This window comes from Monodelphis domestica, chromosome 2, assembly GCF_027887165.1.
Source record: "Monodelphis domestica isolate mMonDom1 chromosome 2, mMonDom1.pri, whole genome shotgun sequence".
Classification (NCBI taxonomy): Eukaryota; Metazoa; Chordata; class Mammalia; order Didelphimorphia; family Didelphidae; genus Monodelphis; species Monodelphis domestica.
Window position 1 is genome coordinate 339,002,147 of NC_077228.1, and position 72,089 is coordinate 339,074,235.

Genomic DNA, 72,089 nt, shown 5'->3' on the forward strand with positions numbered 1-72,089 from the left:
TTGGGCTAGTCATTTAAATTCTGTTTGCCTCAATTTCTTCAAATGCATAATGAGGATAACAATAGCACCTAATTCCCAGAGGTTTTGTGAGTATCAAATGAGATAATATTTGTAAAGTGCTTAGTACAGTGCCTGACACATAGTAGATACTATATAAATGCTAATTGTTGTTGTTATTGCTATTATCTCCAGCTTCCTTCAAGTCTCAGCTAAAAATTCCACATTCTACAGGAAACCTTTACGTTTCCCTTTTAATTCTAGTGTCTCCTCTAGGATTATTATTTCTCTTTTATTCAACATACAAATTGTTTGTACATAATTGCTTATATGTCATTTCCCCCATTAAACTGTGAGTTCCTTGAAATCAGATTATGTTTTGCTTTTCTTTGAATCCCCTGTGTTTAGCACAGTGACAAGCATGTAATAGGTGCTTAATAAATGCTTATTAATTGACTGATTGATTGAAAGTGATCAGGTTGGTGAAATGTCTGGAAGTTTAGGTTATTAAGAGAAGACTTGCAGGAAGGAGCATTAGTTTTCATCTAATTCTTAGTCATTTAAGTAAATACTATATCTCCTTGTGACTTGAATTAAAGAGATTTTTAAAAATAGAGCAATGTGTAGCTTAGAGTGACTGTTGAAATGTACTTTCACTATGACAACTTTTTAATGATAGCTTACCCCAAATCAGCCACTGTCAAAAAAAAAAAAAAAGCAGCTCAGCTCCTATATCCTGTGCTTCCTATATCCAAGTCTAATCCTCATTAAAATTCTTCATGGGAACTAGAGCAACACACAATCATTGTATTAGAGAAAGTGCTGATGCTATGGTAATTTTTTTTTTCTTCCCACAAGTCTATCCTACTCTCCTTAAGTATTTGCTCTGATTCAGATTCCTTATCTATTACAAGCCTTTCCCCTCTCTTTGTCATTATTCAAGGTTATGTATAAAGGTATTTTTTTTCCTATAGAAAATTATTTGAATTTTGGCATTCAGTGGACATGTCATACTATTCTATTCACTTTCTGTCCGAGTTTCCATCTGTAATTGATGATGGAATACATGATAGTATATTGCTTTTGTATGCTCTCTAGAATTTCAATAAGTCCCGCTGTGACTCTCCCCTTCTTTACCCTTCCCTGCTCATACAACCCAATAACTGAAATGACCTTCAGTATGAACAGTGGATTTGCAAGTTTCTTTTCCATTGATGATCTTGCTTTATGCTCTTATTAATTGCTAACAGTTTAGAACTTTTCTAATAATGGGATCTAAGACAAGGTTGAGATTAGGGTTAAAAAAGGAACTGAAATTTTCCCACAAATTATGTAGTTCTGGCACAATCTCTCTTCTCTGATGCCTCCTCTCTGTGCCCTACAATTGCCACTTTGCAAGAACTGAAGGTAAATATAGGGAGGGCAAGAGATTCTTGGGAGAAGTGCCCTGGAAAGGTTAGCCTTCAAGTTCCTTACCTATAATTCTGCATTTGGCATTATTGGCCATGCCTTATTCTTGAATCTCTCAGTTCCCTTGCTTTCAGTGTATTCTGTCATTCTCTTCCTTTCTGTTTCTGTCTCCTGCACTAGCTCCTTTTCTTGAACCTGCCTGCTAATGTAAATCTTCTCCAAGGTCCTGTCTCTATCCCCTTTCTCTCTGATGCTTTTTCATCCACTTCCATTGATTCATGTATCATCTCTCTGTGAATAACTCCCCAATTTTTATCTTCTTTGAGCTCCAGAACTGTAATTTCCAGTTACCTGCCAGACATTTACACTTGAATGTCCTAAAAGCAGCTGAAATTTAACAAGTCCAAAGCTAAATTGACCATCTTCTCTCCAACACTAACTCCTCTTCTTGCCTTCCATATTCCTATTAGTAGTGTCAATATTTTGAGTTACCCAGACTGAAAACCAAAGTTATATTTGACATTTTCTTCCTTGCTCTCCAATATTCAACTAGTTACCAGGTTCCATAGATTCTCTAGGAATTAAATATGACTGATTTCTTTTTTCTTTTTGAGATTAGGTTATTTAAATTCTATATTTTATTTTGATAATCTGGATATTTCATGTTTTTGTAGACATCAATCCATTTCATTTTTTCATTAATTTTGTTGGCATTTAAGTGAACAAAATAGTTTCTAATAATTTCCCTTATTTGCCCATAGACAAATTGCTTAATCTTTCTGAAGGCCTTTTTTTTCTGGCAAAGTACTAGTCCCTGATTCTTCTTGATGTTGTAAGCATCAAACAAGATAAAGTGCATATATAGCATATTGTAAACCCCATCTATATAAATTATATAACAGTTAGGCTCTGTTCTGAACCTTCATGACACTCCATTTGTACCTCTGCAATAGTATAGTCTGTACCACGATAGTTTGTGTACCATACTAGACTGGAAGTTCTTTGGGGGTTAGGATTATATCTTTTTCATCTTAGTATTCCAAAGTACCTAACTCATGGTAGATATTGAATAAATACTGTGGTATTACCTGTATTGACCTGAGAGAACAAAGGAATCCTCAGTTTTATCAGGAGTTCTTTGATCTTGTGTAGACTCAGAAATCTTACTATTTTTTGGTTCTTATCCTTGACCATCCTTCTTTTCTAGATCCTCAGGTCCATCATTATCCTTTAGGGTCACTGAATATGAAGTACTGAATGAACAGGGGAAAGGTAGCAGGGAGGGGTTGGGGGACAGGAGTTATGGCAACATGGTGAACATGATCTCCAAGTTTCTTTTTCCTTTTTCTTGCTCTCAGAACTCTTTTACTTGGATTTTCACATTCTACTGTCTAAATAGCTTACTTATTAATATAGTTAAAAATGAGAATTTATAATATAACTGCCCCCCCATTTTTTTGGTCTTATGCTATTGATTTCTTCCTTTTTACTTAGCATAGCCTTGCATTACCACTTTCCATCTGATAAGTCCCATGTGTTGTCATCTATCCCTTGTTGTCAAACTTTTCTAAGAGGTAGTGAGTCACAACGGATAAAGAATCAGTCTTTTCAAACAAGGGAGAAGAAATAGGATGGCTTGGTTTCAATTCTGCATCTGAAATTATTTGTATGAGATTTTTGTCTCATACATATTTATATGAGTTATTTAAGCTCTCAGTGGCCCAGGTTACTTTCTAAGACTATAAGTCATAAAGCATTTGCTGATGGAAAGAGTTCCTATCCCCAGAGTTTCCATAGTTGTAATTCCTTACACTGATGAAAGAACAGGTCTGGGCTATACTTTTCCAGCTTCTAGTACTTACTGTACTGTTTAAGCAAACTTAAATTTAATGACCTTTGCATTATGTGGTCAAATTCTTGCTCATAAACTGCATATTGGAATGTGACATCTTACCTCATGGTATTTATAGTGTTAGATTGTGGTTAGCATTAACAACAAAATCATGCAATTGGAGGACCATGGATTTAGAAGTGGAAAGGATGAAGGAGGTCATTTAGATTGATTCCAATTTAGGGATGAGAAAATGAGGCAAACTGAATGGCTGAAGGCAACACAATGGCTAGGTCAAGATTTGAACCTACATATTCTAATTCTAGTTGCAGTTGGGTGGCACAGAGAATAGACTGCTGGTGCTCGAGTCAGGAAGACTCTTCTTCCTGTGTTCAAATCTGGCTTCAGACACTGGCTGTATGACTCCGGGTAAGCCACTTAATCCTGTTTACCTCCATTTCTTCATCTGTAAAATGAGCTAGAGAAGGAAATGACAAACCACTCCAGTATTTTTACCAAGAAAATCCCAAATGGGGTTACAAAGAGTCAGACATGACCAAAAACAACTGAACAGCACCAACATTCTGACTCCACATCCAGCAGGATAACATGCCCTGCCCATAAAACCTCCCTGTGGGTTCCACAAAGGAGAATACCACAGTTGGAATGAAAAGCCATAAAGTTTTGATGATCTATCATTCCTTCTGTGCACGTGGAACTATTAAAAAATAATATTTTAAAAAAGATTAATTTTGAATCAGTCAGGGGGACTTGATGGTTGCTGTGTTCATCCCGCTTCCTTTGATTGGCCCATTTTTTTATCTTTATCCTTTTCATTTCGTTAAGCCCAGGTTTCCTTTCTTTTCCTAAATCTTTTGTGTTACAGTTCTAAGAGCCCCATCCACAATGCTTATACTCTAGTAGCTGAAGAAGCATAATTAATGGAATCATTTACAGTTTTCCTTGTTTCCCAACATGTTATGTGGCCACTGGGAACCCTTTCTCTTTCATCTTTTCCTTAGATTCTGACCATCAACTAGCACTTCTTGAGTTGTAGGTCTTAGCCCTATGATTTGCATCCTGATGAGGGTTTCAGTGATTCAGCAGATGAATTAGCAATGCATAAAGACCCCTTCAGAGAGGTTTAGTAGCAGCCAGCTCATTTCTGGTCTTAAAGGTCCTACTATCTATGCTCTCCTTGCTGGCTCTTTCTTTTCCCCTACACCCCACTCCCCAACTTAGCCCCTAACACAGGACTCTAATGTTGCGTTTAAGCCATACGTGGTTTCCAAGAACGCTATCTGACTACCTCTTGTTCCAGTATAATTTTTAGTTTTTCTCCCTCCAGTGCCATATCCATCATTCATTATCCCTAATAGCTTCAGCTGAGTTGGGCCTTTCATTTTTCTTACTTTTTCCCAGGAGGTCTCTGGAAGTGTTCATTTTCCCAATTAAGGTCATCCATTTCTAGAAACAGGATTCTAGTAATGATATACCTTTGTGCCATCTTTAGCCAGTCATTGTTTATTTCTTAATGAATGATAACATCTAGAAGTAGCTTGGTTTGGTTTCCTTTTTGTGCTGAATGGGAAATTTTCCTAACTGTGCTATTCAAGCAAAGTCTAAATTTAATGACCTTTGTTTTATGTGGTAAAACTATTGCTTGTAGAGTGTATATACAAGAAAATAAGTTCAAGGAAGTAGGATCATAGACTTGAAGTTAAAAAGGAACTTTTGAAGTGCCCTTTTAGACCTCACTCTAATTTTAGAGGTAATAGGATCACACATGAAGTGTTAGAAGGGACCTTAGAAGCCATCTAAATCAAATCCTCATTTTCCAGATGAAGAAATTCAGACCCATGGAGGCTGACTTAAATTAAATTTATTTAGGTATTAAGTGGAGTCAGAAAGACTCATTTCCATGAGTTCAAATCTGGCCTCAGACACATTAGCTATATGACTTATTAGCTATATGTTGTTTGCCTTTATTTCCCCATCTGCAAAATGAGCTGGAGAAGCAAAAACCACTCTAGTATCTCTGCCAAGAAAACCCCAAATAGTGTCACAGAGAGATAACTCGATTGAAAAATGACTTGACAACTGGCAAGTGGCCAGTCAGTATTGAAAGGTAGTTCCTCAGACTCCCAAACTAGCACCTTTTGTACTATGCAGTACATTACTGTTTTTCTAGTGCTTTAAAATTATTTTAAGTCAAAAAAGTGTGAATATCCCACCGATAGAATTGAGGTGTAGTGAAAATGGTACTAGATTAGAAATCAGAGTATATAGCTTCAAATTTCATTTCTGCCACTTACCACCCTTATAAACTTGGATAAGTGAAATCATTTAACTCAGCTGAACCTCAGTTTCCCAATCAGTAAAAGGAGAAAGTTGGACAAGATGTTCTTTGTCACTCTGTCACTCTAGCTCCTACAATATATGATTCCAGTTCAGTGATTCAGAAGATAAAATTTCAGAGCATAGAAATTGCCCCAATAAGCTGCAGTTATTACAAATTAAATATAAAATAAAGCAAATAAAATTGCCTTCCGTTCTTGCACCTTCTAAACTTCCAAGACAACATTTCTTATTGTCTGAATTTGCTCAGTAATCTCTTAAGGAAGTTATCTCTTAATGATCTGGAACTATAATGAATCTTAATTTTTTTTTTTTTAGTTTTTGAAAGGTGTAGTCAATGGGCTTTCTTTCGGGAATCCCTTAGTGCCCTCTAGTGGTCTCTGCTTAAACTACAAGTAGTCCTCTAGCAACCACCTTCCACCTCGGTACGTTTCGGCATTTGGGAGGTGGGAGTGGGGGAGGCTCTAAGGTGCCCTCGGGTGCCAAAGGTGGGGTTGGGGATGGGGGAGAATTGTTTTTGAAAAAAAAAAAACATGTGGCTTAGTTTTCTTAAATTAATAAAAGCTGTGAACCTCTGGAGTCACACGCGCATAAAGCCGGAAAAGCCGCGAGATCATTTTGTTCATCCTTCTGTCCCTAGGCAGGATTTCTCCTACGACTTCGCAGATGCTATATTTACGACTCTCTTACTAGAAATTTCCACAGACGAAATCACGCAGTGGGACTCGAGTGCAGAACAAGGTAAGAAAGAAATGACTAAATATATTCAAATACTGTGAATTTTGAAAGGGTTTCAAGTCGCTGTTAAACACTATTAAGCATCAAATATTTATTGACTGTTTTATATATGCACGGCATTATAGTGGATGTTAAATCTTTCCTCCCCTTTTCTGGCGAGCTAGTTATATGTTCTCCAAAGATTCAGCTGCTGAGAGCACCGCCCCTCTATGCGGTCCAGGGTATCACAATCTGTGGAGAAAGAGCTCTGCAGTGCAGGGCACCTGAGGGATGGTTTTGAATTTTGCCAGCTCTATTTCGAGGCCAGGGAAAGTCCTACAAGGGGATATTTCAGCACCTGCTGAGCTGACCATATGACCCTCCTACCCTTTCACCAGAAACTGCCCTGCCCCCAGTTGCCTGTAGAATTCAGGCATTTAGTCCAGAAGGTTCTTGCAAGGTCGATCCTCTGAGCTGGAAGCGCTCTCCAAGCCTCCCTCATGCTGCTTCTTACCCCACTCCACCTCCACCCTGCTCAGTTACACTGTCCCTCCTCTGCCATCAATAAATGTGCCCTCAAGGTGTAACTGTGCCAGAGCTGACTCACTTTAAGAAATGAATTGTCCCAGGAGCACACTTTCTACTGTCACAGAAGCTGCCTCAGGGCTTCAGCCTGATCCCAGGTCATCTATCTCTCTATATGAAAAATAGGAGGTCTAGTTAGGAATACAGATTTATTACTGGAAGGGGTTAGAGAGCCAGTCACTAGGTTTTTTCAGATGAAGACACTGAGGACTTTAAAGGCTAAGTGGCTATTGCAAGGTCACACAGGTAAGAGCCACCACCTGAACCTGGATCCTCAGACACCAAATCCAATGTTCTCTCTGCAGTGTACACAATGCTTCAGAGTGGTGCAGTTCACTTCAGGGGTGTTTTAGGAATAAAATGTTTTCTTGCTGTTGTTAAGGTCCCTTTAACTTAATTTTCTTTTTATTTCATACACTCACTTTAATGAATCCATGTTCCACATTTGAGGAGAATCAGGGGAAAAGAAAAAGTGACAAAGATGAATGAAAAATGGAGGCAGTGGCAATGAAAATCTTGAATAATCTGCTGCAATTGTAGTTGGCCACAATCTGGAAAAACAATGGTTTGAGTGATAGCTAAGAAACATTACTCTGAATGACTTACATGAGATCCTGGTTGTAGGATAGAGTGAATCAATAGGCCCAGGACTTTAAAACAGTTTCTTCACTGACTGAATACAGGAATGACTAATGGATCATGGGATTAAGGGGACAGCTTTCTCTCATAGATAAAGGGCAAGACCTTCTTGATTCAATACTTTGAGTGTCAAGGAGAAAAGCTTTCTATTTGCTTAGGACAGCCAGGCTCCCTCTGTAAATTTATGCTTATATATGTACATGTTTTCTTTCCCAATAAAATATGAGCTTCTTAAGAACAGAGATAGTTTCATGTTATTTTTGTCTTCATAACCCTGGCACCCAGAAGAGTGCTTGGCTCATAGCAGATTGATTGAAGTCATTATTGATATTGCAATAGAGAGAGGTATTACTTCATCCTAGGAGGTAGAGCTAAGGGGATTCATGATTAAACATGTACAAAATTTGACTGAAGTGTCAGACATGACTTCTGTAGTAGAGCCCTTGGTCTTGATTCTTGTCTTTTATTTCCTTCTAAGGTTTGTGACAAGAGCTGTAGTTCCCAACTTCTTCTTCCTCTTGATAGAAAGCAGTACATATCTCTTGTCTTTGTTCTCACTGTTCCTTTGCTTACATCCTTCATTTCTCCCAGGTTGAGCAAAGGAACAGAGGCTTGCCCACTCCCCTCAGATTCTCTCTCTCTCTCTCTCTCTCTCTCTCTCTCTCTCTCTCTCTCTCTCTCTCTCTCTCTCTCTCTCTCTCTCCCCTTTTCCTTCTCCCCTTTTCCTTCTTCCTCATCTTTCTTCCATCCTTTCTTTCCTATCAAGTGTCTCACTGGGATTAGAACAGATATCAAATTTAATTCATTGCAATCCTCTTTGTAGCAATAATTATATGCCTTTTATTTCTAAGAATATTATCTATTTTTATTATGTAGAAATTATTCTCTTACCTTACTTATCTAATCAGTTGCTAAATCTTGCCAAGTTTTCCCTCTAAAACATCTCACCCACCTGACCCCATTTTCTACTTATACAGCTCTCATCATCTCTCATTAATCTATTGCATTGACCTCCTAATTAGACTCCTTGACTCAAGTCTTTCCTTACTTTAATCCATTGTCCACTCAGTTAATAAAGTGATTTACCTTAAGCACAAATCTGATCATGTTATCCCTACATTCGATGAATTTCAGTGACATTCTCTTGCCTCTAGGATAACATATTAACCCCTCCTTTAAGATTTTAACGTTCCTCACATATGAGATTCCAGCTCCCATCTTTGATTTTGTTCTGGTCATTACTCATGCATGAAATGCCTTATTTCTGCTTTTAGAATCCTTTAGTCTGTAATTCAAGAAATACCATCTACAAAAAGCCTTTCTTGATTCTCCCAATTGCTAGTGCCTTCTCTCCTACCTTTATACATGCACGGTGTCTTTCCCCAATACAATGTAAGCTTCTTGAAAGCAGGTATTCTTTTGTTCTTTCTTTTTGTCTTTGTGTCTCTAGCATCTAACAAAATACCTGGCATATAGTAGATGGATTATAGTCCTTATTGATAGATTTGTGAGTTTTTAAGTTAATGGTTCCCTCTTGGTAGTTAGGTATTCAATTTATACTGGATTTGTAGGTTCATTCCTGAGTTAAGAATTTCCCTTCAATATTCATATGCCCATGCAATATCTCTTTCTAGAGCAAAACTATGAACTTTTGGGGGATGGGGTGGGGTGGAGATGTTCTGCAAGCAAACTGAAACCAAAGTTAAAAGACCTTTGCAACAGGAGTCCTTCCACTACAACAGATTTTGAGGAAGGCAGCTGACTTAATAGCTTGTAGAAATGGAGGGATACATTTCTCTTCTCTTCCCTCCATCATTTTAACAAAAGCCTTCATTGGTTATTCAACACCTAAGTTGGGCTTTCAAAAAAAAAAAAAGAACCACTCATAGAAATAAGGAATTATATCTACAAGGTCATGGAGGCAACAGAAAGCAACATGAGATCAAGGAACAGCTGGGCATACAGAACTTTTGCCTTGGATCATTGTATTTATGAGAGTGGTTAAATCTTTCCCAGTGGATCATCATTATAATATTTAAGCCACCCTTTCAATAATCCCCTCAATACTCAATCTATAAATGTCTACTATATGCCAGGCACCAAGCTTGGCATTGAGGATGCAATGAAATTAAACAGTCCCTGTCCTTAAGGAGGAAACATTCTGCTTAACCCTAAGAAAAATTTAGAAAATTATGAGTTTTTAAAGCCTTAAATCTATATCTAGTCTCCTAAATATCACTTTTTCAGTTTTAATAATCATTTGGGAAAAGCCATTTTAATTCTTCCTTTGTCACCTTACAAGTACAGCTTATAATCAAAGCAAATAGAAGTAGCCTTAGGTCCTTCTCTTTTGTTCATGGCATTTGCATTCCCTTAGATCACCTATGGTTTAGTAATTACAGACACTTTAGGTGGCATTTTATGGCATTCATAATGGAAAGGAGCTCCTTACTGCTCAGTAGTCAGTTTTCTCTTTCAATGAGCAAACAGAGGTAGATTCATGTATTATCTCCTCCCAGCTTCTCATTGTACTCTTTTGTTTGATAAGGGCTTTCTTTTGGGGGGGGGGGTCATTATATTTGATTTAAGATCTGGGCTTTAATCAGTGAGCCAGTCATTCAAAAAGTATTTATAATGTACTGCCCATGTGCAAGGTCCAGTAAGCCAGACCTTGGAGATACGAAGACAATAAAACAAAGTAATTTTTACCTTCAAGGAGCTAGATTCTAATGAAAAGACATTAAGTATATATACAATTAAGTACAAAACATGTCCAAAAGAATATAGCTACAAAGTAATTTCTTAGGGGAAAAGGCATTCACAACTGGGGATAGAAGACAGGATTAAGGAAAGCTTCCCATAGGAGGAAGAACTTGAATTCAGCTCTGAAGGCTGCTGGATATTCTTTGAGGTTGGATGGAGTGAGGAGGTTGAGTTTTCCAAATATGGGGGGCACCATTGCATAAGGTACATATAAGAGGTGGACTATGATATATATGGTGTCATAATACACCAATCCTGGGAACAATTTCTCATGCAGTATTGACAGGTTGCATAGTCTGAAGATTCTCATACTTAAGGATTCTTAATGACCTCAGTGATTGATTCCTTTTCTTGTTCTTCCCTCTCCCAATATGGAAGAATCAGCCTTGGCTCTAGTATAAAAAGTAGGGTGCTAATCTAATACCCTTCCTTTTATTGCCCTTGCTTCCTCATCTATACCTTTTAGATGTTTCCAGTTAAGCCCCGTGGCACTTTTTAAAAAACAAAACCTATGATTTCATTCATATAGGAAATTCCTTTTTACCAGTGTAGATAGATCCAGATCTGCTCATCTATTTATAGTCTAAAAAAGTTGTTCAGGGGTTACTTAAAAATTAAAGTATTTTTTGAGGTTTACACAGCAGGTATGTGTCACATCTCAATATATGTGTCACATCTCAATATAATTCAACAGGTTGTCCATCTAACTGCATGCTTTATCCTAGCTAATATATGGTTTCATTGTGTGTGTGTGTGTGTGTGTGTGTGTGTGTGTGTGTGTATGTATGTGTATGTATATTTATGAGGGAAATTGGAAGAGGCTTTGTAGTGTATTGGGTCTCCATATTATTAGTGTGATGTCATCTCCAAAGAGCAATGTTTGGGAAATCATCAATAGGGATCACCTTGAATTAGGTTCTCTACAGTTCATCTTGTGTGGAATTGTACTTAGCATAGTTCCTAGCATATAGTAGGCATTTAGTAAATGCTTTTTTACGTGACTAGAATAAACATTCTCATTTTATACCTATCTTCTGATCCATACTTTGTAAAGAATTTAACAATGTTTTTTCTACATCTGTCTTAGAGCTTTATATAATGTTAGTGTATGTCTGGTAGTAGTGGGGTGTGGAGTGATTACATGTTGCACAAGTAAGCAGGACTAGTCACTTCTTGGTCTCACTCTTTGGTCTCATTCTTCCCAGATACTGTCAGCTTCTCTTTTCTGGAGGAATGATTTTCCTTTCAAACCAATAGAAGTAAACAATGGAAAAAGAAATGGCCAACTCCCCAGTGGCAGCCAGCTCATCATAGCTTCCCTCAACCAAACTCTGAGGTCATTTACCTACAAAGATCCAGGTTTTAAGTTTTTCTCTTTGCTCTTTTGCTCTGGGAAGTTGTAAAAAAAAGTTTTTTTCAATCTCTTTATATAACATAAGCCTCTAGTCAAAGAAAATTTGTCCTGGCAAAATTTTGAAGTAATAAATTTTGTCCTGCTTCAGTTTTGGGATGAGAAAGAGTCCCCCAAATATACTAAACAACAATACAACAGTTAATCATGTTTTTCATACTTAAAAGACAGTAAACAGAAAGGTAAACATACTCTTAGGAAAGGGGAGAATTTCAGGGAATAAGCATCTAATATTATAGTGGTGAGAGCAAGCGAAAAGGGAAAAAGAAAATTGCAGAAATCATCAACCAGGCTTGCATATTACTGGGGTAATATGGAGCTGGAGTTCAGCATAGTCTCCAAATCAATACATTTCCTGATTGATTAATCTGCATAGTTCCATTCCTGGAGTCTGAAGCTGAGGATCTCATGGCTGATGTCTCCTTCACAGCTTCCTTTCTCTCAGGTCCCAGAATGATCCTCAATCATAGCAGCTTGCTTTCCATGCTCTGCCCTGATGTGGCATACTCATTCAGCACATATGATATCAAAGTTTCCCACTATTGATTGAAATACTCTTATCAGCCCTTAGGATGGGAGGGGATGGCTTGTCAGTCATTGTCTAGATATTGGGAACCCATGGAGTCAAGAGAGCTTCTAGAGCAAGAAATAGAATGACTGAATGATTTTGTCATGACCAGCAAAGAATCCATTTCTAGTATTCAATATTCTAATATCAATTTCCTTGGAAATGCCAAACTTATGTATGAGAGACATCTTGTCCAACATCAGAGTTTCTCTTGTAATCCATTGTTGGGATGAAGAGGGCTTCACAGAAAGATTAGCTGAGTTAGTAAATGTTAGAAGCAATAGACCCTTTTATTTTCTATGGTTCAAGGAAAAGCCAAAGAGCAGGAGTGCATAGAAAGCAGCTTTGGAGTCAGGAGGAACTAGATTCAAGCTCTTTCTGTGACACATACCTGCTGTGTAAACCTCAAAAAATACTTTAATTTTAAAGTAACCCCTGAACAACTTTTTAGACTATAAATAGATGAGCAGATCTGGATCTACACTGGTAAAAAGGAATTTCCTATATGAATGAAATCATAGGTTTTGTTTTTTAAAAAGTGCCACGGGGCTTAACTGGAAACATCTAAAAGGTATAGATGAGGAAGCAAGGGCAATAAAAGGAAGGGTATTAGATTAGCACCCTACTTTTTATACTAGAGCCAAGGCTGATTCTTCCATATTGGGAGAGGGAAGAACAAGAAAAGGAATCAATCACTGAGGTCATTAAGAATCCTTAAGTATGAGGATTACTGCATGAGAAATTGTTCCCAGGATTGGTGTACTATGACACCAAGCTTTCATTATGACTCCAAGATCTATGCACTCCATTCATAAATGCAGCCCCAATATTTTATAGGGAGGGCAGGGGATCAGCACAGCAGGTCTTTTACTTCTGATGTGACAGGCAGGATGGAACAAATAGACTAAGAAACTGGAATTTAGAAGGCTTCAGATATAGAAGAATAAATTAAGGAGTAGTTGATAATGAATTTAGTGATTTATTTTTAAATTATTATTAATTTGTTTGTTGGCTATATAAAAATTTAGGTATCTCCTTCACTCCTCTCCCCACATCAGAGATGATGTCACTTGACCAAAAAAAAATATATATATATATATAAACTATGTCTTTTGTGTTTCTATTTATCAGTTCTTTCTCTGGAGACAGACATTCACAAGTTACTTTTAAAATATTAGTTCTGTTGTTGAGAATAATACTTTCTTGATTCTCCTTGTTTTGATTTTCATAATTTCACATAGGTCTTTCAATATTTTTTTTAAAATTTACCTGCTCATAATTTCTTACAGAATAGCAGTATTCCATCACCATCATATGTCACAACTTGTTCAGCCACTCCCCAATTGATGGACATCCCCTCAATTTCCAGTTCTTTGCTGTTACAAAGAGAGCTGCTATAAATATTTTAGAACCTATAGGTTCTTTACCTTTTTCAGTGATCTACTTGGGAATCAGATCCCGTAGTGGCATTGCTGAGTCTGAGGGTATACATGGTTTTATAGTCTGGGCATAAATCCAGACTACCACAAGCATTTATTTTAAAAATATTTTATTTTTCACAATTTACATGTAAAAACAATTTTTAACATTTGTTAAAAAATTTTTTGAGTTCCAAATTCTCTCCTTCACTCTCTTTTGTCTCCCAATTTAGGAGGCAAGCAATTTGATGTAGGTTTTACATGTGCAGTCATGAAAACATTTCCATATTAGTCATGTTGTTAAAAAACCCACAAAAATAAAGTAAAAACCCTTATGCTTCCTTCTACATTCAGACTCCATCAGTTCTTTCTCTGGAAGCAAACAACATTGTTCATTATAAAGTTGGCAAGCATGTATTAAGTGCCTACTATGTGTCAGAAACTATGGTAAATTCTGGAAGGTTTAAGGGTGTAAGAGAAGCAGTGTTCTAGAAAAAGTCTCCAGGCAAGAGGCACATGGTTGGTTAAGACGTAGACATATTATAGAATAAAGAACAATGAAACCTGAAAAACCAGAGTTCTTTCTGAACAACTACTATCTTATTTAATTTTTTCAGGTCAAATGCTTTTAAAAATCAGAAATGAAATTTTTGACAATAGCTTTAATTCTCCCAAATATTTGTAAAGCCCAGCACCTGGCACATAATAGGTGCTTAATAAATGTTTATTTTCCTTCCCCTTATACCTTTCAGTCAATTGTGCAACCACAAATATCTGACCTGCTATAGAAAGTCATTTTCAAAGCCTGTCCATCTTCTCATATAATAAGGAACATGTTGTGTTAGAGCTACTTTCCAAATAAACTGCAAACCATCTATTGAGCACAAGCTCCAAGGTGTTCATTCAAATTCCCACTATACTGATGAGTTGGGTCCCCAAATATTGGTTACTAGATCCTTCTTGGGGTTTTAAGGGTAGCCCTAATGGATAGAAGAGTGGTTTTTCTAATACTATATAGCTCGTGAGCCCCAATGATATACTTCCTGTCATGGTTATAAGTTGATTATCAATTAGATAGCTGGATTTAATTATCTTTTAGAAGGGAATATTTACTGAGGCAGTAGAGTAAAAAGAGTTAGTATAAAACATCCCTTCAAAGTCTATGATGTACTTTCCCATCAGTATATATAGAGTTGAGGGGAAAGTGTACTCAAGATTAGAGAGTACATGTAGCAAAGGAATCTCTCACAGATTCTCTTTGCTGCAGACTTTTCCTCCCCTTGTTGGAAGACTCAAGAAGTTCCCCTTAGGCACAGTGTAACTTCTTTACTGAATGCCTTATGGAACCAAGAATCTGCCTTCCTGCCTCATGCTGTCTCATTTTGGCTCCCAGTGCAGATATGCATGCCAACCATTGCTATCCTGGGAATGATGCTAGAACACTAATGGGGAAATGGGAAGTCCAAAATCATCTGGACCCTTTGATGTTCCAGAGGTCCTGCTCCAGTTTAGTTAAGTAAGGCTAAAGTTGAGGAACTTTCCCTCCCCATCTTTATTTGGTTACTCCTCAGACATTTTGCTTGAGCACTCTCTAGCTAGTTCTATTTTTGATGAATATGAACTGGCTTTATAGACAATTCTTAGAGTGTGACCAAGTTTCTCCAGTCAATCTAAATAACAACATAACTCTAGTTGCAATATAACTCTATTTGATTGAGAACTTTTCCCACAATTATTCTAAATATTTGATTGATTAACTTAAGAGACATGTTCTAACCTGTTAAGGGATCACATACTTTATTTTTTATTGAATCTGATAAATACTTTTTTTATTTAAATTTTTTATTTAATTATTTTAGAATATTTTTCCATGATTACATAATTCATGTTCTTTCCCTCCCCTCCTCTCACCCCCCTCCTATAGCCAACACACAATTCTACTGGGTTTTACTTGTGTCATTGATCAAGACCTATTTCCATATTATTAATAATTGCACTAGGGTGAGTCTACATTCCCAGTCATATCCCTATCAAGCCATGGGTATCACATACTTTAAATGGGGTAGGGTAACATGATTTCTTTATTTAGTTGACCTCACACTTACATGTCAATGACAATCTTTTTTTGTATACCCTTTAGCCAGTCCTAAATCTATGTAACTATACTGTAATTAATATCTTTCTATCTTGTCCACAAAAGTATAAAGGCATTCTGAAGTGTAGGTTAAAAAAAACTATCTGGAGCATTTTTTGTGTAAAAATCAGAAACAAGGTTAGTATATAAGATCCATAACCCAATAAATAAATGGTGTGGCAGCCTTCAAAAAAAAAAGAAATCTAAGCTATTAACAATGATACAAAAAACCTCAAGTCACTACTAGCTAGATAAATACAAATTTTAAAAACTCTGAGGTTCCACATCATACCCATCATTGGCAAAGGTGACAAAAGAGGAAAATGACAAATTTGGTTGGGCTGGGGGAAAATAGATACATGCCAATGCACTACTATTGGAGCTGTGAAGTGATCCAGCTATTTTGGAAAATGGTTTGGAACTATCCCTCAAAAGAGTGAAGTGAGAACTAGGAGAAGATTAAAGATGGAACATTCCATTTAGCTCTTGCTAGAGAGATAATGGAAACAAAATTCACACACAAAAAAATCTTACATACATTTTTGGACATGGCAGATGTGAGAACTTGTCTTGCTAAACTATGAATTAAAATGATTTCTTTCCTTTCTTCTTCCCTCCCTCCTTCTCTCCCTCCTTTCTCTCTCTCTCTCTCTCTCTTTTTTTAAACCTTACCTTCTGTCTTGGAGTCAATACTGTGTATTGGTTCCAAGACAGAAGAGTGGTAAGGGCTAGGCAATGGGGGTCAAGTGACTTGCCCAGGGTCACACAGCTGGGAAGTGTCTGAGGCCAAATTTGAACCTAGGACCTCCCATCTCTAGACCTGGCTCTCAATCCACTGAGCCACCCAGCTGCCCCCCCTTTCTCTCTTTCTTAAAATACATTAAGTAAAAACATTTTAAAAGAAATGAGGTTAATCTGGCAAATCTTATCTTAACGATAATCATAACAACAAGCATAGGATTTTAATGTAAAGTGTTATGGGGCAGGTAGGTGGCAGAGTGTATATAGAGTTTAGGGCTTACAATTAGGAAGACATATCTTCCTGAGTTTAAATCTGCCTGCAGATATTCACTGGCTATGTGACCCTAAGCAAGTCACTTAATCTTGTGTGTCTCAGTTTCCTCATCTGTAAAATGAGCTAAAGAAGGAAAGGAAAAACCACTCTAGTATCTTTGTCAAGAAAACCTCAAATAGGAAGAACTGCAGAAATAGAAACAGAAGAAAAACAACTGCTTGATCACATGAGTCAATGGGGATATGATTGGGGATTTAGCCTCTAAATGATCACCCTAGTGCAAATATCAATAATATGGAAATAGATTTTGATCAATGACACATGTAAAACCCAGTGGAATTGCACATCATCTATGGGAGGGGTGTATGGGAAGGGGGGTGTAATAGTTAAAGGAATTGTAGAGGATTGAAGAGGTCCAGGGGATAAGGAAGGTTTTGTAACAGGGAATGGAAGAGTTGAAGGGAGAGAGGGAATATGGATGCTAGTGAGGTAAAAGGAGATGCCCCCTGCCAAGAGGCTATCTTTGAAAAATGGGGTTCCCAAGAAATGGGACAACTCTGATAGCCTGAGGGGATATCTTATTTTTAATTGATGTTGAAAATACCCCAGAGCAGGTAAACATGGACCCTCTTGAGGGACAAGCCTCCCCCCCTCTAGGTCACCCAGCAGGGGTCTAATAGTTTATGGTTGAATGGATGTCCTTAGGTTCTCCTCCCTCTACGTCCCTCTGAAATGATAGTCCTCTTATCTGACTGCAGGTTATTTAACACAAGATGAATTTAATAACAAGTTCGGTTTGGGAAGGTATCAGGGTAGAGGGAAGAGGGATTGCCCTATACTTTGACCCAGATTGGGTTTGAGTCTGTCTCAGCTTTTGAGCTGAGACCAGGCCTTGCAGGCTGGTGAAGGGTTTCTTTTATTCCTGTCTAGCTAATCTATGTTGGCTTTCTTAAATTCAAAGTCTTTAGCAGTAGACAGCAAGAGGAAGAACAGGTTCTGACCTTCAGAGCTGGTGGGCCTGTCTCTTCAGACTGATGCCCCAACAGTTCAAACCGCTCCCCTTCAATCCTTTTGTTTGATGACACGATCACAGGCATCCAGGTAGAGCACACAGTTGGGAAAAATCCAGGAATAGAGGCACTTTTATCCAGAGACAGGGAGAGAGGCTCCTTCTAGTCCGAGGGCCAGGAAAGAGAGACCTCGAGAGCAACTGTGATTTTCCCAGACTCCCCTCCCCCCCAACCAACTGTCATTGCTGTCCATCAATCTTCCCTCTAACATTCCAATTGTTGATTGCTTCACCTCAGTGGCAGAAAATACAAAGCTTGATTCAGTCTTCCTTTTCACAGGAGGGAAAGAACATGAATCTTATAACCATGGAAAAATATTCTAAATTAACTAATAAAATAAAAATTTCCAAAAAGGAAAAAAAAAGGAAATCTCAAATAAGGTTATAAAGGGTCAAGCATGACTGAAAATGACTGAAGACAAAAAAATGTTTTATGTTTGTTATCTTATTTGATTTAATAAAACCTTTTTACTCTTTGTGGGTCTGGAAAATCTGCATAAATTTTTTTTGGCCCTTCCCTCATACCAGAGAACAAATCTGATTTTTTTCTTTTTCTTTTATGGGGTGTTTATAGTACTTGATATGCATATATGAGTTACTAAATTTTTTTAGTTATTTCTACATTTCTTCTTTTGTGTGTTGTCTGCTGGCTTTTGAGTTCTTTTCAGAAACTTTAACTTTTTACTTCTTTTAAGTTAAAAAATAAATTATAAATTTTTATTATAGTAAAAGATAAAATATGTTGATATTATACAATTCCATACATGTATTTTATGCATTTTGGAGTTTCTAAATTTTTACTGTGCCTTGTTTGTTGGCCTTAATGTATCATCTGCAGTTTCTCTTCCCAAATTCAAATCTAATTTCTTATGCCAACCTGTGACATATCAAAACAGCGATGGAGAAAGTCGGTTGCCTAGCCCTTACTATTCTTCTGCTTTGAAACCAATACTTATTATTGATTCTAAGACAGAAGGGCTTAAAAAAAGGAAGAAAATCAGGACATTCACCCTTCTCTAGTCTTGCAGTATATTTTTCAGTCTCTGCAATTTTTCAAAATTACTCTCAATGGCTCAGTTTTGCTTCCAGTTCTCTCACTATCCTGAGAATTTGCTTCATCTGGGCCTGGTAATTTGAACTCATTAAGAGCAACTAGGTGCCCTCTTACTATCTCCTTATTTATTTCAGGTATAAAATCTCTATTAGCCATTTTCAGTTTCTTCTTTCTAGTCCAAAGATGATTCTCCTTGCCAGAGAGAACAGAAACAAAAAAAGAATTAAACAATCCTCCTTTTGATTAACATGAAAATCCTTTCTTCCTGTAACTCCTTTTTTCACTTTCATCCCTATCTAGCCTGTCTTACTCCTTCATAACCTATATCCTCCATTGACCTCCAATTTCATAATGGCTTCTAGAAGCCCCTATTCTAGTGACAGACTCCTCTTCATTCTTGATCTCTTCACCCCCCTCCAATTCTTTTTTTAATTGAAAATTTTTATTTCATTAAGTTAGAATATTTTTCCATGGTTACATGATTCGTGTTTTTTCCCTCCCCTCCTCCCCGCCTCCTCATAGCAATTCCACTGGGTTTTACATGTGTCACTGATCAAGACCCATTTCTTATTAATATTTGCATTATCCCCTTACAATTCTGGTTTTTCTACCATTCACAAAAGTCTGGTTCTCTGAAGAAGCGATCACTTCCTTGGCCACCTGGTCAGCCCCATAGCAGATATTTTCATTTCTCCATCCCCAGCACACTGAGAGTCAGGAACTGCCTACTCTTTACTTGTCATTCCCAGACACACCTCTCCAGAGGTTTCTCACTCAACAAACTTTCCTCATTTGAGATTCACTTCATGTGTGAGCATCCCATCTAGGTCTCTGTTGCCAGCAGATAAGACACATCATATACCAATTTCTAGTTCTCTCTGTTTTCTTTTGCAAGAAGTCAAATGTACAAAAATATCCATGGCATCTCTTTTTGCAGGAGTCCCAAACTAGAAACGAAGCAGGTGCCTTATCTATTGATTTTAATCAAAAGAGTTCAATACGCTGTCCTTAATTCTTAAAGTCTTTGTCAACAAAACATTCATATCTTGCTAATCTTTAATACTGGATTATGCCCAACATATTCCAAGTCTACTCCCTTTTCTATTCCTGTGCTGCTCAATGCCTCCATGAAGTCTTTTGGGTTCCCCTAGTTGTGATGCTATCTCTTCTTCATCTTTTGTCCTATTCTCACGTGTGGCTCCAAGAAGCTGTAGCATGGCCAGAGGCCACACCTAGTAAAACCATCTCATCAGCTGGACCAAACCAGGTTACAGGTAACTAATGGGCCTCAGACCTGTCAGTGAGTTAAAGGGATGTCTACTCTAAGCATGGGAAGAAGACTTTCTTGGGTGGAATGGGCAGACAAGAATACTTTGTTCAAATAGTTATGAAGGTGGCTAAAGCAGGCACTATAGAGCATTTGGGCAGACATTGAAAATACCAAGGTTATCTATTGCATCCTGGGCCAGTCATTTTTACTTTTGGTCTGCTACAGGATATGATGACTTTGGAAGTGTGAATGAGGCTGATGACTTTGAGCAACTCTGCCTCACTTAAATCTGATTCATGTGTAAGTCAAGATATCACTCTTGTGATGTCATTGATCCTCTTTGGATTGAAGGACCAACAACTTTGTATTTATTAGGGCATGTATTGCACATACCAGTAAAATAAGCTCCTTGAGGGGAGAGAAGGTTTTATTATCACCTGATAGTCCCTGTGTCTTAAATACCAGAGGTACCTAATAAATATATGTTGAATTAAATTATATTTGAAATGACCTATTTATTTACAACAATCCTGAGAGGCAATGAAGAATAGTGGACAGACCACCAGATTTGGAGTCAAAGGATCAGATATCATTGGATCATACCCTATCAATGTATTTGAAAATTTTTACCCAAACTTATCTAAAATGCCAATAAAATGAAATATTTAACAGAACCATTTGTATGTGAAGAGTGTCTGTGAATGTGGAGAAACCAAAGCAACTGAATGACTGGCTGAATTTCTTATTTTTCAATCAGATACATTTTATATTAGCTTTTAGTGAAAAAAATTAGCAGAGGTGACAAAATATAGCTAATCAATGTTGGAGGGGCTATGGAAAGACAAGGATACCCATTTATCATTGGTGGTCTTATAAACTGGTAAAATTCTGGAAAGCAATTTGGAATTATACAATAAAGTGACTAAAATGTCCATTTTTAAACCAATGAATGAATGCACTACTAGGCATTTAGCCTAGGAAGTTATTCAGACACACAAAAATTTCCATATACAACAAAACCTTAATAGCAGCACTTTTTTGTAGCACAAATGTGAAATGAAGTAGGCAGAGCAAAGAAAACTATACAAAATGACTGCAATGATATAAATGGAAAGGGCAATAATTATAAAACAATTGAAAATGAATGTTGTGAAATTATTGAGAATAAAATTGGAGCGAGGGGCAGGGGTCACAACTTGGTGGTGTAGTGGATAGAGAGCCTAGGAGTTATTATGCTCAACCAATACTGACAAGGTAGTTTGTCTGTCAGACTAATTAAGAACACTGAAGTGAGGACCTTTCAAGCTAATGTTTCTACAAGACCTGACTTTAATCCATTACACTTCTATTTTAAGATCCAAGCCACAAGCAATGAAAGAATGCTATGTATAGATACCCAGATCAAGTTCTGCATTTAATTAACTACAACTCTATAGTATATTTAGTTCATTTTTGCAGCACATTACTTGTGTTATTATCTTAGTCTCATAAAAATATTGTTGAAATTGAGCCATTACGCTCACTCTGATAAGCTTTAAAAATATCCTAGCTCTCCAAGTCACTTAAAAGACTAATGTCACACAAGTACATATAGGATATGTGGTACAGCATAACAAACCTGCAAGGAACTAGTTCTTTGGGACTTCTAATTTATCCTGTCACAGAAATGAATTGGTCACAATCTAATATTAATAATTTTTTGTAAAATATGTGTCTGTTATTAGGTCATTCTTGACAATTAAGTTGAGTTGTTTCACATAAGTAAGAAAACAACTAGAAAGGGTATAAATTGGAATGCTGGCATTTTCAGTATCTCTACTAGATGTACACATAAGATAACCAAATAATAATCACTTTCATGAAAATGTGTCACTAAATGAATACATAGGATGACTAGGTGGTGCAGTGGATAGAATGCCAGGTCCAGAGCCAGGAAGACTTGAGTTTAAATACTACCTCAGGCATTTACTAATTTTATGACTCTGGGCAAGTCATTTAACCATTTGCCTCAGTTTCCTTATTTGTAAAATGATTTGGAAAGAGAAATAGTAAGACACTCTAGTATCTTTGCCAAGAAAATCCCAAATGGGGTCATGAAGAATTAGACATGACTGAATAATAACAATGTAATCCTAGAGAGCTTTGGGAACTGAGTGTTATCTTATGCAGCAGAAATCAAATTTTAGTAGAGTGCTAGATCTGGAGTTGAGAGAACCTGCATTCAAATCCTATCTCAGAAACTTCCTAGCTATTTGACCCTAGTTAAGATTGTCTTGCCCTTAATTTGTATTAATTAAAATCTCCATAAAACCCAGCTGACTTGGGTATTTCAGATTTGGGAATTTTTCCCATGGCGACCACTTTATTTTTTATTTAAATCAAGACACTGTCTTGAAACCATATTTTCTCGGTCACAGTTTATGGCATCCACTCTTTAAACTGTAACACCTTGCCACTCTTTTTTCTTAGAATTGGCAAAAGGTAAGGATTTAAAAAATTAATGTATGAATTAATTCAGAAATATAGTGGAATATTAGATTTTATGTAATTTTTTTAAAATGTCCTATTGATAACCTTTACTTTTGTATCACCTTGATTTATGACTCTGTCTCTCTCTTTCCCATTCCCTATCAAAGGAACCCCCAAGAAGCCATGTCTAAAAAGAGAAAAAAGTGTTCAGCAAAACCAATTAAAACAAGGGGCAACTGGGTACTCAGTGGATTGGGAGTCAGGCCTAGAGAGTCAGGCCGGGAGGTCCTAGGTTAAAATCTGGCCTTAGACACTTCCCATCTGTGTGACCCTGGGCAAGTCACTTGACCCCCATTGCTTAGCCCTTACTACTCTTCTGCCTTGGAGTCAATACACAGTATTGATTCCAAGATGGAAGGTAAGGGTTAAAAAAAAAACCCCAATTAAAACAGGAAACAATTGTAACAGAATATTCAATATTCCACATCCATGGTTTCCCACTTCTGCTAAGAAGGGTTAGGGCTATTGTCAACTCTTCAAGGGCCAATATTTTTGACCATTATAATTATGTACCAGTCAGTGTTAAGTTTTTGTTATTATTGTTCTTTTCTTTAATATTATTGTAGTCATTGGATACATCACTTTCCTGGCTCTTCTTATTTTCTCTGGAATCATGAATAGTCATTGTATTAATCATACTTATTACAACTTTCAAAAGTTGTGTTTTCATAATGTTGTTATTGGAGACATTCTCTTAGTTTTGCTCATTTCATTTTCATCAGTTTATAAAAGTCTTTGTAATTGTTCTTATATCATCAGTGTTGTTATAAACTGTTCTTGCTTGGATTACTTCACTCTGCATCATTTCATTCAAGTCTTTCCATGTCTGTTTGAAATTATTTCTCTTCTCGTTTCTTAAACTTACACTACAAACTTATACAACTTACTTAGTCATTTCTCAATTGATAAATATAATATCCTTTTACTTTCTAGTTTTGTTTGCCACCCCAAATTTTTAAGTCAAATTTTAAAATATTTTCATATTTTATTTTCATACTTATATAATTTATTTAAGAGATATGGTAAATTTATATTTAAATATTTTGATAAAATTTTGTAATGTTTTAAAATATTTTTAACACATTAGAACTTTTCCTTTTTCTTTGATTTCTTTTTGATTATAGATAGCAGTGGTATGGCTGTATCAAAAGGCTATTTAGTAACTTTTTTGTGTGCAATTCTGAATACTTTTGAACATAAATTATATAATTTGAGATCTGGAATACTATCCCCACCCTTCAGTCCTACTTTTTAAATTTCCCTTGCTATTTTAGACCTTTTATTCCTCCAAATTAATTTTGTTATTATTTTATATAGTTTCATAAGCTTTTTTTCAAAATTAACTTTGATATAGCATTAAATTTATAAATTAATTTATAAAGTAATAGTTTTTTCATCATATTGGTGTGACCCAACCATCTTTCCAATGAATATCTTTTCAGTGTGTATCTTTCTAATTTTTAAAGTTATTCTTTGACTGAATACAGCTTGACTGAATTGGCAAAAAGGTAATTAAATTGGATTTTTCATAAACCATTAAATGATTTTTATTGCTTTTTGTATTTGGCTAGGAATGAGGAGTATGGAAATGTGGACTATAGAGAACTCTGAAGAAAGTAAAATTGTAAAAAATGAATCAAATCTGTGATTTCATTAATGTGAAACTCACCAAAGGAAGCACCTATAATTTACAGTCTGAGCAAGTAGCCTGAGGAAACTTAAAGGTTAAATCATCTACACAGGGTTATGTAATCAGTATAATTTCAAAGGCTGGACATGAACCCAGTTCCTCTTCAATTCCGTGTTGGCTCTTTATCTATGGTGCCATGCTGGCCCATTTTTACCCATTTTTCATTATGCACCCCACAAATCCCCTTTGCTTTACTCCTTTCCAACCTTTCCTTGTCCTTGCTTCCTTTTGTTGTCTTGTCTTGATTGTGATGGCTTCATCCATTACTTCTACTTATCTTTTCCCCATTTCCATCTTAATTTCTTGCATACTTAATTCTGTGCCTATCAACTGTTCCAGAGTGCTTTGTCAACAACCAATTTATTCTGAATTCTCTTCAAATTTGACCTCTCTCTTAATTTTTGACCCGCCTTTACCATACTCCTTGAAACCAGATTCTTCCTTACCTCTATTACATTATATTTTCTTGTATCCCAATGACTCCTATCCCCGTATCCCTTTCTTTAGTCCTTCTTAATGACCTTTCTTTCCCTCTTGTTGTTGTTCAAGTCATTTTTCAATCATATCTATCTTTTCCTCACCACATTTTGGGTTTTCTTGGCTGAAATACCGGAGTGGTTCACCATTTCCTTCTCCAGCTTATTTTACAGATGAGGAAACTAAGTTAAACAGGGTTAAATGATTTTCCCAAGGTCCCACAGCTAGTAAGTGTCTAAGGCCAGATTCAAACTCAGGAAGAGGAATCTTTCAGACTCTTGGCCTGACACTTTATTCACTGCACTATCTGAATGTTCTTCTTCCCTTCCCATCCCCATAATTCCAAGCATTCCACTAGGCTTTTTTTTTTTAATATTTGTGCACTTGCTCCCCTTGAATGCTTAATTGTCAAATGGTATATCAATAGAATGCTGAGCCTGGAGTCAGGAAAACCTGAGTTCAAATTTGGCCTTAGATATTAATTAACCTGTGTGTCTGCCTCAGTTTCTTCAACTGCAAAATGAGAATAATAATAGCATATACCTCCTTGGGTTTTTCTGGGAATAAAACGAGATAATATTTGTAAAACACCTGGTATATAGTAGGCACTTAATAATTACTTGTTTCTTATCTTCAGTAAACATTTATTAAGTGCTTACTACGTGTCAGGCACAGTGGAAACTGAAGAGACAAAGAAAAGCAAAAATGATATCCTTGCCTTTAAGGAACTTATATACTAGTAGGTAGACAATGTTTAAACAACTATATAGATACCAGATAAATGAACATAAATCTTCATTTACAATATAAATGGAAAATAATCTCAAAGTGAAGGCATTAGAAATGCAGGATATCAGCAAAGACCTCTTTCAGATGATGAGGTTTGAACTACACCTTAAAGAAATTATTGGTTTGTAGATTTAGGACTGAAAAATACTTCAGAAATCAGAGTTCAGTTCCCTCATTTTGTAAATAAGGAAACTCAAGTCCAGGGAGGGAAGTAATTTATCCATAGTCACACAGTACATCAGAGATCTGAGATTTAAATCCCTATTTTGATTTCTTATTTTAAATCCCATTCTTACCAGATTGTATATTTCAACTTATATAAGGTCATATGGGCAGTAAGTGGTAGATCTAAGACTAGATTCTAGGTGTGTTACTTCTAAATCCAGTGGTCTTTCAATTATATTATGATAAAATCTCTTTTTAAAGGTTGCCCTTCATGAAAAATGCTGCCATAGAAGGAACTGATGAAGTCCAAATTCAGATAAAAGAATACCCTTTTCACTTTATTTCTTTCATGGGTTTTTCCCCCCCTCATATGTGTGATTTGTATCTTCTTTCACAACATGATGAATATGGAAATATTTATTGCATGATAGCACATTATAAACTATATCATATTATTTGCTTTCCTAGGGGAGGGGAAGGAGAAAAATATGGAGAGAATATGGTCACAAAATATCAGAAAACAAATGTTAAAAATTAGTTCTACAGTGTGATTGGGAAAAATCCAATAAAGTGTTACTGATAGAAAAAAAAAATTCCACATAAAAACTTTCTTGTTAAGCAACATAGAGTATCTAACTTGTTTGTTTGTTTTTAAACCCTTACCTTCCATCTTGGAATCAATACTGTGTACTGGTTCCAAGGCAGAAGAGGGGTAAGGGTTAGGCAGTGGGGGTCAAGTAATTTGCCCAGGGTCACACAGCTGGGAAGTGTCTGAGGCCAGATTTGAACCTAGGATCTCTCCTCTCTAGGCCTGGCTCTCAATCCACTGAGCTACCCAGCTGTCCCCCTAATTTGTTTTGATATAAAAGCATTATTAGGTTAGGCCTTCACATCTACCAATGAAATATTCAAGATGCTCTGAATTTTCATAATTCTATTAAGCTATTAACATTTAGCAAATGCTTCAATGGTGTGCTCCTTGGGTGAGACCAGAGAATATGACAAAAGGTACCATCCAAGAAATAATAAGAAAAAAAAAAAAGCAAGTTAAGTCGATTGATGACTAACAGTAGAGCCAGGAGTTTGAAAGGTATTGTGTTACCAAATGAGTAATATAGCCTAAAACAATGGTGGAGGAGTTTGAGTGGAGGAGGAGGAGGAGGAGAACTGATTGTGATTATCAAGTTAGCCTGTCATTGCAGAACTACAGGCCAAAAAACATACCATGCAGAGGGGGAAGAGGAGGAAGATGACTAAATTAACAATTCTCTTCCTTGATTATTAGCCACCTACTGTTACCTTAGGTCAGGAAAGTGTTGATTTGACAGAAGACTGCCTGATGTGCTGGGTAAATATGCTGGCATTCCATTCCTGAGTTAAACCTAAAAGGAAAAATAAAAGGATTAGCTTGACTTTTAGTTTACTCAGAAAAAAAAAAAATCTTTTTACCACTTACACTTCACAAGATAGACATTAACTATAATTGTCACCTTTTTTTCCCCCCAGAGGACAGCCCAATTATGGGCAAGAATAGAAGGTAATATATGTCATGAGGGTGACTTGTAGCCAGAGCTATAAGTCACTTCACTCCCTGGGCTATAGCATAGTTTCCTTATCTATATAATGAGGGAGCTAGACTCCTTAATGTCTCAGGTCTTTCTTAATTCTGTGGAAGGACTTTGAGGTGCACATTATTAAGTTTGGGGGAAAGAGAGGTGTTCTATTTAATTGTTAATAAGTCCATAATTATCATTTAAGCAATTACATAAACTTCCGTGCCATTTATTAGGATACCAAAACACAAGTAGGGAAGGGTGACCTTTGTGACCTTGAACAAATCCATTGATAAATGGATTTGTCTCTGGACCGCATCTGTTTCCATGTCTCTAAAAATGAAGGGGTTGGAATATGTCGCTCTAAAGTCCTTTCCAATTTTAAATCTATGATACTTTGATTAATTTTTTAAGTTGTAAGAAGAAAGACATTCCTCTAACAACTGGGACCAGATCGGGACCTAAATCAATAATAGTTTGGAGCTTTTTGGGGTAAAAGGGAAAGTTCTTAGTTTCCTTACCTATAAACAAGGAAACTGAACTATATAGGGCAGTGATGATTCTGGATTCAAATCCTACTTTAATGCTTACTATCTGTATGACCTTGAGCAAGTCCAAAATTCACTGGGCCTTAGTTGACATCATCATCTATAAATTGAAGGGATTGGACAAGATGGCTTTGAAAGTCTCTTAATCCTAAAATGCATATTCTTCAATGGAATGAACTCTTTCCACCAATCCAGATCTCAACTGGTTTCTGACTTTGTAGCTAAGTCATAAGTATATATTTTATATTTATATATTTTAAGTGAAAAATTCATTCAAAATAATTAGGTGGCCTATAATCAAAGGAAAAGATGAGTTCACTGATTTATTACTACCAGAGACCACAGATGTGAGATTGTAATACTGAGCCTGATTAATTTTCAACCTGGCTGAGCATCTCTGTCCTATGAATATTAATAGATTCTTTGTTATCTATACTTAAGTGCAATTAGGAGAAATATGTAGCTTTTTAAATTTGTCAAAGTCATTGAAAGATTTATATTTAACACAACTACTCAACATATAGTGTAGACAAAGACAGCCTTTAAGATCTAATGAAGGGAGGGGCAACTAGGTGGCTCAATGGATAGAGAGCCAAGCCAGGAGACAAGAGGTCCTGGGTTCAGGCATGACCTCAGGCATATCCTAGCTGTATGACCCTGGATAAATCACTTAGCCCTACCCGTATCATTCTTCTGCCTTGGAACTGGTACTTAGTGTTGATTCTAAGACAGAAGGTAGAAGTTAAAAAAACCAAAACTTAATGAAGGTAACTTTGTGACCTTGGACAAGTACTAACTTCTATTTGCATAGCACTTCTGACTTAGTTACTTAGTTATCTAATTTCACATTCAGCCGCTGACACATACTATCTGTCTTGTTATTAAGACAAAAAAAGTAAGTTTTTTTAAAAAAGCCATTATTAAGGGGAATGAAGTATTATACAAACTAAAACTTTTAGATAAGATTATTTAATTAAACACTTAAAAGTCACAATTATAATCCCCACTCTGCCACCCACTAACTCTATGACCTTGGATAAATTGCTTGAACACTATAGGAAAAGGGAGATTTCCTGTCAGAAAATGAAGGCACTGGACACTATGATTTTGATGTCTCATTTCATAGCTATTAGACTTAACTACTGCCTCCACTCTGTATACAGCATGTTCCAAAAATCTTAGTTAGCTATGAAAGCAATAGTTTGAGTGGGAGGGTTATACTGCAAAAATAAAATGATGGTATTAGGGATCCCATCCCATTCTTCTTTACAGGAGTTCTGGGTGTTTATTCAGTTTAGTTAAATTAAACTGAACAAATATTTAAGGCCTTGTTATAGAGAGCATCATGAGGCACTGGAAGAGATACAAACTTCAGAGAATACGAAATCAGTGGTTTTATGTAGTTTTATAAAGAACCAACAAAAACAGCCATGTAACAAATATTTTTTACACATGGCAACTTTCTCCATTATGATTTTGACATATTGCAGGTCAGCATAAGAAAGTAAATAGGAATTTTGGGGAAATTTTATAGAAGCTTCAGACAAGTGAATGCCAGTAGATGACCCAGAAAAAGGTTTAGAAATTTAGAAATGCATATGATATATGTATAGTATTGTATTATATCAACATATATTGTTTAATTTTTTTATAATTTTCATACTTCTTTATATTTTAAAATTTCTTTTTCATATATTTTTACTTCATTGACCTACATATAGTCTATGACTAAATAATTAACTGGCATTTTACAATAAGATACTGTCAATACCCTATAAAAGAAAAAGTTCAGACTTTTTCTCTAGGATGAAGGGAGGGCCAAAAAAATTTACATGGACTCTCCATATCACAAGGCACTGCACAACTAACTATGGCAAGGAAAGGATACCTGTAAGTTATAATACCCTTATTTATAGAACAATTTGAAAAGTTTATAAATATCATATCTTCCCTTTGATCTGGTAATACCACTACTGGGTCCACATCCCAAAGAGATAATTTAAAAAGGGGAAAGGACCCACTTGTGCAAAAATATTTATAGCTGCTCTTTTTGTGGTGGCAAAGAATTGGAAACCGAGGGGATGTCCACCAATTGGGGAATGTCTGAACAAATTATGGTAAATGATGGAATGTTATTATGCTATAAGAAATGATAAGCAAGATGTTTTTAGAAAAAGCTGGAAAGACCTGCAGAAACTGATGCAGAGTGAAATAAGCAGAACCAGGAGAACATTGTACACAGTAATAGCAATATTGGATTGTGATTATCTGTGAAAACTTGGTGTCTCTCAGCAGTGCAGTGATCTGGAACAATCCTGAAAGACTTATGACAAGGAATGCTATCCACCTCCAGGGAAAGAACTGTTGGAGTCATCTTTCACATCAGTGTATTTATAGTTTTATTTTGGGGTTTTGGTTATGTATGAGTTTGCTCTTACAACAATGACCAATATGGAAGTATGTTTTGTATGTCAATGAAATAAAAATTGAAAAAGCATCTCCTTTTATCCTTGAAACACCCCTAGGAGGTAAGTGCTATTATTATCACCATTTTGCATAGAACTAAAGAAGATAGAAGTCAAGAGACCTGCCTAAGGTCCCACAGCTAGTAACCACTGAGGGAACATGTAAACTTATCTCTTGCTGGCTCCACATTCAGCACTCTGTTCACTGTACAATCTAGTAGGCACTGACAGAGAGCACAGCATTCTCCAAATAGTCCCCATGTGCAATGAAGGAAGAGGGGGATTGAGAGGTAAAAATAAGGGGTGAGGGGAAGAATATTTATGTAGCAAACTTTCAAATTGCAAAAGTTACTTTATATGGAGTTTAGTAATGATGTAGGACCACAGGATACAGAGCTGGGAGGAAACTGAGGGATCATAGATTTAGAATAAAATAGGACCTCAGAGTCCAGCTAGTCTAGCTATTTAAAGATAAGGAATTGAGGTTAAGAGGTTAAGTGACGGAGCTTTGAGGTGGCTCGATGGATAGAGCTCCAGGCCTGGAGATATGAGGTCCTGGGTTCAAATTTGGCCTTAGATATTTCCTAGCTGGTGTGACCCTGGGGAAGTTACTTAACCACAATTATCTAGTCTTTACCACTCTTATGTCTTAGAATTGATACCTAGTATTTATTCTAAGACAGAAAGTAAGGATTTAAAAAAGAGAGAGATTAAGTGACTTGCCCAGTGTCTTATAGATAGTAAGGGTTTACGAAGAAGAGCCTCTCCCTTTAGCCCTGAGAAGGACCAAATTGCTTTAGGCCACAGTCTGTGCATGGTGGTCAGAAGAATGCCTTCCTTCTCCAGAATTTCATTATATCCCTACTATCCCACTAAATCGCACAATATATAGAATGCTAGACTTGGAATCAAGAAGAACTAACTTCACATCCAGCCTTCCATACTTACTAGCTATGTGATAGTGGCCAAATCATTTAACCTCTCTCTATAATATTAGTTTCCTCATCTGTAAGATGGGAATAATAATAGCACCTATCTCCCAATGTTGTGAAGATAAAATGAAATAATTTTGGTAAAGTGCTTTGCAAACCTTAAAGTATTACAAAAATGATATTATTATTATTCTATCAATCATTGGTTTTTAGTTTTAAAAAGTTCTTTTAAATGATTAATTTCTGATAAAAAAAAACTAAACAAAATTTCCTCCATTGGAAAAATAATTTCTAGGAAAAAAACAATTATTTTTATCACAACAAGATAATTTTATTTATACATATCTAACTGTTTTTATCTATACATCTATCTGTCTATCTAAAATTACTTGCTCCTTGGGTAGGGTGATCATTTTCTTACAATATGCCATTTGCAACAAAAAAAAAGTTGAACTATTTTCTTTATATTAACACTTTAAAATTTGTCTCTAACCTGAAATTAGATCTTTGTTTATACTCAACTCCAAGTGAGAATAGCCAACAACCCTCATATTGCTTTTCAGGCTGCAAATCAGCAGGAAACACTATGATTTTTAAATAGAAAGATAAGAGTAACACTCTTAATTGAGTTTCCTGAAAGATAAGAAGATAGTAGGGGATAGAAAATTTCTTCCCCACAACTATCACAGTTGTTCCACTGGGAGTCTCAAAGAGCTGATAGTTTTATTGACTAGGGTTTGAGAATGTAAAAGAATGTGATTACATTTTAAGTGTAATAAACATAAATATAATTTAATATTATATATGGTATAAATAAATATAACATAAAAAGCACAGTATTTAACATGATAGATATGAAGTAAAAATATATACTATATGTAAGATAGTATATATTTTTTATGTTTTAAATTCTTAAATTTTAATAACTATTTCTGCTTTATTTTATACTCAGGTATGTATGTTTCTCTACAAAAGAGGAAAAATACATGGATATAAGAAATGGAATGACTAGATGGGTAAGTGTTTTTCTTTATATTTTTCTAGATGATTTGAACAAAAATATGCTTTTCAAATAAGCAAATAACACAAAGCTGGAAGAGATAGCTAACATACTAAATGACAGAATCTGGGTTCAAAAAGATCTCTTGAGGCTAGAACATTGGACCAATCCAATAAGAAGCCATATAACATGTAAACTTAGTTGAAAAATCAACTTTACAAGTATAAGATGATGGAGGCACAGCCAGCTAGAGTCTGTCTAAAAAACATCTTAATGTTTTTTGTTTAATGTTTAATGTAAGGTCTTAATGGGCTCAGGAGGCATTAACAGAAAGATATGATAGCCCAGAAAACTAATATGATCTTTAGATGCATCAAGAGAGGCAAAAGGACTTAGCAATTAATATCCGCATGGTACTTCACCTTAGAATGTTTCAGGAGTACCGTGTTCAGTTCTGAGGATATTGAAAAGCTGGTGAGAGAACAGTTAGAGGTAGGCAACCAGTCTAAAGAAGAACCTCAAGTGCATGTCTATGAGGCTTAGTTGAAGGAGTTGGTAATTATTAGCCTGAAGAAGAGAAGACTTGGTGAGATGCAAGGGGCAACATGATAGTTGTCTTCAAGTATCAGAATTGTCATGTTATAGGTGGCACAGTGGATAGGATGTTGGGCCTTGAGTCAGAAAGATTCATCTTCCTGAATTCAAATCGAATTCAGGTACTATCTGTGTGACTGAACAAGTCATTTTGTTTGCCTCAGTTTCCTCATCCATAAAAGTGTGATGGAGAAGGAAATGACAAATCACTCTAGTATCTTTGCCAAGAAAACCCTAAATGGGATCATAAAGCGTCAAACACAACTGTAATGACTCAACAAAATGTGGAATAGATTTTTTCTTTTGGCCTTAGAAGGCAAAACTAGAAGTAAATGGGGATTGCAGAGGGGCAGATATTAAGTTTGATGTGAGAAAAACTTCTTAATCATTCCAGCTATTCAAAAGTGGAAATGGCCACCTCAGGAAGCAATGTATTCCCTTTCTTTGGAAGGCTTCAAGCAAAGGTGGGAAGGATGCCTGCTTGTTGGGTCTATAGTAGGGGGGATTCTGATTCAAGTGCTTGTTGGACCAGATGACCACTGAGGTCCCAAGATTATGATTCCACAAACTTGATGCTTTATTGTTTGTTGGTCTTTTAAAAAAAATCTAGGAAAAAGAGTGGGAGTCATGAGTTAGTAAAACATCTAAACTTAGAAATGGAAATAAATAACAATAGCTAACATTTATGTAGCACTTATTATGTGCCAGGCACTGTGCTAAGTAGCTTTACAAATTATCTTATTGAATCCTCACAACAACCCTGGTAGGTAGGTACTATTACTATCTTCATCTTATAGAAGAGAAAACTGAGGCAGGCAGAGATTAAATGACTTGACTAAGGTAACCCAATAAGTGTCTGAGCCTGGATTTGAATTTAGATCTTTCTGACTGCAGGCATGGTACTGTATCCATTATACCTACCTGCCCCAAATAAAGCAGACACCAAAGTACAAAATATTTATAAGCAACTGCTCTGTCTGAATAAGCAAAAACATACCCATGGCTGGCTCTGAAAGCATGACCACTGCCCTCATTCTTGCCTTGGCAGTCCCATGGTAGATATCAGGCCTGGCCAAATAATCTTCATTCATGCAGCAAACATTTACTGAGCAGAGACCATCTGCATGTCACTATACATTAATTACCGTACATTAATTACAGTCAGGATGTTGGTAATCTGTAAATATGGATTGAGCTAAGGGCTGGCAAGAACTTCCTGACACATTTAGGGTCTGTTTATTCACTTTCCTTGACTATTTAACAGAAGTTATTTCAACTGTTTATTTAATGCTTCTGTCAATTTATTTCCCATGTGTCAGTGCTATGTGTTTATTTCCATGTATGGCTGATATGTTAGTTATATAACTTCTGACAGCTTTTTTGTTAAAAGTATTCCATGTATTGGCACATAGGTGTGGTGACTTTTTAAAATCTAAGGTATTTACATCTGGCCAAAAGGATAAGAACAAAATCTTTCATTTCCCTAGAGCACATGGGAGATGCCGTGAGACAATTAGAAAGAGCTTTGGATTTGAAGGCATGGTTAGAATTCCAGTTGAGCCATTTACCAGACCTGAAGAAGTCGCTTCTCTTGTCCTCTGTTTCCTCATCTGTAAGATTAAGACATTAGATGACTTCTTCATTCCTTTCTTGCTCTAAAACTCTTTAAGTTGTTCCCTCATCCTGGAATGTTCTCCCTCTTCACCCCTTTCTACTGGCTTCCTTGAAGGCACCTCAAATGCTGTCTTCTGCAGGAGACTTTTCTCTATCCCTCCCACTGTTAATTTCTGAGGTCACCTAACTACTCTTCTCTGTTTCCTTTTCTCAGTCTCTTTTCCTTTTCTCTGCCTCTTTCTTCCTCTGTCTCCTTACTGTTCTGTGTGTGTGTGTATATGTATGGATCTGTCCCTCTAGATTGATAAATAGATATGGACATAGATATGTGTATATACATACATGCATGTGTATATATATATATAAATATATATATATATGTATATATTTATAAAATGGAGATAATAAAGCAGGGACCATGTCTTAAGTTCCTCTCCCTGACCCCCTGTCTCTCTTCCTCTCTCCTTTTTCCCCTTCTTCCCTCTTTCCCTCTCTTTCTTTCTCTCCTTCCTTCTCTCCTTCCCTTTCTCTCCCCCTCTTTTTCTCTTCCTCTTCCCCCTTTCTTTGTCTTCCTCTTTCCCTCTCTCTCTTCCCCTCACTCCCTCTCTCTCCCTCTTTCCCTCTCTTCTCTCTTCCTCTCTCTCCCCCCTCTCTTTCTATTTGTATGTGTATGTATATGTATACATATACACATAAGAACATATAATGTCCATATAGACATATATCTACATCCATATAAAGAGACATATGTGTTCCCAAATGGAAATGTCTTGGCAATTCAGACTCTTAAGTATGAATTAAAGAGGGCAACTGGGTGGCTCAGTGGATTGAGAGTCAAGCCTAGAGGTAGGAGGTCCTGGGCTCAAATGTGGCCTCAGACACTTCCAGGCTGTGTGATACTGGGCAAGTCACTGGACCCCCATTGCCTAGCCTTTACCACTTTTCTGGTTTAGAACCAATACACAGTATTGATTCCAAGATAATAAGTAAGGTGTTTTTTTTTTAAGTATGAATTAAAGATCTTGAAAGTTTGTCAAGCTTTCATAGACCTTAATAATTTCTAGAAACATCTCACGATAGTATTATACATCTTTAAACATTTTCCACAATAATCCATTGTAAAAGGAGACTTAAATAATGAAGGGAATGACTGACACTGAAACATTATCCTGGTACTTCAAAAGGTATTGTCAGAGAGCTTCTACATGAAAAATGCCACACATTCTCATTTGTCTTACGTAAAGATTATGGACTGTGCTTCTAGAATTTTATCCCACAGTTAATCCTGAGGTAAACATTCAATCACTTGACAGTCAATCATGCTTCCTGAATACATACTATGAACATTATACCTAGGCATACAAAGAAGGAAAGGCAGGGTTCCTATATTTGAGAAACTTAAAATATGATATAAAGAAGATATACACACATGAAACATACAACTGTGCAGTTAAGTGGCACAGTAGGTAGTGTTGGGACTTATAGTCAGAAAAATCTGAGTTCAAATTTCACCTTAGAAATTTACTACTTGTATTATTTTGGGCTAGTTCACTTAACCTAAATCTCAACTTTCTCATCTCTAAAACAGGGATAATAATAGTAACTGCCTCATAGAGTTTTTGCAAGGATAAAATGAGATGACATGTAATTGTTCTTAAGTCGTTTTCAGTTGTGGGTTTTTGAGCAAAAGATTCTGGAGTGGTTTGTTGTTTCCTTCTCCAACTCACTGAAAGGAAACAGAAGCAAATGGAGTTAAGTGGCTTGCCCAGGGTCATACATCTACTAAGTATCTGAGGCAGGATTTGAACTCGGGTCTTCCTGAGTTCAGATCCAATGCTCTCTACCCTATATAGCCTAGCTGCCACATATACATCTATATATATTTTTACACACACACAGAGGTATCCTTTCCACATTGTAGGGATTAGGGGCATAGTGTTTCCTGAAATCTGGAAAATTTGCCCCAAATTTTTTGGCCCTCTGTACCAAAGAAGTCTGATTTTATTTATTTATTTGCCTTTTACAGTATCTTACTATAAAATTTAGGTTAAATATTTGGTCTTAGACTATACATAGGTCAACATCAACATTTCTAACCTTTTTGTGTCATCTGTTAGCTCCCATGTTCTTTTAATAAACTTTAACTTAATTTTTTAATATAATTTAATTTAAAAAATTTTTATTGACATTTTACAGTCCATGTTCTCAACATCTTTCCCACCCCTCCAAGATGGCAATGAATATGATATTTGTGAAGGGTAAAGGGTGAATGATATGGTTCAATCTGCAGTCAAACCCCAGCAGTTCCTTTTGTGGCAGTAGATAGCCTTTTTTTGTTATGAGTTCCCTGGAGTTGTTCAGGATCCTGGTGAATAGTTAAGTCATTCATAGTTGAACATTGTACATTATTGCTCTTGCTGTGTATGACATTTTCTTGGTCCTGCTCACTTCATATTGGGATTTCCAGATTATTTTATGATAATCTTGTTCGCTATTTCTTTTTTTAAAAAGGTATTTTATTTTCCCAATGACATGTAATAACAATTTTCCATATACATTTTCTGAAGTTATAAAATCCAAATTGTCTTCTTCCATCCTTTCCCTCCCCCCTCCAAAAGATGGTAAGCAATTTGATCTGGGTTATATATGTATTATCATATAAAATGTATTCTCATATTTTTCATTTTTGTAAGAGAATTAATCATATAAATCCAAAACTGCCAAATAAAAATCCAAATAAACTAAAATTTAAAAATCATATGCTTTGATCTGCATTCTGACTCCAAGAGTTCTTTCTCTCCAGGTGGAGAGCAATCCTTTCGAGTTGTCCTAGATTGTTATGTTGCTAAGAGTAACTAAGTCTTTCACAGTTGATTATGGAATAATATTGTTGTTACTGTGTACAATGTTCCCCTGGTTCTGCTTATTTCTGTTTTAACATTTAAAAAATTGTGTATATTTGTGGTACTAAAAGATAAAATGTTAACACTATACAATACTATACAAATATTTTATGCGTTTCTATGTTTCTAACTTTTCCTATATCATCTGTTGATCTTTGTGGCTTCTATAAAACTCCCAAGAAATTTCCATTGACATTTAATTTCTTATGCCAACTTTTAATATATCAGTACCTCAATGGGCAAAGTTGTGATGTGGAAGGGATCCCTATATACATACACACACACACACACACACACACACACACACACATATGGAAAGAGAGAGAGAGAGAGAGAGAGAGAGAGAGAGAGAGAGAGAGAGAGAGAGAGAGAGAGAGAGAGAGAGAGAGAGAGAGAGAGATGAGAGAGAGAACTCCTTGAGGTAAGGAACCATGCCTTAAACTTATGTATCCCTCCCAATATTTTAGAATTCCAAGTATATTAGTAAATGTGTCCTAATTAATACTTTTTCACCGACTGTTGAATCTGTGCCAGCTAGTGAGGAACATTCCTCATTTCTATTTCCTATGTCTTTGATATAGTGGGGATGGGTGGTAGACTTTGAGTCAGGAGAGATTTGGGGTTGAATCTTGCTTCTGCTATTTTATAGCAGTATGACTATGGTCAAATTACTTAATGTCTTTGAGTCTCAGATTCTCTGTCAATAAAGTGGGTTTGATAATATATATTGAGAGGCAGCATAGAAGGAATGGAGATCAAGTTCCTGCCTCTTAAACTGTGTGACTGTGGACAAATCACTTAACCTATCAATGCCCCAAGGCAACTTTCTAAGACTATGAGACTCATTTATAATTTTTCCAATCAGGGTGGGTGCTGACTGCCATTGCTAAAGGGAGTTTTCTGACCAGAAGCACTTCGTACCAGTATAATCACAGGTCCAGTCCAAAAAAATTCCTATTTCATAGAGTTGTTAGGATGATTGGATAAGATAATGCATTTGGAGTAACACATAAACCTTAATACTGGCATTTATTTAGCTTTAAGATGTCAAAATCTAGCATGTCTTACTTCAGTTAAATATCCCTGGGCAAGATATCTAACCTCTTCCTGTGTCAGTTTTCTCATTTGTAAAACGGAGAGAGTAAAAGCACCTACCTTCTAGGATAGTGGGAAGGGTTGAGAGAGAATATTTATAAAGTGCTTTGAATATATAATTAATAGGCCTTGTTTTAATGCTCTTGGACATAGAGGTTTATATATTGATTTTTATATTTCCTCAGAGGCTCAGAAACTAAAGGTCTAGGAATTAATTATATACTCTTAAATGCATGCCTGAAGTCTATATTATAGGCAAGCTTTGTTTCATTCTTTAATGATCTTTTCAGGAAAGTTTATTTATACACATCTTTTCAAAGAACAGGCCCTAATGGAAAAGCCTCACAAATAGCTGTGATATTTTAGTCCAGATAAAAACAGATGCCAAATAACAATCCTTCTTTTTACATATTATAATATCTGTTAAGTGAAATAGCTAAAAGCAAAATAATTAACATTTCCAATAAATAAAATGATTGGTTACTTTAGGCAGTCCCAGGTTCTTCAGGCTGCTTATCCATCTGGCTGCCCTGATTCTTGCCATTTGCCAACATGTGCTTCTGTGTGTGATGTGTGTGTGTGTGTTTGTGTGAGTGTGTGTGTGTTTCTGTGTAGGGGATGGTGAGAGAGAAACCTGTCTAGTGTTTGGAGTAACACGTTGCCACATGTGCCTGGTAAGACTCATAATGTGCACACAAGCTCTCCATTCCTCAGCTCAAGTAGCAAAATGATGCCTGCTTATAGTTATGTCACTCTCAGGTTAAAGTCCTTTGACCTCAGCAGCTCATTGACACTGGAGACCACTATGAAGCAGAAGGTCTACTAGGGGAACAAAATGGAAAACAATTAATTGAATAAGCAACTATATCTTTGCTCGGAATTTTTCAGCTATTAAAACAAAATTCTACAGGTCACAGAGAGACAATAGAAAGTCTTCCTAAATTAATCTGAAAGATTATACATGAGTAACAAAACAACTGTGTAAGTACTCCTGAATTAGACAGAAGTAGCTTATGATGTCAAAACAATCAATCAATCAATCAATGAGTTGATCAATAGGCATTTAGTAAGTGCCTTTTATTTGTTTTGTGCTGGAGATACAAGACAAAAATAAAGCATTCCCTGCTCTCAAGCAACTTATATTCTCTTGTGGGAAATAAAATGTATACATATAAGTAAATGCATGACAGTATTAAGGGGAAGGCAGTAGCAGCTGGGGGTCATAGGGGAGGGAGTGGCCAGTAAAAGCCACAGAATTGAAACTGAGCTAAGGGAAGATGTCAGGTCAGGTCTTGTGAAAGGAACAATCAATGAGGTCAACTTTGCCAGGCCATAGAGTACATGAGAAGAAATGTGTGGGTGTGGATGAAAGTGAAAAATTAAAGCATCCAGATGTTTTGTTTGTGTGATGCCAAACATCCAGGAGTTCCCAAAAGACTTTTTAATCCACGTGTTTTGAGGTTTTGTGAATACCACCTTAATTTCTGAGAAGTGAAGGAAGTTGGTCTAGTCTATGTGGTGACTCAGTGGCAAAGCCAGAAACACATGTATCAGATTAAAGGAATATATAGGTTGCTAAACTAGGAGACTAGAACACATGGGTTCAAATCCTACACACTTCTGGCAGTATGACCAAGAACCTGAACCTCAGTTTCCTCATCTGTGAAAAAGAGTTAATGATCCTTGTAGTATATGGTGAGACTCACATGGTATAGTGAGGAGTTCTGAAAACCTTAGTGTATTTTATAAATGCCAGTTATTAGTATTACAATTCAGGATTCTGTCATCTTGGAGAAAGTTCAGCTGTTTTTTTGAAAGCTTTACTGTTTTTTATGTATTGATGTTCTATATCTGTTGGATCCCAATTAAATAAAGAATTGTAAGCAATGCCTACATGGTACACTCAAATGATAATAGTACATACAAATGAATATCAGAGATGACTGAGCCAATCATAAGCAAGACATTTTATATATTTGTGTCTTGCCTACTCAATTCCATATACTTTGTGGTTGCTGTTTTTAAATAGTTTTTTCAAAAGGACAATTTCAAGTTCAAGGACTAAGCAAATTAGAATTCAGTTGACATGAAATGAGGGGGTCACAGCAATTGTAATTATTCCAGAAGGGATACAAGTCTCTTGCTCCAACATCAGACATTACTTCTGCCAGGTGATGATGTGGACAGAGTTGAGAGCAGTATAGAGTAATGTTCTCCAAAGCAGGGACTGGAATCCTAAAGGAAAGCTATGGCCTGACCCTAAAATATGTGACCAACCAGTCAGAGAATAGGAAGAATTGAATCCAGGGATGTGCTAGAGCTAACCTGTATAGATACTTTGTGATATGTTCAGTATGAACACATACATTGGAAATCAGCAAATGCTACAGATTAAGGCTTGTTTTATCATGCTATTAATTGTCTAAATTTAAGAAAGCTATGGATTAAATGTTAACAATGCAGACTAAACTAATATACTTCCTCTCCCACCCAGAGAGCAGGTTGATAAACGACTACCCTGCTGCCTGAATCCCACCATCTCATTGATAGTCATTGTGGAGCTTTTCTCTGACACAAACTCATCTATTCTTTTTCTCAGTGCTCTCTGGTCCCCACTAATGTCTTCTCTCAAGGCATTTATACCCTAATCTACCTAAGCACCCATGGCAGCATTCTTCACAGGTGCCATTGGTACAATACCACCCTCTTACCTCTATTCCCTCTCCACCGAGAATACCCTTATCCTTTCCATCACATTGTGGAAGTGGATGGGGTATTCAGGAAGTACTAGCACTTGTGTTGTAAGGGTTTCTAAACCTTTTTCAGGGATGCTCATCCAGATTTGGTGTCTACCTTTAGCCCAACTCTCACCTGTGACTCCAAAAAGCTATAGCAAGTGCAGTGGCTACATCCTGGAAAAATTATCTTGGCAGGTAGGATAAACCAGGTTGAGGGCAACTGTATGCCTCATATGTGTTGGTGAGTTAGTGGTAGGTCTACCCCAAGCATATGAAGATTTCCCCTGGTAGAATGGGCAAAGGAGAACAATTTGTTCCAGCAGCCATGAAGGCTGCTGAAGGAGACACTGTGGAGCTCTTAGAGCTTGGTCAGACAATGAAGATGACAAGGTCATTGACTATATCCTGAGCCACTGCCAGTCATCCTGACATTTTTCCTACCATTGGACTTAGATGACTCTAGAAGAGAGAATGAGGTAAACGTTGTGCAACTCTGCATTACTTAAATCCAACTCGTATGCCAAGTTGAGACACCACTTTCATGATGTCATTGGTCCTCTTTGAAAGTTGAACATGGACCACAACTACATTGTTGTGATGTTCAACTCCTTAGAGGTTGAATTGGGATAAAGACTGATGAGCAAGTTTGCAACAGAGTTGGTTGTTCAAGATGAGTAGGCAAGAGTGGCTTAGAGATGTCTTTTCCCCTCCCCCTCAAACCGACTCAGTTTACAAACTTTGCTTTTTCTGTCAAGGGCACCACTATCTTTCCAGGCACTGAAGTTCAGAAGTTTTGAAGTCATTTTCCTATCTTTACTCTCTCCTTCCCAATTAATCAACCAATGAATATTTATTAAATGTCCATTATGTGCCAGCCACTCTGCTAAGTGCCTTTTCCTTCTTTATGTTCATATGACCACTATCCTAATTCAAGCCTTTTATCATTTCTGCTTTGGGAATTGTAGTAGACTTACATTGATCTTCCTGTGTCAAGCCTCGCTTCTCTCTAGTACATGATTTTCTTAATGACCATGCCTAATAATGTCACTTCCCTATCAGGAAACTCTAATTGTTCCCTATTGATTTCCTCAAAGATTAAATATTATTTCATATTTATCTTATCCTTTGAAAAAATATCTAATGTATGTATCTTTTATTATATTCATAATTATTAGTTGTTTGTGTCCAACTCTTTGTGACTCCATTTTGGAGTTTTTTTGACAAAGATATTGGAATGCCATTTCCTTCTCCAGCTCGTTTTTTACCAATAAAGAAGTCAGAGTTAGGGTCACACAGCTAGTGTCTGCCTCTCAACACTAAAATGTTCAAAATGTGACAAGTATTTTTCAGCCAAATTTGAAATAAAACAAAGAGGCAAAACTCCAAGCCAATTGTTATTGGCCAGTGTCTCTCAGCAAAACTGGGTCATTAGGCTTTCCTCATAACCTAACACAGTTGAATGAGAATTTTCTGTCCCTTTATACCCTAAAATTAAATCATTTGAGATTGCACTCCAAAAGTCAACCACCAATCCTGGGTATCATTGGGCAGGAGTTTAAGGTGGGAGGTGTATTTTCTAGCAATGATTGGGTGCTATCTTCTTGAGGAGGGTTCTTATTGAGTGCTGGTTGGTAAGAATGGTTTTCAGTATGATATACTAGCAATATCCCTTGGTCAAGGGGTTAGGATGGACACTTCCAAGGCCCCCACCACTCATAATATGGCTGGTAAGCATTTTGCTCACTTAATGAATCACGTCATATTGCAAAATGCTAGCTTAAAGAGAATTGCAGCAAAAAAAAAAAGAGGAAGTAGCTAGATTTATAGCCTATATTAAATTTCTCCCTTAAAAATATAATTACTGGATTCCTACTGATTAATTGTGATAACTAGAGTCTTATTTTAAAAGAGCTGAGGGACCAGGGATTCTCATTCTCTTCAAAAACAAAACAAAATGTAGTGGAAAGAATACTGTTTGGGGAATGAGAAGACTAACTGTGTAACCCTAGGCTAGTTTGCTCTCTGCTCTTCATTTTCCCCATCTGTAAAATCCAGGGATTTTACCATAAGACTTCTAATTAGAGTCTTTTATATATATATCTTAGATATATTAACCTATTATACTATAGTCATGTGACTAAATGATCTCTAAGGTTCCTCCCAGTTCTGAATCTTTTGATTCTGTAAGGAAAGAGGAGGAATCCAATACCCAAGTCACAAATAATAATAAATCAAAATAGATTGTTCATTAGCAAATAAAAATTATGTAAAAAGACTATTGATTTCAGTAGTATACTAACACAATAGAACAAATATACCATTCATTTGTATAAAATGTCATTTCACTTGCCCAAATTTGATAAAGTAGGTTTAGTATGAAAGATGAAAAAACACTTATGTAACCTAGGAAGAAATGAATTGAGGTTTCACTGAAATGTGCCTTTGATAATGAGGGTAGTCAAAGTGTTTTGAAATAGAATAAGGGACAAAGTACCTGTCTCACATATTCAGTGCTTCCCTCACTTGCTATTAGGTTAGAGGGTATCACAAACCCTCAAAGAGACAAAACTTTGAAATTTCGCTAGTCTGATTCTCTGTTGCTTCTTCCTGCTCTTCTCCAAATCATCACCTATTTTGGAAATTAAGATAAAAGATAATCCCAGGAATCCTGCTGAGTGCTCACAAAGTGACTTCTATCTAGAAAGCCCAAGGGGGAATACAGCAATCTGTAGTCTATGGTTGAAGATCCAGTCCTTCAATACTTATTAAGCACTTAGATGCCAGGCACTGTGCTTGATGGCACAAAATCAGGCAGTATTTGTCTTCAGAGACCTTTTATTATCCTGGGGCTTGAGGGTGGGTGGGGGACATGGCATACCCCATACAGAGACAAGTAAGTTATATATTTGCATGTACACATAAGCATTTCATACCTCTCTCTAAGTGTGTGTATGTATATACATTCATATGGAGAGTGTGCAGACTTTACAATTTCCTTGGTGTAAGATGTTGCCTGCTCAGGGTTATACAATCAGTATGTATAAGAGGCAGGACCAAAGCCAAGTGTTCTTGACTGGAAGGCCAACTCATATGCCATGTAACTTCTCTCCCTCAGAGAGAGAGAGAGGCAGAGACAGAGACAGAGACAGAGAGACAGAGAAAGAGAGGAAAATAATTTTTCTAGGGATCAGAAAGAGAATATGACAAGGTGATAGCCTCCAATGGTGCTGAGATTGAGGCGGAGCTGAGAAAAGAACTCAGGTGTTCAAGTTCCCACCTGGTTTTAATTGATTACAAAACACTTCATCCTTTACAAGCTAATATTCTAAATGATACATTTTCTGAACCAGACTTAAAGAGAATCAGTTCAATAGAAGAAAGATTTACTCATGTCTAAGTTTTAAACCTGCCAGTTCCCTTAAAACACTCACTGCCAATCAAATGGATCAGCAGCCTTGTTTCTCTCCACACTGGTTATGTGGGAGCCCTGTATTTTCCCAGGTACAATGTGTGAGTCACACTCCCCTGTTACATACCTCAGGGGACCCTGGGAGATGTTTTCGTTAGCACTCAGAGGCTGGTCTCTACTGGCCTTCAGGTTTTCTTGTTTACTTTTGAAGAAGTGAGAAGTATTTGTGTTTACCAACTCTGGACTGGACTGCCTCTTCTCTGAGTTTTCAGCTTCCATTATTCTTCATGCTGCATTTCAATGTGAAGAAAACTGCCTTTTGAATATGAAAAATGCATGGGATCATGTGGGACCCATTTTATATTTTGGTTTGCACCCCACTCCCCCCCCCTAGATTGAGATAAAAAGTAGTCACTTGGAATTTTATGGAACAAGCTAAGCAAGCCACCAGGTGACAGTTATCAACAAAAGTCCATGGTTTTAAGTTTTCTAGGAATAATTTTCCATGAGTCTCTTTTAAAATAAAAATGTTTCTGAGACTCTTGCCCCTAACTAAAAAAAAAAAAATAAAACTGTCAGTTGGTAACCCTTATGTAAAGATTATGCTTTGGTGGAGACAACTGGGAAGCATTTGCTGCCAGCATGTCTGATATCTGGAACATTTGCTTCCTGGAGAGCACAGTGAGATAAAGTGAACTCTTTTATCCCCTTGTTCTGAGCTACAGATGCTTGAGAGTGTCCTGCTTCAGAACATATCAAAGATGTGGTATCAAAATTCAGAGAGGTTCAGTTCAAATCTTTTATAATAAAGTCCTAATTCATTTCAGTGATGGTAACTGGGAAGATGTAAGCTCATTAGAACATGTCAAAATTTTAAATGGAAGCACAGAATCAAAATGAACAGAATGTATCTTTGTAAATATTTAATCGAGGATTGGCAAAAAACAACTGAATGTTGGCATAAAAGTAAAATGTATGTCATTCTTGGGCTATGGAAAATTCTGAGATGAAACAACCCACTTGTGTTGGTATTTTCTGCCCTAAAGTTGTTTTTATTCCCATTAAGTTCATAAGGACATTTATATTCAGCTAAAGTATGACATTAAATGTTGAACTGTATTTTATATAGAACGATAACTGAAAGATAATCTTATATGGAGCTATTAAACTAGATAATAACTTTGTTTTTTAACAGACTGTAACTGTGACCTTCAGTTTTTAACTAGGTTGCAAATGGCCTAAGACAAGAATAGATATAGCCACTGCAAAAGTAACCCCAGGGTGCTTGAAGAGTCACTAAAAAGGGGCAAAACTCCATTCTTTACCCATAGTATAGGGTATGGATTCTTCTTTCTTCAGTGAAGCAAAGGGAAGTTTGGAAATTAAGCTTGCTGAAACCAAGTCAGGTGCCTAGTTTCACTTCAATTTAATTTAATAAAAAAGCATATATTTGGGGGTCTACTAGGGGCCAGGTACTCTGCTAGGTGCTTGGGGGTGATATATATGTATATATGTATATGCATATGTGTATACATGTGTATGCTTGAGTGTGTGTACATTGTTATTTTGGGATGGTTAAGGGGAAGAAACAAGAGGTTCTAAATATTTTGAGTTTATTAATGGGGAAATGGAATAGGAATGAGGGTAACAAGGAGAAGGAAAATTTCTAAATCTTATCCCCAAAACTAATTTTCCCTAATAACTATTATATTGACTAACCTCCTAAGCTAAGTCCCACATAAATAGTATCTCACAAAGTTGAGTCCAATGGGCCATAGTCCAAAAGGAAAGATAACAGCTCTCAGCCAAGTAGATGAATCTTCCTTATACTCTCCAGTCCACCTGACCTGCAGTCTGGCTGAAGTAGTCCCTCTCCACAGCTGATGTCTTCTAAGGACCAGTGTGGTATCTTTGTATTGTTGAAATTGTAGCTACCAGCCGCACTTACTGCTCCTATTTCTGCTCCAGAAGAAAAAACTGTTGTTCAGTTGGAACCCACGTCACATTTGGAATGTTGACCCAGGCTCTCATGAGTTTCTGAGTCACATGCTTATGCTTCGCTTAATGCAGTCTTTCTTTGCTTACTACAACATACAAGTGTATACACACAATTATTTTTTTATATATTTACACACCCAAAATATATGTATGTGTATACACACACACAAATGAGACAGTATCTGTCCTTAAGGAGCTTACATCCTATTAAACTATGTGTTAGAAAGATTAGTTTAGTTGTAATATGAATCTTGGGTTAAAGTACAGAGGCTGGGAAACCACTTAGGAGGCCATTATAATAAAGCCAGTGAATACCGTATAAAGCCTAAGCCAGGTTGATAGCAATGGAAGTGGAAAGCAGTCCATAGACAACATTTTACAGGACCTGACAACTGATTGGGTGTAGGAGGTGAGGAAAGAAAAGAGTCAATGATGACTCTGAAGTTCCGAATTTGAATGATTAGAGAATAGTGATACCATCAACATAAACAGAACAGTTAAAGGGAGTTTGGGGAGAATGATCCTGAGTCCTGTTGTGAACATGCTGAGTATGAAATGTTGGCAGGAAGTTAAGGACATGTTTCATAGTCAGTTGGAAATATGGAACTGTAGCTCTAGGGAGATGCCAAGGAGGAAGAAGTAGGATTAGGAATCATCTCAAGAGTTAATAGTTCAAGACATGGGAGAGGAAGAGACCACTGAGGAGAGACAGTATAAAGAAGGAAGAGGGCCAAGACAATACAGATTTCCTACACTTTAAGGTCAATAAGAATTACAGGAACCAGTGGTTGATGGGTAAAAAGTGGGCTTTCTACAGGTATATGAAAACATCCTTCAAATCACTAAAAATTAGAGAAATGCAAATTAAAGCAACTCTGAAGTTACAACTTACCAGAAAGGAAGGAAGGAAGGAAGGAAGGAAGGAAGGAAGGAAGGAAGGAAGGAAGGAAGGAAGGAAGGAAGGAAAAAAGGAAAAAAGAAAGAAAGAAAGAAAGAAAGAAAGAAAGAAAGAAAGAAAGAAAGAAAGAAAGAAAGAAAGAAAGAAAGAAAGAAAGAAAGAAAGAAAGAAAGAAAGAAAGAAAGAAAGAAAGAAAGAAAGAGGAAGGAAGGAAGAAAGGAGGGAAGGAAGGAAGGAAGGAAGGAAGGAAGGAAGGAAGGAAGGAAGGAAGGAAGGAAGGAAGGAAGGAAGGAAGGAAGGAAGAAAGGAAGGAGGGAGGGAAAGAAGGAAGGAACAAAGGAAGGAAAGAAGGAAGGAAGGAAGAAAGGAAGGAGGGAGGGAAGAATAAATGTTGGATGGGCTATAAGAAAGCAGGCATATTGATACAGGCAGTATCATGGAGCTATGAATTAATCTAGTCATTCTAAAAGCAGTTTAGAACTATGTCCCTAAAGTAACTAAACTGTGAATGCCCTTTGATTCAGCAATACCACTACTAATCCTATCCCCCAAAAAGATTAAAAAAGGAGAAAAAAGCTCTGTAAATAAAATATACCATTTTAGCAACTCTGTTGTAACAAAGAGCTGGGAAGGTTATCAATTGAGAATGGCTCTGAACAAATTATGATATTGTATAAGACTGTAAGGACAACTAGGTACAGTGGATAGAGCACCAAGCTTGGAATCAGGAAGAACTGAGTTAAAATCCAGCTTCAGATATTAACTGTGTGACCATTGCAAATCACATAACCCTATTTGCCTCAGTTTCCTAATCTGTAAAATGAGCTGGAGAAGGAAATGGTAAACCATTTCAGTATCTTTGCCAAGAAAACTCCAAATAGTGTCATGACTGAAACAACTGAACAGCAACAAAATAGGAATGCAATGGAAGACTATTGTTTTGTTAAAAAAAAAAATAGACTTTTTATTTTTCATCCATCAAATTAGAAAAAAGAATAAAAATGGGAATATGACACCTGTTGGAGAGGCTATGCACAATCAGGAACATTAATGAACTGTTGATGGGGCTGAAAACTTGTCCAATCATTCTGGAAGGTAATTTGGAACAATTCCCCCAAATTTACTAAACTTTTCATACCCTTTGGACCAGGTATACCTAGCAAAGAAAGGAAAAGGATCCATCCATACAAACATATTTAAAGCAACTTTCCTTATGGTGGCAAAGAATGGGAAACAAAGTAGGTACACACCAATTAGGAAATGGCCAAATAAATTATGGCAGAGAAATGTTAATGAAATATTATTGCATCGTAAGAAAAAGAATGGTTTTCAGGAAATCTAGGATGATTGTATTGTTGATGCAGAGTGAAATGAACAGAACCAGAATATAATATTGTAAAAAATGTGTCTTTCAAAGAATTAACAACTCTGATCCATGTAATTAACAACCATAACTTCAGGGTGCCAAATATGAAACATGGTAGCTACTCTTCTGACAGAGGCTGACAGACCCAGGATGCAAAATGAGACATACACTTTTGGTCATAGCCACTGTGGGAATTTGTCTTGCTTGATTATACATATTGGTTACAAGGGCTTTGTGGTGGTGATTGTTTTTAATGGTGTGGGGAGGAAGGTGGGATGGGTAAAGATAGGACTGCCAGAAGAAAGGAAAATTTTAAAAATGACTAGAGGATCATTAAAACATATATATATATATATACATATATATACACACATGTATATAAATATGAAAAATAAGCAGAAGACCAGAAGAAATCCTAGATAAGAACAGCCTTGAAAATTATGTTGAATTTATTGTAAACTTTAAAAAAGCAAATTCTTCAAAATAGACATTCCCTGTTTCATGTATAATTCTCTTCTTCTATTTTACTATATACTTGGAAATCCTTGTTTTATTTGGTAATAATTATAATGTTCAGAATAAAGAAAAAATTTAAAGAACTGCAAAGAATTACAGGTAGATAGTCCTGTAAAAAATACAAAGAGCAACCCTTATATGGCTTGGTACACAATCTTTAACATTTATCTCATGCCCCCAAAATATGTTACCTTGCTGGCAGCCTGGTGCTAAGCTAAGCTTTTTCAGCCTTTCAACTGGTTCTCAGATGACAGATCACCTTCGATGCATAAACAATATCTTCTCAACTTGCTATGAAGCACTACAGATTAAGGTTAACTAGCTATGTCTGAGAAAGCCCAAGGTCACCTCCATCCCAGTATAAAAAAAAATTGGAGAAAGACCTTAGTGCCCTCACAGATATCTGTACATGCTTATGGTATCTGCAAACACATGTCATAAATGTGAATTGTAAATATTATGAAACTTACATGATCCCAATTTAATATTTGGCTTTTCCTCTGTAGTTTGTTTTAATAACCCAACTTCTAAATTCTGGTACAATTACTCTATATCTTAAATTATTAATAGTTTTAACCATCTAAGCTATTGGCTGATGGAGATTAATGAATGTAGAGGCTTGTCTAAATATTTATATAAATGCATATGGAAAGGGTCAGCATCTACTAATATAGTGTGTGCTGAGCTGGCCTCAAACACATACAGAATGGTTGATTCTAGCTGGGAGCTGTTGCCCAGAAATACATACTGTGGAACATATGAGTTTTTAAAAAGAATTTTCATCTCAATTAATTTAGCATATTTTATAATGCTTTTATAGGTACAGATTACCATCCATCCTAGCAGCTGCTTGAAAGTGCTTCTTATGAAGCACTTAATAGATGGGTTTCATGTGTATGCTGCAAGATTTTGCATGAGAACCCTGCATCAAAATACATTGGATTTTCTGCAGCGTTGGATCTTACTTTCAGTCTTTAATATGCAGGCAAGGTATCCAATATGCCATATTCTCTTTTACAATTTTTCCTCAAGAGGTGGCAGCTTGGAAAATCATAATTACTTACCTCTCAAGACATGCCTTTAAACTTTCCTTGCCAGCTTTTACATTGGAGTTAAAAATCTGAATTATTAGACTGCTGCTTTGAGCTGTGTATCCTCTTACTCTGAGCCCAGATAACACACTCTTGAAATTATACAGAAACTATTTTTATACTAGATCATGGACTATGAAATGTAAATTATGAGTAAATTGATTGCAATGTTAAATACATACAGTACAAAGAAAGTAAGTATAGGAAAATGGTAATTGTTAACATTCCAAACACATTTATACCCAAGAGCTGGAATAGACCTAAGAAAATATTGAGTTCAACTTCTTCAATTTACATTTGAGGAAAGTGAGGTATGAAGAGTTGAATGACTTGCCTAAAGTCAAATAGCTAATATATGTCAGAGGTAAGATTAAAACTCAGTTCTTCATGACTCTGAGGCCTGCTCTCTTTCCATGATTGCTTATTACCTTACCTAATTGTATTATATGATTTGTTATTAAAAGATTTTTTTTAAGTTTTACATGATTGCACATGTAAAATCTATGTCAGATTGTTTATCATCTCAGGGAGGAGAAAAGGAAAGGAGAGAGAAAATTTGGAACTCAACATTTTTAAAATGTCAAAAATTATTTTTACATTTAATTGGAAAAATATTATTTAAAAAATAAAAATTAAAAACAAGTGATTCTATATCTCAGGATTTACATGAATTCAGTTTCATATCTTGGAGACTTGTCAATAATCATTCTCTTTGGCTTGTGCCCCTGCCCAGGGTTTATTCTGGGAACATTTGAAGTTAGTTTATCGTTTAGCTCTTCTCTAGTCATCTCTGTAAACAAGCATGGCTACCAAAACATCTAAAAGCAACTTTATTGTAAAGTATATAAAGAATATGAAAAAAAACAGCTATGTATACCAAACTAGGCTAGTAGGCCCTTCTCTCCTGAAATTTCTATTCCTATTTCCATAAAGAAAATTATGGGAAGAACAGGACTGCTCACTTGAACCTTAAAGACCTAATGAAAATGCTGATATGAGTTCATTAGTATATAAGCTATAATTATTTTCACAATATTTTGCTTGCTTACATTCATCATGTGTACCAGACCCTGAGTTCCAGGAAAAAATGCCTCTTTGTTATTGGGCATAAGATGAAGCCAATTCTGCTAATAGTTTACTTGTATAATTTTTATCATATCTTCTTATATATGTTTCTATATCATATTGCATATCTGTATCAGAGATATCTATATCTATAGCTTATCTTATGTATTTCTATATCATATCATGTATCTATATCATAAATATAGCTATTTCTATAGCTATATCATATCTTTTATATATTTTATATCATACCATATATCTATATCTATAGCTCATCTTGTTATGCATTTCTACATATTGTTAATATATATCTCTTAAAATATTTCTATATCATATCACATATCTATAACAAATCTTGATATCTATGTCCTTTTATGTATTTCTGTCATCACATATCTATAGCTTATCTTCTTGTGTATTTCTATATCATATCACATATCTATAACTTATCTTTTATGTATTTCTGTATCATTAATATAGATATCTCAATCTCTAAAAATATTTTATATCATATATATAATAAATATAAATATCTATATCTTTTATGTATTTCCATCATTACATATCTATAGCTTATCTTCTTGTGTATGTCTATATCATATCACATATCTACATCATAAATATAAATATCCATATCTACCTATATTTACATTCTATCTTTTTATATATTTCTATAACATATCCTACATAGCAATGTAACCTTTGTAAAAATAAAAAAAAATGGCGAGCTACAGAAATATAGATAGAAAAACTGTTCCAATATAGATTCATAATTGTTTAAAACTGATCGGATACTTTTGATAGAGGTAATCAAAAGTATACTCAATGATGAAGTGAAGCTCAAATGTGAACTTCCCTCCAGGTGCAAGGAAGCTAAAGAGACTCTTTTTATGAACATAAAATATTCATTGAAATATATAAGAATAAATAAAGGATTTCTAATTCTAAGGGATTCTAAATCCACCCAAATAAACTCCCAGGTTCCACAAGGAACCGCTTCTCCTTTGTTTCACAGGCTCCTGATCTGACTAACCCAAATTTATACTATCTAAATAAAAACTACTGCTATTATCCTTATAAATCTTAAATTCGCCTTCAAATTTTAAAATAGCAAAAGCTATTTTAAAAAGCTGGTTGAGTCTCAACAACAATCAAGTTAGGACTCTGAGTCTTAACAGACTTGGAGTCCAAACCAAAGACCAGATCTTTCTTTGGTCTTCTCAGATATAAACCAATCTATAAAAACCATAATAGATAGTCAACAGTGTTTCCCAAGTTGGGAAAGGAAAACACTGAGCTCCTTCAGGTCTTTTCCTCAGACAAAGAGAGAGGCAAAGATGTTACCTTCTCCAGCCCTGAGAGAGAGTCTCTGAGTGTGTCTCTGCCAACTGCCAGAGAGCAACTTCCAACTGCCAGAGAGAGTAATTGACACAGAAAACCAGTTATAACTCTCACATCTGAAATTAACACACTCTCTTAGCTCTGCTTCAAACTCCAGTTCTTTTCTTAAACCAGCCACTTTACTTCTTATCCCTAAACTAATAAAAATACTTATTTTCTAATATCATCCTTGCACCTTAAGGTCAGAGGCTGGCTCCTGACACAAAGGACCTGGATATTGACTGAAATAAGAGAAAAATTATAATGATTTACCATGAGCTGGATGGAATTAAAATTGTCTCATTTTTATAGTAAAAGAAGGATAAGTTTCTACCCAAAAAGTCTCTCATGTGAGGTGTGTGTGTGTGTGTGTGTGTAAAAATGAAAGTTAAATGGCAATATTTAGGCTACATCCCCAACTACGGGGATTTAAAATTTTTCTATTGGTTCTTATGCAAGACCTCCCTATTTCCATTAACATGTAAATAAAATTTTAGGGCAGCTAAGAGGTATAGTGGATAGAGTGCAGGGCTTGGAGTCAGGAAGACTCATCTTCATGACTTTGAATCTGGATTCAGATACCTACTAGCCTGTGTGACCCTGGGGTAGTCACTTAACTCTGTTGCCTTGCTTTCCTCCGCCATAAAATTAGCAGGAAAAGGAAATGGCAAATGTTGTATTTTGTATCTTTGCCAAGAAAATCCCAAAAGGGGTCATGAAGAGTCAGACAATACTGAAACGAATGAACAACAAAACTCTTTTTGCTTGAGCCCTATATGTTTTTATCGAGGGCTGTTTACCTTTGAGAAAGTTTCCAGATGATTTGGGTTGGGAAAATAAGGTGGAATAGAAGTTGTCAAAGTGTAGTCTAGGAACTTTTGGGGGTCTGTGAACTCAAAACTATTTTCCTAAAAATACTAAGAGTTTAACTTCTAATACAGTAAATACTAATAGAGAGCAATATGGTAGTGCATAAATAAAGCACTAGTTCTGGAGTCAGAAAAACTTAAGTTCAAATTTGACTCAGACAGTTACTAGCTGTATGACTCTGGACAAGTCACTTAATCCTATTTGCTTCAATTTCCTCATCTGTAAAAATGAGCTGGAGAAGGAAATGGAAAACCACTCCAACTATCTTTGCCAAGAAAACCCAAAAGTGGTCACAGAGTTGGACCTGACTGAAAATGACTCAACAACAACAAAAACACGGGTAGACATAACTCATACAAACAAAAGCTCTTTGAGGGGGTCTCCAATAATTTTAAGGAGTGTAATTTTAAGAGTATAAAGGGTTTTTGAGACAAAAAAATGGAAAACTTTTTTGCTGGAGAATGAAATGCTCAAAGTTTAACCAGACCTTTTATTTTAGGAGGGAGCTTCTGACATTAAAGTTACATAGATATATGTAAGCTGATATAGAAATATTTAAGAAGGGCATTTGCATAATTAACTTTATTTTGTGCCCAATTGCAAGAAGCATTCTTTCCTGGGACACTGGGACATCCTACATTCTGGTATTAATGATGAATGCAAGCAAATAAAACATCATGAAAGTAATTATAGTTTATATATATATATATATATATTTATATATCTTGCAGAGGATGAATAAGAGAAATTTTATGGATGAATTAGAAATAGCCTCCAAACTAAGTAAAAATACACCTTGGCACCTGACATTAAAATGGTTTTATGGGTTTTTCTTTTTTTGCACTATGATAGTTATCTACTGTACCCATCCTCCTTCATAATCTTCTTTATAATAAAAGAAAAAATAGTCAGGTCAAAATGATATAACCACATCTTTTGGTATATGTCATTCTCATCCATGAATCTCTTGAACTCCTTCCTTATAAAGAACAGAAAGGAGTATTTTATCAAAGGTCTTCTGGATTTTATTTGAGTCCAGTAACCTTTCTGTGGTGTTTATATTTAAGCTATTTTATTTTTTGTCAATATTATATTCTTGATTCTGATCCACCCATGTTTCTTTAAATTCTTTGTGTTATTTGGTTTTGGGGGACACACTAATATTCCCTTGCATTTACATAACATAGTTTTGAACCAATTATCAATCAACAGGTATTCAGCTTTGTTTCCATGTTTTTAATACCACAAAAGTACAACTATGAATATTTTTGTAAATATGGAACTTTTGGGTTTTTTTTGCCTTTCCTTGGGTTACTTACCTAGGAAAGGTATCATTGGGTCAAAGGCTATGAACAGCTTAGTAACTTTTATTTCATGTTCTGAATTATTTCTCAAAATGATTAGAATAATATATTGAACATAGAACAATAAATTCTAAAATATATATTAATATAATTGACTTCCCACAGCCACTTAAACATTTCCAGATTATAGTTTATTAATACTCTTTGCCAGTTTTCTTAGCATGAGGGTAAAACTTTTTATTTTAAAAAAATTATTACTTTTCTTTGAAAATTTTATTTAGTCAATTTAGAACATTATTCCTTGGTTACAAGAATTATATTCTTTCCCTTCCCTCCCCCTCCCCCTTCCCATAGGCAACACGCAATTACACTGTGTTTTACATGTGTCCTTGATCAGAACCTATTTCCATGTTGTTGGTGTTTGCACTAGGATGTTCATTTAGAGTCTACATCCCCAACCATATCCCCATCAACCCATGTAATCAAGCAATTGTTTTTCTTTGGTGTTTTTACTCTCACAGTTTTTCCTCTGAATGTGGATAGTGTTTTTCCTCATAGATCCCTCCAAGTTGTTCAGAATCACTGCATTGCTACTAATGTAGAAGTTCATTATATTTGATTGTACCACAGTGTATCAGTCTCTGTGTACAATGTTCTGGTTCTGCTCCTCTTACTCTACATCAATTCCTGGAGGTTGTTCCAGTTCCCATGGGATTCTTCCACTTTATTATTCCTTTCAGCACAAAAGTATTCCATCACCAACATATACCATAGTTTGTTCAGCCATTCCCCAATTGAAGGGCATCCCCTCATTTTCCAGGTTTTTGCCACCACAAAGAGCACAGCTATGAATATTCTTGTACATGTCGTTTTCCTTATTATCTCTTTGAGGAAAAAACCCAGCAGTGCTATGGCTGGGTCAAAGGGTAGACACTCTTTAATCGCCCTTTGAGCAAAGTTCCAGATTGCCTCCAGAATGGTTGGATCAATTCACAACTCCACCAGCAATGCATTAATGTCCCACCTTTGCCACATCCCCTCCAGCATTCATTACTTTCCTCTGTTGTCATGTTAGCCAATCTGCTAGGTGTGAGGTGATACCTCAGAGTTGAAAAAAATTATTACTCTTATTAGTAATTAGTTTCAATACAGCAGTCAATTGTTTGGAATATTGCAATGTATTTGTTTGCATTTGGTGGGGAATGTCTCTATGGTGTGTGTGTGTGTGTGTGTGCACATATATGCATGCACACATGCCTATTTTGTGTGTGTATACCAGAAATCAGACTTTTTATCAAAAACTCTAGATGCAAGGATTTTTCCACCTTCCTTTAACTGATTTAAGAGCTTTTAGATTTTATTTACTCAGATTTGTTTATTTTATCTTTACAATTTGTTTTATCCCTTGTTTGGTTAAGATGTTTTTCCACTAACCATAGACCTGAAACATATCTCCTTCTGTTCTCTACCAATTTTTAATGATATGATCTTTTATGTTTAGATCACACATTTGCTTGAAGTTAATTGTGGGATATGGTATAAAGTGTTTGCTCAATCTAAATTCTGACAAACTTTCCATTTTCCCAATAGGTACCAGGAGTGCTTTCTTCAGGAGAACATCGGAAGGACTTGGATTTGGTGAGTACCAACCAACCTGGCAGATACAAAAAGAAACCAACCTTAACAGAGAGGAAAGGATTGGCTATAGAAACATTATTCTTGTTCAGGTAGATCACTGACTGGTTGGAACAAAGGTCAAGTAAATAGCAAAAGAGAATGGATAAAGATGAAAAGCTGACACTACATGCAATTACTACAGGTGTTTAAATAAGTTGTCAACTTTGGGAAAAGAGAAATAAATTTTAAAAAGTAAAGACATTAACTCTACAGTTGTTCCTGGGGAAATTTAACAGCTGCAGAGGAGTAGTTAAAATAATTGATGAGAAAGGAAGTTTACTTTTCAGAAAGAAAGAATTTTTCATGAGCTCTAGCTAAAACAGATCATTCTAAGGAGGTTTTCTATATGAAACAAGAACAACAAATGGATATTAATTTAAACTGATCTGATAGTTTTTTCTGTTCTTATATGAGGAACTGGCAATGGTAATGGCATTTAAAAGATGAAATCAAGCAGAAGAGTAACACCTGATTTGGGGAAGAGGACATTTTATGTATGGTGGGGGCAACTCCTGGTGTGGAAATTCCTTTCACTGATAGAAGCTTGCACCTCCCCTCTTTACTTGTATAGTCTTCGAGAGTTTTCTGGAGGCATTGAGAATTAAGTCATTTACCTATATAGTTAAAACAACTGGGTTGTCTACGTGAAAGGACTTGAACCCCCATCTTCCTGATGGCTCTCTATTCTTTAATTGTGCTGCCCTTCAGCATATTATATTTTATGATGTTTATTAAGGATTATTAGAATTCAAGGAATAAAGAAGATACAAAATAATAACTCGCGTGCCCATGGCTGATTAGCCAATTCAGAACCCAGCGCTTAGCTTACTTACTACATCATTGCAATGGAAGAGAGACAGGGCGAGAGCATAGAAGAAGGAGAGGTAGACGTTATGGCCAGTTAAATACTAATTGTGATCTTGCCCAGGTGGAGACTCAGGTGAGTTTATAGGGAATTCTGGGAAATACCAAGGACTTCTGGGGATTGAAGTCTGGGGTTCAAAATCTCCATTTTTACACTTTCAACTTATATATCTAAAAGAAATAAATGCTGAAGACTGCTCTATCTCAAGAAGGGAAGATGTCTGAAAAGCATTAAAGATCATAAACAGGACTAAAAAATGCAATTAAAATATGTCAGCAAGTGTACCTACTTTCTTATGCCTATAAAATATTTATGAAAATGAGCTAAATATCAGTTGTCTTTGAGTGAAAGCATGGAAAAAGAAAAGTAGGATTTTGTAGGTGGTTTTCCACAGTAGACTATAGTCTACACACTGATCAGGAGAGGTATAAATAATCTGTAATTTTACTGTATTTGATGTTTATTGATTTTTAAAAAGCTTTTGATTCAAAAGAACAAAACACCTTGAAAGTTTTCTTTTCTTTTCTTTTTACTACATTAAAATTTTACATGACCCAATGACAAAAGTAACTTTGGAAATATCTTTGTTCAATACTTGACTAAGTATTGGTATCAGACAAAAAAATAAAATTGACAGGTAGGTACATCTAAGACTGTTTCTCAACATTTTCTGGCCTCAGGATCTTTTTATACTTAAAAAAATTAAACTCTTACCTTTTGTCTAAGAATCAATGGTAGGTATTGGTTTCAAGGCAGAAGAGTGGTAATGGCTATGCAATTGGGGTTAAGTGGCTTACCCAGGGTCACACAGGTAGGATGTGTTTGAGCCAAATTTGAACTTGGGACTTCCTGCCTCCAGGCCTAGCTCTCTATCCACTGAGTCACCTAGCTACCCTTCTTTTTATACTTTTAAAACTTATTAAAAATAGGGTAGGGGGGTTTCCCTCTTTTTAAAGAGCTTTTGCTTAACTGGGCTACATCTATTGATATTTTCTGTATTAGAAATAAAACTAGGGCAGCTAGGTAGTTCAAATTCAGCCTCATACACTTACCAGCTGTGTGACCCTAGGCAAGTCACTTAACCCCATAATCTTCCTAATTGAATGCTCATCCAGTCCAATCCATGTTCTGCACAACTGTCAAAATTATTTTTCTAATGCATCATCTAACCACATCATTCCTTTACTCAGTGAGTTTAAATTAAAACATGTTTTACTTCCAGGAAAAAAAAATATAGCAGCTTCTGCTTGACATTTAACATCTTTCATATCCTTGTTCCAAGCCTTTTTTCCAGCCTGAATACACAATTCTTCTTGTCTTCTGCTCAGTGCAATCAAATTGGCTTTCTTAGTGTTCCTCTTAAATACAACTGAATTTCCACTCTCTGTGTTTTTGCACTGGCTCCCCCATACCTGAAATGCACCTCTTCTTCATCTTTACCTCTTAGAATCTCTAATTTTCTTTTAGGTTTAGATCAAGTACCACCTTATACATGAAAACTTTACTACTTCCCCTTCCACATCTCCAGCTCCTAGTGCTCTCCCCTCTCCAAATTACCTTGTTTCCATTCAGTATATATCTACATATGTATCAACTATTTCCCTTCAAAGAATCTATTTTTTGAGGACAAGGATTATTTCATTTTTGCCTTGTATATCCAATATCTAATAAAGTACTATCACATAGTAGGCATTCAGTAAATGCTTGTGAATTAATTGATACCCACTCACTTAAATATTGCTAAGATGTATTATTTTGTCTTTGTGGGTAGTCCATGGACCAATGCAAATCACAAACCCTTTAAGATTTAGTAAAGGTTATGAGCTATTGTGGATGAAAAAAAATTCATTTCTTGGCAGCCAGTCCTTTGGAGATGAGTCTCCCCCCACCCTTTTAACTCAATATTTTGTATTCCCAAATTACATGTAAAAACAATTTTTGACATTAGTTTTCTAAACTTTTTAGTCCTAAATTCTCTCTCTCTTTATCTCTTCTCCCCCATCCTTGAGACAGTAATTAATTTGAGTTTGGTTGTATATGTAATATCATGGAAAACATATTTCCATATTGGTCATGTTGTGAAAGAAGGCACTTATCAAAAAACAAAATAAAACAAAACCCATGAAAAAAAACCAGTATGCTTCAAACTATATTCAGACCTCAGAAGATGAGCCTTTTCAAATGTATTTAAGCATATTCTCAGATGATGTCCTTCCATAATCAGGTCCATACTCAAAAACTTCTCAGTTTCAAAAGACCTGTTAGAACCTGTGGTATAGTGACATACCCTTAAGAACCTTGAGTATCATGCCATGATGAGACACCAGAGGAGAACTTTAATAGAGGAACTGAGTACACATGCCACTAAAATTTAGCCCTCATGAAATCTAGAGGCATCAGTTAAAATGCTGGACATGGAGTCAGGAAGGTCAGAATTCAAATCTGGCTTTGAAGATATACTAGTTGTCTGACCCTATGCAAGTCTTTTAACCTTTGTATGCCTGAGTTTCCTCAACTGCAAAATGGAGATAATAATATTGCTTACTTCCCAAGGTGTTGTAAGGATCAAATGATAATATTTATAAAGTGTTTAGCACAGTGCCACATAAAAAATGCTTGATAAATGCTTCCTTCCTTCCTTCTTTGATCTAGGAATTGACGTATATAAGAGATCTTAGAATTCTTAATAATAGAGGCAGCAGAAATATCACTAATCAACATGTATGCACCAAATGGTTTAGCATCCAAATTTTTAATAGAGAAACTAGGAGAATTGAAGGAGGAAATAGACAGTAAAACCATATTAGTGGGAGACTTGAACCAACCACTATCAAATTTAGATAAATCAAACCAAAAAATAAACAAGAAAGAGGTAAAAGAAGTGAATGAAATCTTAGAAAATCTTAGAAAAATTAGAATTAATAGACATATGGAGAAAAATAAATAGGGACAAAAAGGAATACACCTTCTTCTCAGCACCACATGGCACATTCACAAAAATAGATCATATACTAGGTCACAGAAACATGGCACTCAAATGCAGAAAAGAAGAAATAATAAATGCAGCCTTTTCAGACCACAAGGCAATAAAAATATTGATCGGTAAGGGTACAAGGAGACCCAAATCAAAAATTAATTGGAAATTAAATAATATGATACTCCAAAATCAGTTAGTTAGAGAAGAAATCATAGAAACAATTAATAATTTCGTTGAGGAAAATGACAATGGCGAGACATCCTTTCAAACCTTATGGGATGCAGCCAAGGCGGTACTTAGAGGAAAATTCATATCCCTGAGTGCATATATTAACAAATTAGGGAGGACAGAGATCAAGGAATTGGAAATGCAAATCAAAAAACTTGAGAACGAACAAATTAAAAACCCCCAGAAGAAAACCAAACTAGAGATCCTAAAAATTAAGGGAGAAATTAATAAAATCAAAAGTGACAGAACTACTGAGCTAATAAACAAGACTAGAAGCCGGTACTTTGAAAAAATAGACAAAGTACTGGTCAATCTAATTAAAAAAAGAAAAGAAGAAAGGCAAATTAACAGCATCAAGGATGAAAAAGGGGATCTCACCTCCAATGAAGAGGAAATTAAGGCAATCATTAAAAACTACTTTGCCTAACTATATGGCAATAAATATACCAACCTAGGTGACATGGATGAATATTTACAAAAATATAAATTGCCTAGACTAATAGAGGAAGAAATAGATTTCTTAAATAATCCCATATCAGAAAAAGAAATCCAACAGGCCATCAAAGAACTTCCTAAGAAAAAATCCCCAGGGCCTGATGGATTCACCAGTGAATTCTATCAAACATTCAAAGAACAGCTAACTCCAATACTATACAAACTATTTCACATAATAAGCAAAGAGGGAGTTCTACCAAACTCCTTTTATGACACAAACATGGTACTAATTCCAAAGCCAGGCAGGCCAAAAACAGAGAAAGAAAATTATAGACCAATCTCCCTAATGAATATAGATGCAAAAATCTTAAATAGGATACTAGCAAAAAGAAAAAAGAAAAAAAAGCAAGTGATCAGAAGGGTCATTCACATGATCAAGTAGGATTTATACCAAGGATGCAGGGCTGGTTCAATATTAGGAAAACTATCCACATAATTGACCACATCAACAAGCAAACCAACAAGAACCACATGATTATCTCAATAGATGCAGAAAAAGCCTTTGATAAAATACAACACCCATTCCTACTAAAAACACTAGAAAGCATAGGAATAGAAGGGTCATTCCTAAAAATAATAAACAGTATATATCTAAAACCATCAACTAATATCATCTGCAATGGGGATTAACTAAATCCATTCCCATTAAGATCAGGAGTGAAACAAGGATGCCCATTATCACCTCTATTATTTGACATTGTATTAGAAACACTAGCAGTAGCAATTAGAGAAGAAAAAGAAATTGAAGGCATTAAAATAGGCAAGGAGGAGACCAAATTATCGCTCTTTGCAGATGACATGATGGTCTACTTAAAGAATCCTAGAGATTCAACCAAAAAGCTAATCAAAATAATCAACAACTTTAGCAAAGTTGCAGGATACAAAATAAACCCACATAAGTCATCAGCATTTCTATATAATTCCAACACAGCTCAGCAGCAAGAACTACAAAGAGAAATCCCATTCAAAATTACCTTAGACAAAATAAAATACTTAGGAATCTATCTCCCGAGACAAACACAGGAACTATATGAACACAACTACAAAACACTTTCCACACAACTAAAACTAGACTTGAACAATTGGAAGAACATTAACTGCTCATGGGTAGGACGAGCCAATATAATAAAAATGACCACCCTACCCAAACTCATCTATCTATTTAGTGCCATACCCATGGAACTTCCAAAAATTTTTTTTACTGATTTAGAAAAAACCATAACAAAGTTCATTTGGAAGAACAAAAGATCAAGGATATCCAGGGAAATAATGAAAAAAATACAAAGGAAGGAGGCCTTGCAGTCCCAGATCTCAGACTATATTATAAAGCAACGGTCACCAAAACAATCTGTTACTGGCTAAGAGACAGAAAGGAGGATCAGTGGAATAGACTGGGGGCAAGCGACCTCAGCAAGACAGTATATGACAAACCCAAAGATCCCAGCTTTTGGGACAAAAATCCACTATTTCATAAAAACTGCTAGAAAAATTGGAGGACAGTGTGGGAAAGATTAGGTTTAGATCAACACCTCACACCCTACACCAAGATAAATTCAAAATGGGTGAATGACTTGAACATAAAGAAGGAAACTATAAGAAAATTAGGCAAACACAGAATAGCATACATGTCAGACCTTTGGGAAGGGAAAGACTTCAAAACCAAGCAAGAATTAGAAAGAGTTACAAAATGCAAAATAAATAATCTGGAATACATCAAATTAAAAAGTTTTTGCACAAACAAAACCAATGTAACCAAAATCAGAAGGGTAGCAACAAATTGGGAAACAATCTTCATAAAAACCTCTGACAAAGGTTTAATTACTCAAATTTACAAAGAACTAAATCAATTGTACAAAAAATCAAGCCATTCTCCAATTGACAAATGGGCAAGGGACATGAACAGGCAGTTCTCAGCCAAAGAAATCAAAACTATTAATAAGCACATGAAAAAGTGCTCTACATCTCTTATAATCAGAGAGATGCAAATCAAAACAACTCTGAGGTATCACCTCACACCTAGCAGATTGGCTAACATGACAGCAAAGGAAAGTAATGAATGCTGGAGGGGATGTGGCAAAGTGGGGACACTAATTCATTGCTGGTGGAGTTGTGAATTGATCCAGCAATTCTGGAGGGCAATTTGGAACTATGCCCAAAGGGTGATAAAAGACTGTCTGCCCTTTGATCCAGCTATAGCACTGCTGGGTTTGTACCTCAAAGAGATAATAAGGAAAAAGACTTGTACAAGAATATTCATAGCTGCACCCTTTGTGGTGGCCAAAAATTGAAAAACGAGGGGATGCCCGTCAATTGGGGAATGGCTGAACAAATTGTGGTATATGTTGGTGATGGAATACTATTGTGCTAAAAGGAATAATAAAGTAGAGGAATTCCATGGAGACTGGAACAACCTCCAGGAAGTGATGCAGAGCGAGAGGAGCAGAACCAGGAAAACATTGTACACAGAGACTGATACATTGTGGTACAATCGAAGGTGATGGACTTCTCCATTAGTGGCAATGCAATGTCCCTGAACAATCTGCAGGGATCTAAAAAATACTATCCACAAGCAGAGGATTTTAAACTGTGGGAGTAAAAACACCAATGAAAAGCAACTGCTTGACTATAGGGGTGGAGGGGATATGACTGAGGAGAGACTCTAAATGAACACTCTAATGCAAATACCAACAACAGGGAAATGGGTTCAAGTCAAGAACACATGTGATAACCAGTGGAATTGTGCATCGGCTATGGGAGAGGGAAAGGTGGTGGGAAGGGGGGGCAGGGAGGAAAAGAAAATGATCTTTGTTTCCAGTGAATAAAGTTTGGAAATGACCAAATAAATTAATGTTTAAAATTAAAAAAAAATAATAATAGAGGCAGCAATCCAAGGTAAGAAATGCCAGTAGTACCTAACCAAAAATTAAAATTATAATTAAATTGTTACAGCAATATGGTTAGATTTCATATTTATGAATTCAAAGTTGTCAGTCTAAAGTACAGATATAAAACATAAACCAAAGTGTAGCAAAATATTTAAATTCTATTCTATCATTTATATTTGTCAATAAACTCCCAACTATCCTTCTGTCCAAAAAAACCCCTCCTTCCTTGCTGTTATATTCATCCTACTTTAGTCAATCTCCATTACCCATAAATCTTTGATGTTATCCTGATGCCTGAGACATCAGAGAGAGGTATCATAGAAAAATATTGTTGACCCATAGCTTCAGGGTTTCTACATCACCAGTGACAAGGGTTTTTAGATTACATAATACTTCATATTTATTCCCTCCATTTCTAAAGTAATGAAAATAGACTCCAACAATAGTGCTTTTAAAAAATTTATTCTGAATTTAAACAAAAAATAAAATGAGCACAGTAGAACAGAAAAAAAAGGGCAAGGTACACAAAACCACAAATCTCAGCTATGTGGAATATGTTTTTCTTTTTAAGTACTGATAAATTCAACATATAATTTTCAAGGTTGTTTGTGATTCCTTGTGACATCTCTTTATTTCCCTTTTGGGCATTTAAAAATGCTTTAATGAGCCTCTATCTTTATTTACATTTTTGTTAACTCTCCCTTTCTTTTTCACTGTCTAAACTACACACCAATAGAAAAAAAAAGAAAAACAAAATGTTTGTAATCAATATGTATAGTCAAGAAAAAAAATCTTACATATGTCTGAAACATGTATATTATCTTCTATACCTGAACCAGTTATTTCTCTGTTAAGAGGTTGCATTGCATATTTCATAATTGGGCCTCTGGAACCATGTTTGGTCATTGTGTTGACAGAATTATTGAGTGTTTGAATGTCTTCATGTTGTTGTTACTGTATAAATTGTTCTCTCTTCACTTCACTCTGCATCAGTTCATATGAGATTTTCCAAGTTTCTCTGAAGCTGAGAATTCCTTTACAGGGTAATAATAATCCATTGTGGGCATAGAGAACCAAACCTAGAATCAGGAATACTTTCTGAGTTAAAATCTGATCTTAGACACTATCTGTGTGACCGTAGGCAAGTTAATTAACCCTGTTTGCCTCAATTTCCTATTTGTAAAATAAGCTAGAGAAGGAAATGGTAAACCACTTTTGTAGCATTGTTAAGAAAACTCCAAATGGGGTCACAAAGAGACAGATATGACTAAAGCAACTGAACAAAAACAACAATACTCCATTATATTCACATGCCATAAAATGGCTAGCCATTCCCCAATTGATGGGCACCTTCTTCATTTCCAGTTCTTTACTATAAATAGCAATAGTGATTTGTTGTGTTTGTTTCTAGTTTCTCACAAAAGGAGATATCCTAGGTTTACTGGAGAGAATTCTAATGCTAGAAGCTTCTTATTTTGAAATACTAACACTGTAGAAAGCACCTAAATTTCCACTGAGTTGATTTTTTTCACTTAAAAAAGAAGCTCAAGTTGTAGAAGCAAAAGTTAGAAAATCTTTGCTCATTTTTTGCAGGATCAGTTTCTTAGTAATTACAGATAGAAAATAGCATTTGGTGTCACATACATTTTATGAGTTGCAATGACATTTTCAGTCAAGTTTGCCATTTTTAACCAAAACTACTCTAAAACACTTCTAAATTTTACCAACTTGAAGGAATGAGCTCCCTTCATTTCATTAAAGCATGCTATGATAATTTTACTGTACAAAGCAATGCCTTCATAGAGTTCTTAACACAATATTATCTCAAATAGGATCATTTAAATTTTTTTCAGTTACATACCTTATTACATTTCTGACATTTTAGGATTCAGATTTTTCCCCCTTTCTCTCTTCCCTCTCCCCTCCCCAAGTGGTAAATAGCCTGATAAAGATTATAGCAGTGCTTTCATGAAATACATATTTCCATATTGCTTTAGTTGTGAAAGGAGACATATCACACATAAAATTTAAAAATTGATAAATGAAATTAAGTGGAAGATGGCATGTTTGGATCTGTAATCAGACTCTAACAGTTCTCTCTTTGGCTGTGGATATCATTTTTCATCTTGAGCCCTTATGGCTATCTTGAAAACTTGCTTTGTTGATAATGGTTTATTTTTTCACAGTTGATCATCATCTAATACTTTTGGCTCTGGGTACATTGTTTTTCTGCTCACTTAATCATCAGTTGCATCATTTCATAGAAATATTTCCAAGTTTTTCTGAACTCATCTTGTTTGTCATTTCTCATTTTTGTCACAAAAATAAGCTAATATTTTTAAAATGCTTAGCATAGTGCCTAGTAACTACATAGTAGGGGCTTAATAAATGCTTGTTTCCTTCTCTTCCATATAACTATGATAGAAACAACTTACAAATGTTTTTTTTAAACCTTACCTTCCGTCTTAAAATCAATACTGTGTATTGGTTCTAAGGCAGAAGAGTGGTAAGGGCTAGGCAATGGGGGTTAAGTGGCTAGCCCAAGTTCACACAGCTGGGAAGTGTCTGAGGCCATATTTGAACCCAGGACTTCCCATCTCTGGGCCTGGCTCTTAATCCACTGAGCCCCCCACCTGCCCCCCACAAGTGGTTTTAAAAGGTAAAGGTATTTCTTAGTCTCATTTTCTTCATTTACCCTAATGGTCTGCACTTTTGGTGATGAAAGCTTAATGATATGATGTTAAAAACTATCTGTCCCAGATTTCCAGCCTGCCATCTCACCCTTTGACTCTTGCAAAAATCTCAATGTATTTTGATGATTTAGTTTTCCTGTCTTTTCTTTGAATAGGTTTCAAAATATCACTGTCCAGATGATAGCTAATACAAAGAAAAAATATTTCATTATTACTCAAAATCTAAAGTGATAGCTTTGGATTTTGGAGAAGGAAAATCCAGTAACTTTCCCTGGGCTATACTTAATGATCCAATTGATAAATAGCAGATATTTAAACACCTTGGAGTCTATTTTCATATAACATTACATATCAAGATAATAAAGACTTTGGATTTTGGCCTGGGGAAAAATACATTTAAAATATACCCTTATATCAATCTATTTTCCAGTTATGAATGGAATATTTGGAACCCTGACCTTGTAAATTCAGAGAATTCTTTTAAGATGATGAGAGGAACTCTGCAACTTCTTGTTAATTTGAAACTAGACCTTGGGGACCAACTATTCCATTTGTCCACAGGATATCCATCTTTCCTTAGACTCTGGTTGGGAGCATGGGTCCTTACATAGATAGAAAAGATAGTAGTTTAAGAAATGCTAAAAAAATTTTCCTTGAATCTTCCCACAGTACTAGAACTATAGGAAACAGTTGGGTTGGATTGAGGCTGTGGGGCAGTGGAGTAGGGGAAATAGGAAGAGGAAATGCAACTATCATATGTCAGGTACTGTGCTAAGTGCTTTTACAAATATTATTTCACTTAGTCCTCAGAGTATCCTTATTTTATAGTTGAGGAAACTGAGGCAGATTAAATGACTTGTTCAGGGTCACACAGCCAGTAGGTATCTGAGGTCATATTTGAACTCAGATCTTTCTGACTCCAGGCCAAATGCTTTAATTACTGTGCTATCTAGCTGCCAACATTTTCATTAGACTATTTAATAGAGTTTCCCAAATAATGGGAAACAAACTAGTGAATCTTGAACCAGTCTAGTTTTTACATGGTAATGACCAGAATACATGGTAACAATGAGCATCATAAGTCATCAGTAAACATTTATGAAGAGCTTATGATTTGTCAGGCATTATGTTAAGTGGCAGATATAGAAAGGCAAAAACAGTCCTTACCTTCAAAGAGTTCTAATGAGAAAAATTCCGATTTAAAAAAAATTCTCTAAAAATACTCTAATAAGGAAGACAATATGCAAATGACTACATATATGTAATATATAAATAATAAATTATTGGAGGTAATCAGAAATATTACAACTAATGAGCTACAATAATAAATTGTAATAGATGATATAAAATTTTATTGCATTATGATAATATAATTATAACTAATAACATACATATTTAAAATTATAACTATTTATTATAATAATTATAACTAATTAACTATAACAATAAATACAATAATAATAATATAACTCTGGGTAAAGAGAGAAGGTTGAGTCTAGACTTACTGACCATATTGGAATCTGGGTTACTCTCCTTAAGTGTCTTTATTTTGGGGTCTAGAAGTCCAATCTTGGAATCTTCTGTGTTTTACTCTCTCTCTCTCCCCCCATAACCAATCATATGCTGGAACTATCTCAAATTGGCTTTCAAGAACAATTTTTAAATTTTCAGTGTGAGCATTTACACTTTAGAAATCTTCAAACATTACAAACCAGGGCTTGATTTATTGTTTTGTTAATTGTCTAGGCTTGGGAAAGTGATGGAGAAAATGCTAGTAATATAGATGAAATTTAGAAGTGAGTCAGAGGGGCAGCTAGTTAGCTCAGTGGACTGCAAGCCAGGCCTGGAGATGGGAGCTCCTGGGTCCAAATCTGGCCTCAGATACTTTGTAGCTGTTTGATCCTGGTCATCAGTTAACACCCATTGCCTAGCCCTTATCACTCTTCTACCTTAGAATCAATACATAGTATTGATTCCAAGATGGAAGGTAAGGATTTACAAAAAAACAGTGAGTCAGGAATCCATTTTTTCCCTTGAGGAGCTGGTTGTTAAACACACCACTGTCCATATCCAATCAATTATAAAGTCTTATGGACTTGAGTCTCTTCATCATCTTTCATGTCAATCTACTAGTTCTCTCTCGCACCACAGCCACCCTAATCAATATTTCTATCACCCCTACCTTAGATTATTGCAAAGCTTCCTGATTGATCTTGCTAAATCTATTTTCTCTTTCCAGTCCCTCTCAAACACACACACATACACAAACATACAGAGCTGCCAAATTGATATTCTGAAAGCATCAACTTGAACATGACATTCATTCCTCACTGAAGAACTTAAGGGGCTCTCCTCTCCCCCCACCATCCTTACCCATATTCCCCCACCACTGCCTTAGGATAAAATACCAGCTCTTCTATTTGGCATTTAAATTCCTTTACAATCTAAATGCAGTCAATCTTTTCACCTTGGTTATATGCAATTCTACCTCACATAGTTTGTGCTCTAGCTGTGTCCCTATACATAGCATTGTCTCCATTTCTGTACCTTTGCACAACTCATATCTCACATCTAGAATGCTCTCTCTTCTTCTCTATCTGACTCTTAGGACTATGAAATTCCCTACAGAGATCCTCTCAAGGGCCACTTCCCTCAAGTGGTCTTTCCTGATTCTTTCAATTGTTAGTCTCCCCCTCAGTCCTCAGTCCTCCCCTACCACCATTAACACCTGCCAAACAACTCTCACCTCCCACTCTAAGAAGCTGTAGCATGTGCAGAGGTCACACCCAAATAAAACTGTCTCAGCAGACAGCCTAATAAAGTTGAGGAGAATGAACAAGTTTCAAACCCATCACTGAGTGTGTGTGTGTGTGTGTGTGTGTGTGTGTTGAGTGTGAGTAAGATGGAGTAAATGGGAAGGCATGTGAAACCTTCTGAAAGAAGGGGAAATTTAGAACAATTTGTTCCAGTGGCCATGAAAGTGGAGGAAACAGGTGCCATGGAATGCTTCGAGCTTGGTTAGACATCAAGGAAGCCAAGGTCATCATCCACTGCATCCTGGTCCATCACCAGTCGTCTTGACTTTTGTCTTGCCACTGAACTCCAATGACTCTGCACCTCTGCTTCACTTAAATCCAGTTTATACATGAGTCAAAAGACATCACCCAGTGATGTCATTTTGGGCCTCTTTCAGCACAAATGACAAAGACTGACCATATTTATTTTGTAAATATCTTGAATTTATTTATCTATGGACATATGGTATCTTCTCAGTTTGAGGACAGGGATTGTCCTTTGAAAAAAATTATATCCCTAACCCAGTGCTTACCATATGATACCATAGCTGCTTAATAAATGCTTGTTGGTTTGCTAAAAGGGGGAAAGGGGGGCATTCAAGCATGTATATTTTGGCTTAGGGTTAAGGATAGGGTTGCCTCAGAGTCCAAAGAGTATGTGCCATTTTTGAAGGAATAGTAATAATGAAGTTCTTTTTCAGATTTAGCCTCTGACTGACTATCTGAATTATACTGGGTGAGCTCATTCCCTAAAGAAAGAAATACTCAATAATAAGCACTAGGCTTGTGGCAAGTTGATGCTTACCTAGGGCTGTCTGCTTCTCTGATGTGCTATCCCTGGTGGTTCTTCAAGGCAGAAATATGCTCATAAATGCTCGCTGGCTTAATGCCTACACTTGGAGGCTAATTGTTAGGTTATCATCTTTTATTCCAGTCAAGCTTCTGTCCTATCATGACTAGCTTTGGAATGTCTATCAATCAATCAACAAATATGTATAGGCACTATGTTAGGTGCTTGGAACACAAGCACAAAGAATGAGACCATCATTACCCACAAAAAGCTTACATTCTAATGGGAGAGATAGCAAGTATGTATAAAAATGCATACAGCATAAAGTTAATAAATACAAATGTATACAAATTAGTAAAATGCAAGGTAGAATGGGAGGAATGGCACTAACAATTGTGGAGATCAGGAAAGGCTTCATGTAGAAGATATCCATTGAGCTTCATCTATGATGATCTTTTGTACTGACTGCCCACTCATAGTCCTACTCCATGATCTGCTCCACTTTGGTTCCTGCTCATTTCATCTCATTGTTTCCTCACAGTATGAATCTCAATCTACCTTCTTGATATACTGCCACCTGCTCTTCGCCTCGCTCTGTTTTCTGCCCCACCTACCCTGGATGAAAATCATCAGTATTGGATGCCTCTCCTTTCTCAACTGACCATGTGCCAAGTGACCTCTATTGGACTGAATTAACCTTCAAACCAGCCCCATCTGCTCCTAGCTTGTCCCTTCATCCACCTGGCACCTGCTAACAAGTGTATTTTGTATAGAAAATACAACTGCCCCATCTGCTGGCTGAGTTTTACCTAATCAATACCCTATCCCTGGCCAGACTCAGTGGTCCCTGACTAGAGAAGGTGTAAGGGGAAATTTTAGGGTTGTGACTTAATCTAAATTTAATTGGTTGCCAGAGAATATCCCAAATAAAATACCTAAGTCAGTTTGGAGATTTTATGGTGGTCTAATTAATATAGAGGGAAGGAATTTAAGGAGAAGAGAGAGGGAAAGGGTATAGGATTTCTCCTGCCTGGCCTATGCCAGGGGGAGTTCAAAGACCTCCCCTACAAGGTCTCTTCAGAAGATTAGAGGCTTTCCTAAGAGGATAGTGTTTTGGAAGGTAAAGGAGAAAAGAATCAGCCTAAACTCCAAGAGAGCTCAGAGAAGACGCCTCACCTGAACTAGGTTACTAAGCTTCCTCCAGTAGTGTATCAAGGATTCTCACCGCCAAACCTGGACAATAGTTGCCACCACACCAAGGTGCCAAGACGCTCCGCATGCTGCCACCAGAGCCACCTCTCCTTGAAAAAAGGCCAAGAGAGGAAATGACGTGAAATATATAAACCATTTTTATATCACTTTCCTGCATTTCACATGTACCAATGTTAGCTTAAGCTTGACTTAGAACAGCCCAGGAACCTGTCACTTGTTTCTGATTTGTCATTTGCTAACACAT

At 36.0% G+C, this 72,089-nt stretch overlaps 1 long non-coding RNA gene across 1 annotated transcript; it reads left to right on the plus strand.

Annotated features, from left to right (window-relative positions):
* Positions 1 to 6,142: 6,142 nt before the first annotated feature.
* On the plus strand, positions 6,143 to 58,400 carry LOC103104483 (uncharacterized). The gene is made up of 3 exons (XR_008916610.1): positions 6,143 to 6,337; positions 32,340 to 32,403; positions 56,819 to 58,400. It is a non-coding gene; the product is annotated as an uncharacterized LOC103104483 (long non-coding RNA).
* The last annotated feature ends 13,689 nt before the right edge of the window (positions 58,401 to 72,089 follow it).